Genomic DNA, 72,089 nt, shown 5'->3' with positions numbered 1-72,089 from the left:
AGTTGGGTTTCCATCCTCAATGTGTTATACTCAAATTCAATGGACAACAGGGCATTTTTCCCATAGATCAGCTCAGTGGGTGTGAATCCAGTGGTGATCTTCCAGGTGATATTATAGGCCCAGGTGGCGTCAATGAGTCTATTTGCCCAATATTTCTTGCTACTGCTAACCACTTTGGTCAATATGCCCTCCAACACTCTGTTGGTCACCTCCACTTGCCCATTAGCTTGTGGGTGGAAGGGAGTGGAGGTTCTATGCTTGATCTTGTGTTGGCTTAGTAAGTCTTCAATCCTGTTGGAGGTAAAATGGCTACCTTGGCCAGTGACTAGTTCTCTAGGGTACCCAAATTTGTAAAATACATTCTCCCTTAATAACTCGGCCACCTTCTCCTCTATTGTTGCCTTAATTTCCTTGGTTTCAAACCACTTAGTTAGATAGTCAGTGCACATAATGATATACTGCTTCTGCTTGGAATGAGGGTCAATAGGTCCAATGAAGTCCATGCCCCACTTGTCAAATGGCGTGAAAGTCACTTGAGGTTGTAGAGGAATTTCATCTCTTGGAGTAGGCTTTCCCATCCTTTTGAACCAATCACACTGACTAGTATATATTTTCACATCCTGATGAAGAGTGGACCGATAATACCTAGCTTGTAACACCTTATATGATCTCCTATTTGCTGCAAAGTGACCTCCACAAGGCCCATCATGACAGGTCAGAAGGATGTCAAATACTTCCTCCTCCCTGACACACCTTCTCAAAATTTGATCGGGCCTAGTTTGAAGAGGCTGCCCCCAATCCAAGTGAAGGGGGCACTCTTCCTTAATTTCTTTCTTTTCTCTTTGGAGGACAAATTCAGTGGGAAATGTGCAGATACCAAACAGTTTTCTATGTTAGAAAACCATGGAGAGAGAAATGAAATGGTGAATAAGTGCTTATCCGATAACTGATCATCAACCATTCCCTCCTCACCTACAGGCAAAGTTAATCTAGAAAAAAAATCTGCAACAAAATTTTCCTTGCCAGGCTTATCAACAATAGTTAGACTAGATTGTTGTAGTAGAAGTAACCATCTAATAATCTAGGCATTCACATCATGTTTATTCATTAAATATTTGATTGCAACATGGTCAGTATGTACAAATGTTTGGTAGTCTGTAATATAATGCCTAAATTTGTTCAATGAATGCACAACAGCCAGGAGCTCCTTTTCAGTCACTATGTAGTTTAGTTCGGCCTTTGACAAATTCTTACTGATAAAGTAAATGACATAAGGAAATTTTTCATCTATCTAGCATAAGGCTTCTCTGATGGCTTTTTGTGAGGCATCAACATGTCTATGAAAAGGAAGGGCCCAATTTGGGCCTCGAAGAATCAGTGCAGTGGTTAACTTGTCCTTCACGGTGTCTGGGGCATCTTGACATCTTTTTGACCATGCAAACTCAGAGTCTTTGGCCAAAAACCAAAATAAAGGAGAAGCCAACTTGCTGAAGTCTTTTATAAACCTTTGGTAGTATCTAGCTAATGCTAGGAAGTGATGAGCCTCGGTATTGCAACAAGAATGTTGCAACTCCCAAGGCTACCGACTTTAATTATCAACTCGGGGTTCGTACAAACTTAAGAGGTATCTTCACTATATGTGTGGCATAGAATTTGTCCTTCCTTTGATGTCATGATGTAATGGAGTGCGTGTACTGAAGCCAAATCCTAAACTAATCGCTGAAAATGGAATGTTCGAAATGGAACCTTAACCTATTGCAAGAAAGAAAGTACAAGGAAAGGGATTGAAATCAAATGCTACAACATACCATTTTCTAACTAACTACCAAGAGGCTTTCCTTCAAAGGAATGCTAAGTTAACATGTATGCAATCCTACTGTCCTAAGCATGCATATTCAAACCATCAAACCTTCTACTGCTATGCATGTAAATGAATAAAATAAATCTGTTTTTCTTTTTGTCTTTTTTCATGTGAGAGTGTGAAAGCTAATCTCTTTTGGTGATGTGGCAGGTGGCTTGGAGATGATGGCGAATGGTTAGAAGGCTTGGGATACAAGTAGGGACCCTTTGCTAGCTTCCTAGAGGATTTTTTCTCAATTCAGCCTCAAATCAGGATTTCCTACAGGATGCTACAGGATTGCCTATAAGATCCTCTGAAAACCTACAGGATACAGTCAAGAGCAAAAGGATGGATGTTGAAGGTGTTGGAAATCTTAGAGAAGGTGGTTGTTAGATGGAATGAGGCAAGGGAGTGCCTAGGACTACTTCATAACTCAAAACAAAAGTTGGGAGATGGTTGGATTTTCTCAAAAAGATTGGAGAAGTTTCCTTGTAAAATGATTGTTGGGTTGTGTTATATTCTTTCCACGACTAGCCCATGTAGTTAACCGGGGGGTTAGAGGGGGGTGCGGAGCCCTCCTTCATTGTGCCAAATGTGTAGCAGGGGGGCTCATAGGGGGTTTGAGGTGTACCCGTAACTCCACTTTACGGGGTCCGGGGTAGCGCCCCGGAAAATTTTGGTTTTGGACCCTATGTTAGGTTGGGCAGACCCACTTATGGTTTTGTGCATCATTTTTGCACATGTTTTTTAGATGTGATGGTTTTTAGTCCATGGTATTGGATGCTTCGGCATGTATAAATATGTATTATAACATTGAAAGGAACATAATGAAAAATCAAGCTGGTAGTCCCGGTTTTGGGATCCAGGGAAAAATCTCTGTGTATATGTGTTTTATGTGTTATGCTCTCGCATTGTTTATTTTCTGTGTTTTAGAATTCATATGCAGGTAATTTCTATACGAGGTTAAAACCTACATTTGGTATCGGAGTAGATTTGGCTTCAAGGGGACGCCTTTGTTGCTGAGGGGTTTCACTCGAGCCTGTGGTAGACCCTATTCAGTGGGAGATCTGCAAGATCGATTCTGGTGGTGAAAGAAGATGGCGAGCAGTGGAAAGATAGAGATCGAGAGATTTAATGGTCATGAGTTTTGAGTTCTGGAATCTCAAGATGGAGGATCTGTTGGTGGATAAATATCAGTGGATCACGGTAGATCTAGGTACTAAACCAACGGGAGTGTCTGATGAAGAATGGAAGAAGTTGGATCGAAAGGCAAAGAGCACAATACAATTGTGTGTCTCAGATTCAGTACTGCTGAATGTATCAGGGGAAGCTACAAAAAAGGATTTGTGGGACAAGTTAGGGATTTTGTACCAATCTAAGTCTCTGGTGAATAAACTGTTCCTGCGAAAAAAACTGTATAACCTAAGGATGAAAGATGGAGACTTGGTGAGAGAGCATTTGAATGCATTTAATACTATGGTAAGTCAGTTAGCATCTATTGCTATTAAAATTTCAGATGAAGATAAGTGCATCAGTTTGTTTTGTTCTCTACCAGATTCGTGGGATAGTTTGGTTATTGCAATAAGTAGTAATGCAACTGCCTTGCAGTTTGATGAAATTGTCTCAGCCTTGCTGACGGAGGAGATGAGACAGAAAAATATGGAGAGCCAAAATGGTGATGCGTTGTTTGTATGAGTATGGTCCCAGAACAGAAACAAAAATAAGTCATCGAGTGGGAGATCTAAATCTCCAGGAAAATTTGTAAAGGTGGTGTGCTGGAAATGCGGAAAGGAAGGCCACTTCAAAAGGGACTGTAAATCTAAAGCTCCTGACAAAGGAAAGAGATCTGATGAGGCTCCTTCTGCATAGGTGAAAACCACCTCAGATGAAGGTGGGGATGTGTACTTGGCTTCTTCAAGTACACATGTAGATCATGAGGCATGGTCGATTGACTCAGGTGCATCCTTTCACTTCACTCCCCATAGGGAGTGATTCTGTGAGTATGAGAAATATGATGGTGGTGATGTCTTCTTGGGGTATGATAGGAAGGCTAGAATCATTAGTCGTGGAAAAGTAAAGTTGACGCTGCAAGGTAGAAGGGTTAGAACACTTCCGGGTGTTCTGCATATTCGTGCATTAGCCAGAAATCTAATTTATGTTAGCAAGTTGGATGATGTAGGTCTAAAAACAGTGTTCGAGAAGGATACCTGCAAGATGGTTCGGGGAGCACTGGTATTGATGCGGGGAGTTCGGATTGGAACTCTGTACAAGCTACAAGGTAGCACTATTGTTGATGGGTGCAACAGTTCCATGGTTCTTGAAAGTGGAGCAGAAAATCTAGTGGTCTCTAGAGAAAATACCATGTTGTGGCATCAAAAGCTTGGACATATTGGAGAGAAGGGCCTTCGAATACTTCATGGTAAAGGTATGGTAGAAGGTATGAGTAATAGCTCTCTGGATTTTGATTTTTGTGAAAATTGTGTATACGGGAAGTAGAATCGGGTGAGTTTCCCCTCTATTGGTAAGAGGGTGAAACATATATTAGAGATTGTGCACAGTGATGTGTTTGGACCTGTGAAGGTTCCATCACTGGGTAAGTCTGTATACTATGTATAATTTATAAATGACTTCTCAAAGAAATACATGGATATATTTCCTTAAGAATAAATCTGAAGTCTTTGATAGGTTTAAAGAATTTAAGGCTCTTGTGGAAAACCAGATAGAGAAGAAGATAAAGGTGCTGAGGCCAGATAATGGTGGAGAGTTTTGCAGTAAAGAATTTGAAGAATTCTGCAAGAAGTGTGGTATATCACAGTAGAAGACTACTCCATATACACCTCAGAAAAATGGAGTTGCATAAAGAATGAACAAGACGTTGATGGAAAGGGCAAGAAGCATGCTCAGTGGTTCCAGGTTAGGATAGGAATTTTGGGCAGAGGCAGTGGATACTGCATGTTACATGGTCAATAGGTCACCTTCATCATCGTTGGAGGATAAGACTCCCCAAGAGGTATGGACTGGTAAGAAACCCTCTCTTTCACATCTAAGGGTATTTTGATGTGATGCATATGTACATGTTCCAAAGGAGAAACGAACCAAGTTGGATAGTAAATTTGAAAAGTGCATCTTTATTGGGTATAAGGATGGTTTAAAGGGTTATAAGCTTTGGAACCTAGTAACAAGGAAGGTTGTGTACAGCCGAGATGTGGTGTTCAGAGAGGTGAAAGAAGTTATTAAACATGAAGTCCAACCAAAGGAACCTGAGAAGATAGAGTTTGAGCTAAAGGAGGAAGAATCAGACTCTACAACAGAAGAGGAATCAGAAGATGAGGAGCCACAAACTCCGGCTATGAGAAGATCAGTTCGGGAAAGAAGGCAGCCAGAAAGGTATAGTCTATCTGCTCAAATTTTTCTTTGTTTGTTACTAATGATGATCCCAGAACTATGAAGGAAGCAGTGGATTCAGAGGATGGAAAACTCTAGAAAGAGGCCATGGTTGATGAAATGACATCTTTGCACAAAAATGATGCTTGGGATCTGGTAGATTTGTCGGCTGGAAGGAAACCCATTGGCAGCAAATGGGTGTTCAAAAAGTAGACAAATGCAAAAGGAAAAGTGGAGAAATACAAAGCTCGGTTGGTAGCAAAAGGTTATTCCCAGGTGCTGGGAATTGCTTTTGGTGATATTTTCTCTCCTGTTGCTAAGGTAAATTCTATTAGATTACTTTTATCTATTGCTACTGCTTTTGATTTTGAGTTAGAACAGATGGATGTAAAGACAACATTTCTTCATGGGGATCTGGAAGAGGAGATCTACATGAAGCAACCTGAAGGTTTTGTGGTGAAGGATAGGAAAGAACTAGTATGTAAATTAAAGAAGTCTCTGTATGGGTTAAAACAGTCACCAAGGATGTGGTATCAGAAATTTGATACATTTGTACGGGGACTTGGCTTCACTAGAAGCAAATGAGATCACTATGTGTATTTTAAATTAATTGGTGACCGTTTTATCTATTTGGTCTTGTATGTGGATGATATGTTGCTAGTTGGAAATGACAAAGAAATTATCGAGCATTTGAAGACCCAATTGTCCTCCGAATTTGATATGAAAGATCTTGGTGCTGCAAACTATATTTTGGGAATGAAAATTAAAAGAGATCATATAAAGAGAAAGCTCTGGTTAAACCAGAGGAAGTATGTCGAGACAGTACTGCAGAGATTTAATATGCAGGATAGTAAACTGGTGAAGGTTCCTATTCCTGTAGGTGTGAGGTTATCTGCTGAATAGTGTCCCAAGACACAAGAAGAGGAAGAGGACATGTCCTGTGTTCCATATGCAAGTGCAGTTGGTAACTTGATGTATGCAATGGTCTGTACTAGACCATAAATTGCACATGCAGTGGGAGTATTGAGCAAGTTTATGTCAAAACTAGGGAAGGAGCACTGGATAGTAGTGAAGCAAGTTTCAAGGTATTTGCGTGGCACTAGTTATTATGGTTTGTGCTACCAAGGAAGACCAGGATTGGATAGAGTGTTGGATATTCATGGCTTTGTTGATGCGGACTAGGCTAGAGATCTGGATCAGAGAAGATCTACAAGTGGGTATGTGTTTAACCTATTTGAAGGTGCAGTTAGTTGGATGAGTAAGAAACAATATGTAGTGGTACTATCAACTATAGAGGCAGAATACATGGCAGCCACTCATGCAAGCAAGGAAGCAATTTGGTTGCAGAGATTGTGTTCAAGTATGGGGTTAGTACAGGAAGCTATAAGGATAGACTGTGACATCCAAAGTGCAATTTTCTTGGCAAAGATCCCCGCATATCATTCAAAGACAAAGCACATTGATGTTCAGTATCATTTTGTGAGGGATATGATAGAAGACAAAAAGGTGTTGCCAGTAAAGGTGGACACTTTGAAGAATATTGTAGATGCATTGACAAAATCTGTGAGCTCTAAGAAGTTCTCTTGGTGTAGAGAGACAATGGGCATTTTAGGGCTGAAAAAATGACTAAGCTCTCTTGTGGCCCCCTATGGAAAGAAAACAACAAGTGGGAGAATGTTGGGTTGTATTATATTCTTTCCACGACTAGCCCACGTAGTTAACTCGAGGGTTAGAGGGGGGACGGAGCCCCCCTTCATTGCGCCGATTGTGTAGTGAGGGGGGGGTCCCAAGGGGTTTGAGGTGTACCCGTAACCCCACTTTATGGGGTCCAAGGCAGCACCCCAGAAAATTTTGGTGTTGGACGCTTTGTTAGGTTGGGCGGACCCACCTATGGTTTTGTGCATGATTTTCGCACATTTTTTTTGGACACGATGGTTTTCGGTCCATGGTATTGGATGCTTCGGCATGTATAAATATGTATTATAACATTGAAAGGAACATAATGAAAAATCAAGCTAGTAGTCCCGGTTTTGGGATCCACGGGAAAATCTCTGTGTATATGTGTTATGCTCTCACATTGTTTATTTTCCGTGTTTTATAATTCATATGCAGGTAATTTTTGTATGAGGTTAAAACCTACAATGATGAGATTGGTGAGGGTTTAGTGAAAGCAAGTGAGGACCAAGGGTGGATGAAGTTGGGATGCGGTTGTTGACTATGAAATATATTTGTACTAATGAAACACATACACTGCATCAAACATTGAAATTTACCCAAAAATCATGAAAACAAGAAGAATTTCAATTATCTAAAGGAAACAGAATTTCATGAGCTAGTTTTCTACTTCATGCATCAGGAAAACTTTGTAGAATGATATAAAACATTGATGAGATCTAATGTAAGACTGAAGATAGAATAAATGGAAATAAAATCCTACTCTTGAAAACTAGAAAAATTTGAGCTAAGCATGGAGCAAGAGGGTTAAAATGGTATTGATGGCATGGAGTTCAAGTAGAGGCCTAATCCCAGCTTCAATGATGATTTTTCTCAATTTGGGCTTAAAACAGGCTTTCCTACAGGATGCTATAGTGATTTCCTACAAGATGTACATATTTACTATAATTCATCGAATGACCAAGAAACTCAAATCCAAACTGGATGGGACAATTTTTTTTATTAACTAGGATGTCTTAGTTCCTCATTCCAAGTGGAATCACTCAAAAATACCTCCGTTAACCCATGCTAAAAAATAGAAAAACATTACTAGTCGAAAATCTAGAAATTTGAGAACTAGTGAGCTAGTAAATCTAAAAAATGCCTAACCTAATCAAGTGCAAATGAAATGGGGTAAGTTTTGTTATGAACTAGAATTTGTTTTTGATCTAATGCAAGTGGAACCAACTCGAGGATGAAGGCGATCGGAGGCAGCAGGAGTCGACCTGAGGTCACCTAGGCCTGCGGCCTGGGTAGCTACATTTTTAGGTTCCAGACAGGCTTTTGGCAGAAAGCGGCAGCAACGGTTCGGGGAGCGACAAACGGTGGTCATTCCGAGGCGTTGGTCACTTAAGGTTTCTTTTTTGGAAGGGCCGTTAAGGTAAATCTGGAGGTTATCTGCAAAACGGCGAGGTTAAACTTCAATCCGGAGAGGCAGCTGAGGGCTTCTCTTTAGAAGGGTTGTTAAGGGTTAACCGGAAGGTTATCTGTGAAACGGCGAGGTTAATCATCATTCCGGAGAGGCAGCGGCTACTTACTGTTTTGGGGAAACCGGCGTTCCACGTTCCGAAGAGGTGTTGACAGTAACAGCTACGGGCTGCTAGCGGTGTCAGGTATTGGGCCTTTTACTGTTTTTTTTTCACCATGTTTAATCCTACCGATTCTGTTGACCTAGAACCGGCTCCGGAGGATTTACTATCAGTTTGGGGGAAAGATGTAACGGCCCAAAACTTGGTCAAGTTCTTCGGGTCAGATGGCAGTCATGCAGCAGTGGAGCCGGCTGTGGAAGGTGCGTGGAACATCAAGAGGAAAAATGAGTAGCTAGAGGTGAAGGCGGGCGTGGATGGGTCGTGCCTCAAAGGAGGGAAGGATATCCTCTCACCGATCCTCCCGGAGAAAAGCCTGCACCATGTTTCAGTCGGTTTCCATGGCAGCAAGCTTAGATCTCTCTCAGGTCCAGCCAGGTTATCAGGAGGGCTCGAGGACTTTATAAACTTCCCGTCCAAGCAAGGTCTCTGGAGATCGGCTGGTGGGGTTTCGAAGTCAGGGAATGCTGGAATAGACGGGAGTAATCGGCATACAGAGATTAGACGCTCTCCCTTAAAACAAGATCCCAATCCCAATCTAACTCTAGAAGGGCTTCTCACTGAGGGAAGTGAGGTGGTAAGGTCCGGGAAGGTGGGGAAACCTCGAATCAGCGGAAGGGAAACAGGGATTCCGGGGCATGGGGCAGCTGAGAAGGTGGTTTTGGACGCCGGTCGTCAGCCTGCTCGGGGAGGAACAGCGAGTCAAGTCCCTGTAGATAACAGGGTGGGTCATCAGGAAACTCAAGGAAATGCAACCCCTAATCTCTTAGGAGGGGATGTAGATCGTGGACAGGATAAGACTGAGGCAAATCGAAAGAAGGATTTTTCCTTAAAGAAGAAGACTATTGGAGGCAACCTGGTCCTCGGCATGGATGTCCAAGTTCAGGATGCTCTGACAGTGGCGGAATGCACCCTTGTAGGTCGAATCAGAGGGAAGGCCCTATCTGGCAAGTCATTGAATCAGTGGGCGGAGACCCAATGGAAAGAATCCTTGGCAAATTCTTTCAGAGTGGCTCTGTTAGTGAAGGGCTGGTTCATGGTCAGTTTTGATAAGAAAGAAGATGCAGATTGGGTAGCTGAGAGGAACTGGGCTATTGGAAATCGCCCGGTCATGTTTCAGAGGTGGTCGCCGAATTTTGATGCAAAAAGGGAGAAGGCGGACGAATTCCCAGTATGGGTCAGAGCACCTGGTCTCCCTCCATTCCTGTGGGTGGAATCAGTTTTTAAATCCATAGGGAATTTGTTGGGAACTTATCTTGAAGCTTATATGTCGTTCCTTCACTCCTACGAAAGAACAATGACACGGATCTTAGTTCGATTGAATCCTAAGGATGGGTTAGCGGAGTCTATAAACCTTGAGTATGGAGAATATGTTTTAAGCAGCCTCTGGACTATGAGCACCTTCCCTTTCGGTGCTACAGGTGCCACGAATATGGGCATTTGGCAAAGGATTGCCCTCTGGGCAATCGCAGAAGAAGGTCGCAGAAACAAGGTGAGCAGAGGGAGGAAAAGATGAGGAAGGAAAAGGACTTCGTGGCTAAGGACCCCCTGAAGGATGTGGCTATGGAGGAGAGGAATAGCAGGAAAGAGGCTTCGGTCAGAGAGGATATTAATCATATGCCCGAAGAGACAAAGGCCCAAGAGACTCCGGTGAAGGATGCCAAGGAGCCGCCAGCTGATGATCCCGACACTGTAATGGAGGAACCTATTGGGATGCCTCATGATCATTGCAATGTTTCTTTTTTCCCTGATCATACTGAAAATACTATAAACGAAGAATTTATCTCATCTAGGAATGCCGATCAGTTATATGTTGAAAATCTTATTGATGCCATTCCCTCCATCGTCCTGAATCGCGAAGATGTATCTCAAAATATCCAAAACCCGGTTCTTCCCAATCAGTGTTGTCATTATAATCTGAGATCTCTGGATAAAAGACAGGGTAAATCTATAGAGTCCCCTGACCCGATTGGTGGATTAGGCCCTTGCTCTTCCCAAGCTTCCAAAAGAAAGGGTAGGGGTAGGAAATCGAATCTGTCAAAAGCACAGGTCAAAGCGAAGTTTGATGTAGCTGATGGGAAGCAAATGTCCATTACTGGGGCGCTTAGAGCAGCAAATCCCCCTGACCTGGTTGTAAAATGATCCTTTTGTCCTGGAATTGTAGGGGTTTAGCCAGTAAACCCAAAAAACTGGCTTTAAAAGAGTTAGTTGCTCGATACAGTCCGGATATCCTTTTTTTACAAGAGACCCTTGGTAGGAGTTTAGAGGTGGAAACTATGCTCAGATCCTCATTCCCAGGTTGGGTTTTTCATGCCATAGATGCTGAAGGACACTCGGGGGGTTTGGCTATTGGTGTCAGAGATGGTAGGATGATGATCAATAGCCTCTGGGGAATGGACCATGTTCTGGGCATGGAGGTTTTTTCTCCTGATATTGGTTTTTCTTTTTTGATTCTAAATATCTATGGGCCATGTCAGGGCCGAGAATATTTCTGGAATAACCTTTTCTCTAAAACCCTTTTAAAAGACAGGAGGGTGATCTTGGGAGGAGACCTAAATTTCTCTATTGGGTCAGCGGAAGCCTGGGGTCCCTCAGCCAGGGAAGATCCGCTATCGGATTTTTTTACAAATGCTCTCCTCTCACATAATTTGATAGATGTTAATCCAATCAAAGTCAAGCCTACATGGAGGAACAGAAGGATAGGGGAAGGAAGAGTGGCAAAGCGGTTGGACCGTTTTCTCATAAGCGAAGATTTGATAAACAGCATCCCTATGTTCAGGCAGTGGGTTGGTGAAGGGGGGAATTCTGATCATTTTCCCATCTTAATGGAGTTTCAAAAGCCTCCTTCTAAACCAGCTTCTCCTTTCAAATTTAATGCCGCCTGGTTGCAGGAGGAATCTTACAACATCCTCTTCAGGGATACTTGGAGACACCCGGGCAGCTCTCCGTCAGAAAGCAAAGGGGCCCATTTCTGGGATAATTTAAAAAGGCTCAAAAAAGCTACCATAGAATGGGCCAAAGCTAGGAAGGTGTCTCAGAATGAGGCGCTTTCCTCAATAGATGCTGAATTACGAGATCTAGAGGAGCCTGAGGCTGGCGGGTATGAAGACCAGGATTCAAAAGACAAGATCCTGATGTTAGAAAAACAAAGAAGTAAGATCCTTCTCGAGAGGGAAGAGGAGTGGAGGCAAAAAAGCAGGGCTATATGGCTGAAAGCTGGTGATGAGAACACAAATTTTTTTCATAACTATGCAAAGGGCTGGAAAAATGAAAACACCATTTGGAAGCTAAGGGATCAAGATGGAAGAGAAGCCTCTACTTTTAAGGACCTTTCCAGAATGGGAAAGGCCCATTTCCAAAACCTTTTTACAGCTCAAGGAGGGATTACTCTAGCAGAAATTATCAGAACTGCCCAATGTTTTCCAAGGTTTGTTGAAGAGGAAGAAGATGAAAGTTTAATGGATGTCGTGACAAAGGAAGAAGTTGAGCATATTGTTAAATCCATGGCAAAAGATAAAAGTCCAGGTCCAGACGGGTGGACCATAGAACTCTTCAATCATTTCTTTGATTCAATTGGTGATGAGCTAACTGATGTCGTGGAAGAATCAAGAAGGAAGGGTGATATGCTCCCCCCTTTTAATGCTACTTTTATTGCCCTCATCCCAAAAAAGGAGGACCCTGACACTTTTGAAGACTTCAGGCCAATCTCCCTCTGCAACTGTGTCTACAAAATCATAGCAAAAATTATAGCTGTGCGTTTGAAGCCGGTCCTGTCAAAAAATATCTCAAGTGAACAATTTGGGTTCTTGAATGGAAGGCAGATTCACGAAGCCATAGGGGTAGCCCAGGAGACGATTCATAGCATCAGACAGACTATCAAGAAAGGGGCTGTGATCAAAATATATCTATCGAAAGCATACGATAGGATCTGCTAGACTTACCTCTGGATGTTGTTGATCCATCTTGGTTTCAAGATGGATTTTATCAATTGGATAATGGGATGTGTTACCAGTGTAAGTTTTGCAGTACTAATCAATGGGGCAGCGTATCCCTTTTTCAAAGGTCAAAGGGGACTGAGGCAAGGATGTCCACTATCCCCTCTGCTTTTTCTCCTAGTGGCAGAGGGTCTTAGCAGGCTGATTATGGAAGCAAGAAGAACAGGTTTGATTAAAGGTTTGGAAGTAGCTGTAAATCTGTTCATTTCACATCTCCTTTTTGTAGACGATATTTTACTTTTTACTAATGGGAGCCTGAATGAAGTGAAGGAACTAAAGAATATCCTGGATCTGTTCATGAAAGCCACAGGAATGCAAATCAACCACAGGAAATCTCACCTTATTATGGAAGGTTTCAGCAGGAATGAATGCTCCCAGATCACAGCTATTTTGCCTTTTGAAATTTACAACATGGAGTCTCCTTTCAAGTATTTGGGATTCTGGCTGAAGCCAAATTCTTATAAGAAGCAAGACTGGAACTGGCTGGTGGCCAAAATTGAAGCTAAGATTGCCCATTGGAGTTTCAAGTGGTTATCTAGAGCTGGAAGGTTGACACTGGTAAACTCTGTGCTGCTGGCCATGCCAGTTTTTTGGGCAGCTTTGACCTGGATACCAAAAGGGACACTCCATAAGATAAAGAAGATCTGCAGCAGATTTCTTTGGTCAGGGGCAAAGGAGGACTCGATTCTTCCTTGGGTAGCCTGGGATAAGATTTCTAGGCCAAAAGAATGGGGCGGCTGGGGTATAAAGAATCTTAATGATTTCAGTTACTCCTTGGCAGCTAAATCTGGCTGGAGGCTCATATCCCCTGAGAACCTTTGGACAAGAGTAGTAAAGTGTAAGTATATAGATCCAATGCCTCTGGAAAATTGGATCCGTGACCCAAACAAAAAAGGGAGGAATGTTTCAGTGATATGGAAAGCTACCACTGAAGCTTTTAAAGTCATAGATCAAGGGCTGTCATGGCAGGTGGGCAGTGGTGAAAATGTAAGAATAGGCAGGGACCCTTGGGTGGGCTGCAATGATCGTTTTGCCTTATCTCCAAGTCTCATTAGACATCTGGATTCCAAAGGCATTTTTCATTTGCATCAGATAGAGAAAATAGGTCACTCCTCCATATGGGGGCAAGCTTGGAAATCTGGAGAAGATCTCGATCTCAACCCATTATGGTGGGATGAGTGGCAGATTTTTATTCAAGAACTGTCAAGATCCAACGTAAGGATAAAAGATAGACCTGACCAGCTGGTCTGGGCCCATGCTGATACAGGCTCTTATTCCCCGAAAGCAGGATACAGTTTTCTAATGACGAAGAAGGGATGGGAAGAACCTGCTTGGTGGGAAAAATCTCTATGGAAGCTTAAATGTCCAAAAAAATCCAGATTGTTTTTTTGGTGCATGCTGAAGAAGAAGGTCCCATCCTGGGACATCCTCCAAGCTAGATTTAAGCAAGGTCCTGGTAGATGTCCGCTGTGCAAAAGTGACTCTGAGACCATTCTCCACCTGTTCCTTTGTTGCCCTTTCACTAAAAAGGTGTGGGAAGAGGTACAGGTCTTGTTAAAGAAGCAGCTTAGATGGGAGGGGGGCTCCATTATGGCTGCATGAGAACAATGGTGGAATCAGAACTCAGAGGGGAACTGGAGGAACCTCCCGCCCATCATTTCCTGGGGCGTTAGGATAGCCAGGAACAGAAACATATTTCAGGATATTTCTCTCCCAGCTGAAGTTATAGCCATTCAAAGCACAGCCATTTTTTTAAGTATCCCTGAATAGGAGGAATCAAGAAAAAGGTCTCAGAGCAGGGAAGAACAAATCAGTCCAAGCATCCCGTGGGCCTACTTTGATGGGGCTTCTCAAAACAACACAGCAGGGGCAGGCATAATCATTCATTTAAATGAATCTCATTCTTTATCAGCTTCGGTGGGCATTGGTACCGGTTCAAACAATTTCGCTGAACTGTCAGCCCTTAAGTTGCTCCTCTGTTGGCTTATTCACAGACATATCGTCACAATTCAGATCTTTGGGGACTCTTTAAATGTTGTTAAATGGGTTAATGGAAACAGTCGATGTCAAAATTATATGCTGAGGCCTCTCCTTGAAGAAATTATGAGTTTAAAACAGTCTTTTAATGCCTTTTCAATTGAACACATATACAGGGATCGGAATGAAATCGCGGATAAATTATCTAAAGATGCTCTGCAGCAAGCTTTGGGCATTTGGAAAGTGACTGAAAAGCTTCATGATCAGATACAGGAGTCAGTTCTGCCTCCCTATGTTTAAATTTTGTTTACTGTTTTGTTATATCAGTCCTTCTTCGGGCACAGGCGCATGTATACCCACTCCTGCGCTTTGAACGCTGATGTTATTATGCTGATACATTTTTTTTTTTTTCTCTCTTCATTGCCCAAGTGTTTCGGGCATTTTTAATTGATTTTAGTGGGCTGTCTCATGGAGGCCCACGGGCTCATTCAGTCGGAACAGCGTCTTGGTGCTTGTTACAGGCCGAGACTTTGTTGTGATTTTTGTTTTTTGCAAAAGGGATAGACCTGTTCTCATCAACAGGGGACCTGGACGCTTTGTTGTCTTTGGATAGTTTCAGAGAAGAGCATCTTTTCTCTGGGTCAGCTGAGGGAGTTTCCTCACTGTAACTGAATGCTTTGCATCTGATTGTAACTTTTTATCTATTTTATATATAAAAAGTTCGTTTTTTTCTCCGGGAAAAAAAAAAAAAAAAAAAAGTGGAACCAACTCGATTGAAGCTCATTAGCATGCTCTAAAAAATAGCAGAAATTTATTGTTCTTTGCCACAAAGGAGGTCCAGAAATCAAGATTTGGGAATAAGGAGACTAATCCAAGTAGCTTAATGATTACTGTGAACTTCCAAAGCTTTTCCAAGGATGAAATAATTCTTGTGATCCTGCAAAATAACTTACATCAACCATTTAACTCAATCCATGCAGAAATAAAAAGAAATAAAAACAAGAGATGCATGTGAATAAGAAGTGAAAAGGAGGAAAGAAAATGATACAAAAGGGCTTTGAGGCTCCTATTATGGACTAGCCTAAGGAAAATCAGAGACATATGGAGGAGAACAAGATTTAGAATCTGAACATGACACCAATCTTCATTATATTCATCAATAGAATTACATCCCTGCAAGAAAATACAATGGAGCTGCAAAAATACGAGTTCTCTCCATAAGAACACTAACGAAAATCTCTTTCTAGAGGCAAATTAGACTTGGTACTAATAAAAAATGATTAGGAATCATTCCCCATGAATGGAGGAAACTTTTCCCACCAAAATCCCTTGATTTGTGGATCTAGTCCCCAATACTATGAATCTGCATTAAATGGCAGGGAACACATTCCTAGATTTTCTCAATCATTGGAGTTCCACAATCTGTGCCATAATTCCATAATATCTTGTTGATTTACTATTTATTATTGATCCTCCTGTAGTAGTGAACAAGTCCCTAAATTATCTCCTCCTCCAAATCTTCATAATCTGGCCAATATTCTCATAATATTCCACAAAAATAAATAATATTAGGCACAAATATGCAATTATTCATAAACCTTCCTAATGAATATAATAAAGTTAAAAATACATTATCTACTATAAAAAGAGAGGTTTAATATGCTGAAGGATGGTCATAGTCCTTAATTTATGTTTAATTTAGAGGTATGGGCCTTAATTTATGTCTAATTTAGAGGCCCATCATACCCCCCTACTGAAAGTGTTGCTCATCCTCTGAGCAACTTAGTGACCTCATTGTTCCTCATCCATGGCCCTGGTGGCCTCTCTTTTGTGCGTTAATAATCTCAGTTGTAAGTTCTGCAAGGACAAGCCCAAAAATATATTTGTGAAAAGAAAAATCATTGTTTCTTGAAACCATTAGCTTGCCTTCTCCCCCTCATTCAAGATGGGTTCTTGAACATTTTCTAGTTTAGCAAGGTCTTCCATATCCTTATCAACCTTCTACTACCTTGTTCCACCATTTGGACACCTCTAAAACCTTTAAAATGCCTTTAGATGAGAACTAGGACATCTTGTAGTAATTCCTGTCAAAACTAATGGAAACGCTATTAAAACTACAGGGAACCATTTTTTAGCATAAATGATATTTTGAGCCTAGGACAAGCCCTCAACTTGACTCCCATGCCTTTTTCCCATTTTTAGGCCTTGGACAAAATCTAGAAAGAGATTGGAGACCTCTTGGAAAACATCTTTTCATCACTGCAATTTGAGTTTTGTTTTTATGGTGAATGCCTCATTTCCTTTTGTTGCCTTCTTCTTCTCTCTTGTGGCCTAGGTGGTTGCCTAATGGCCTTGGAATTCTTTGTTTTGATTAGGTCTCTCTTAGGCACTATCATTTTGGGTTTTAGCATAATTTTTTCTTTCTTCCTTCTTGTAGCAACATTCTGCCTTCCTGTAGTAGTCATTCCTCCTCTTTCAAGGTCTTCAAACTATATGGGAATGATGAGAAATGATGAAGAGGGATTGGATGATGATGATAGGGCTCAAAGGGAGTAGTGTAGGTTTGTGAAAATGGAGAGGATGCTCTGTTTATTTTTTTTTTCAAGAATGAAATGGGATGGATGAATGATGAATAGATAGTGAATATGAAGTGGATGGAGGGCTTGGAGTGTTGTGGTGACTTGGCCTTTGCAACAATTTCTTATTTTAACTGTTGTCCTCATTCCTTGAAATCATCACCCTTCATAATTTGAATTTTCAACATTGCATGAGTGAAGGAGTGAGCTGCAATTAACTAGTTAAAGGCGGTTGAGACTGCTGACCCATCCTTAGCTTATAAAACCTCATATTTCATGCATTGACAACAAGTTTCGAACTATAATATGCTGAAGAGAAGAGGTCAAGAATATTGCATACATGTGCCTACCTGATGGCCTTCCTATAGATGTTGTTTGTTGGAGAGTGAAATCATTGCTTGTATTTTTTGCATGTGTTTTTCTCTCTTTTTTTGTGATGTTGTTCCTTGATGTGTAGGTATTGTATGGTGATGCTAATGAATCCTCACTATGTTGGTGGGTTTCCTCTTGTTAAATCCCCTTGTCATGTTTCTCTGATGGATGTGGAGGGTTGTATATGTCTCCTTATCACTATCTGATGAAGCCAACCTCTGGTTTTTCCCTTTAAAACTGCTCACTACCAATCCTGTAGGTGTTGTTTTGTATCCTGTAGGATCTCTTGTAGGATCCTGTAGGTTTTTAGGGAATCATGAAGGTTTTTGGGACAATTTTTTTTAGCCGACTTGTTTTGTCCATATCCCCCAAAAGGTAGAATGGATTGACCTAAAATTTTCTGAGCATGTTTCCATTATCATTATGCACCTCCCCATAAAAAAAAATTGGTCAATGGATGCATGGATCTCAAGAAAAACTAAAAATGGCTGAAGGTGATGGAGGTCAATTTCTTGGAAACCGTGCACTGAAATTTGTTGAAATTGCTTGAGCATGTTACCATAATCCATATGCATCTCCCCATGAAAAAACTTTTTAAATGGATGCATGGATATCAAGAAAATGAACAAATGGATGTAGGTGATGGAGATGGATTTCTCGAAAACTGTGCACTGGAACTTGCTAAAAATTGCTTGACCATGTTACCATCATCCATATGAATCTCCCCCTTAAATAGCTTGGCAAATGGATGCATGGTTTTCAAGTTATGGAAAAAACAAATTTCTGCTCTAAGTATTTTTGTATCCTGTAGTAAAACATAGCATCCCGTACTTTTTTAGGATAGCAAGCAAACTGAATAAGAAAATCTTGAGAATGATGGGTCCGTACAAAATTGGAGGTGACAGTGCTATATACACAAGTAAAAGTAATGGTTTTTAATAATGAGTCCATACAGGCTGAGAGTATTGAAAGAGTGTGGAATGGCCTGTTAAAGAGTTTTAATAACCCAACGTTTTGGACTACAAAGTGAGTCCATCAAAAGTGATGGTTATACCTTTTGTCACTATTCAGTCGGTGAGAGAGACCACTAGGGTTTTCAAGAAAAATTTCCATGGATTCAGAAGAATCTTGATTACTAATGAAAGAAAGAGAAATCTACTCTAGGACAAATCTTGTCTACTGCAATAATGAAAAATACTGAAATCCAATGCTAAACACACCATTTCCTAACTAACTGCTAAGAAACTATGCTTTACAAGAATTCCAAGCTAACATGCATTAAATTCTACTATCCTAAGGATGGAAGTTGAAAACATCAAACATCACTATTGTGCATGTAAAGGAATTAAATAAATCTACTTTTTTTCTTTTTATTCTTTTTATGGAAAATCAAGTGTGGAAGCTAATCTCATTTGGTGATGTGGCAGGTGGCTTAAGGATGTTGGAGGATGGTTGTGAGGTTTGGGATACCATCAAGTCACCTTGTGTGGCTTCTTAGAGGTTTTCCCTCAATTCGGCCTCAAAACAGGTCACTACAGGAAAACCTATAGGATGTCCTAAACATCCACAAGATTCCCTGTATTTCTACATGATACAGCCGAGAGAAAAATGATGGCTATTGAAGGTGATTGAAGGCTTAGGGAAGGTGGTTGGTGGGTGGAATGGAGTGAGAAAATTCATAGTGTCACTCAGATCTCAAAACCAAGGTTGGGAGATGGTTGGATTTTCTCAATATGCTTGGAGGAGTTCCTATGTAAAATGATGAAATTGGTGAAGGTCTTGGTGAAAGCAAGGAATTATTATGGATGGATGAAGTTGGAAGGTGGTCGCTTGCTATGAGATCTCTCTCTACTTCTGAAACACCTTTCGTGCATCAAACATTGATATTTGCCAAAAATTATGTAAACAAGAGGAATTATAACAAGCTATAAAAACAAAGCTTAATGAGCTAGTTATCTACTTCATGCATGAGGAAAATTGTAGAATAAAATGGAATAATTAATGAGATCTAATGTAAGACTAAAGATGGAAGAGATGGTAATTAAATACTACACTTGCAAACTGATCAAATGCTAGTTCAAGTACAGTAAACTCTAAATTCTATGAGAAAATAGAAATCTGTCTTTTTGGGGCTGCATAGGGGTCCTTTCCTCAAATCATGATCCCCGAAGGAAGAGGTGAGGCCAAGACACCTAATGACAGTTTTGTGATGATCCTTTTATCCCTTCTAACCTGCTACTGAAGGAAAACACAAATGGAAGAAAACTAATAAACAACTAATCACATCTACACTACTTGCGATGAAATACTTCTAAGGACAATTTAATCATGAGTCCACGAAACTAAGTTAAGCATACATATACAAAAAGAGGAGCCTTTTCTTCTAGGGTTTGACCCTAACCCAAGAGCTTCAATCCTCTTAATTAACTCAATGTTGGATCAAGAAAAAGCTCACTCTCATTATCAAAAAAAAAAATTACATAGCAATGTCTTTAGCAAGTCTGGAGCTCGAAAATAACTAGAGTTTTTACAACAAAAATTTGAATCCTAATGAGGCTCTAGGCCTCTTTATTTAAGTATGAGGCCCTTATGTTCAGATGTGTATTTATGACATGTACGTTACATGTTCATGATGTATTTGATGAAATGCCTCTCATGGTTAGGATGAGTCCGGTTAGGTCCTTATTCAATTTCTACTTTAGAGGCCTTGTCTCCTTATTATTTATCATCTCTAAGAGTTTCTTTAAGTTCTAGGCATAGGCCTAGGTCCTAGCCTTGAAAATTTGGCTCAGATCTCGGGTTTGCTTGTACATAACTAAGTGAAAAGAGGTATATTCGCTGAGATGCAGGCTCATGAGAGTTCCTAGGGGGTCTCAGCCACTAGCTTTCCTTGTCATGGGAGCGATTGAGAGTCTAGGTCAGTGAAAAGTTAAGTTAACTCAAGGGTTGGGCACCTGGAGTGTTTAGTTAGCTCCTGGGGGTCCTGTAGAACCTTAGGGAGGTATTTAAAGTTTTGGTTTTTTGGTTCCAATTCCTTAACTGTACTTAGGGAGTTGAATCATATCATAGTAACTCTTTTTCAAATATTTACCCTGGTGGACCAGTAAGTGTAGGTAAGTGTGGGAGGATGGTGTTATAAATGGAAACATTGATGGAGGTTCGAACGCCTATAGGGGCCATGATACTAGGAGTGGGGAATAATGAAGGGGTCAATAAGGAAGTTCTACATGTCTATTAAATCTCAAGCCAACTGTATAAACCAACCTTGTGAATTATTCTTTATTTCTACCCTTTTCATAAATCCAAGGTAATCATTGAATGGTTGTAAGGAGGTTGGTGGAAATTGTCACCTCCTAAATTATGAGAGTCTGAGAGGGTAGGTTAGAGAATCCTCTTAATAGTAAATGTAAGGAGTGGGTTGAATGAAATCATGGTGGAATGTGGAAGACCAAAATTTGCATGGGAAAAATAAAATTGTGGATGAATTAAGGCAAGGAAGATGAAGGAGGGAGAGAGGATAGTTGAGATTTGAGTAGAGCTAATGATAGTGAGAATCTAGTTGAAAAGCCATGGCTTTACACCCTAATTCACATTTGAAACTCTATAAACTCAATTGGAACATGAAAATATACTATAGGGCCTCATTGGATGCACGTAACACATTGTAAGGATGAGTTCTTTGAGGTACTACAAAGTGGCAAAAGGGACCTCACTCATGTGTTGTGAAAAGTTAGCAGAAGGGGCATGTGAGGATTACATGGGTCTTGAGATCGAAATGAAATTTTCCTTGTGAGAATGTCCCTTAAGAGGATATCATCTACCCATATTTTCTAACAGTTTTTTATATTTTCCCTAATGATGGTGATGGTGGTGGTGGTGGTGGTGTGTGTGTGTGTTGGGATGTGAATGTAGGTAAGTTAACTAGGGTAAATATTATTTATTTGTAATGTTGTTTTCTTCCTTGATACAAGATAAATTCCACTTCTACTGATGTAATAAGAGATATGTGAAAAGAACTAAATGAAGGAGCAATCTGAGTCTCCTTGTGTGCGTCATTGGTTGCATAGTTTTTTTTATAGATTGTATAATAGCAGAGATCAAGTTAAAATCCTTGATAGTTTCTTAAAATATTTGTAGAATATTAAGTCTAGTCACTTGTGTGGAATGGATTATTAATAGAATCATGAATGTTAAGCATGCATTACATACATGGATCACACAATGAGGGTATCTATTTGAGGTCAAATAATTTAAATTTTACACTTGGTTGAATGAATGAATGAATGAATGGATGAGAGAGGGAAATTCTAATCATTGCATTTAGGAATTAAGTTAGTTTTCCAATCTTTTATTCCATGGAATTCATTTTTCAAGGAAATATTTGATCTGAACTTAAATAGGAACCAACAAAATATAGATCTAATCATAAATATAAAGTTGCAGCAGAAATAACACTTCATTTCATTAATATCAAAGAATTGAAATATGCTTACATACAAAATGGAAATAAATTAGCTTGGGCGATGGTATCTTATCTCTGAGAGAAGAGATGTGGCAGCTACATGCCTCTGAATTGTGTTACAATGAGGCTTGAAGGCCTATTTATTATTGAGAAACAATGGAAAACCCTAAACATCTAAAAACCTAACAATAGGAGATGAAGCACCAAAATTGTGGGACCTGTTGGGGTAAATTGATACATCAATTTCCCGGGGTCGTAACTTTGGCATACAATCTTCGTTTAACACACATGATACCTCGTTAGAAATATATATCCGACTACAATTTTCAACTACAAAAGTTGATAACACACTCCCATTTTCCAAAAAATGTCGTTTAGGGCCTCAAAACGGCTCCAGAAGTTGAGGACTTGAAAACTGCCAAAAATAATAAATTGTGCTACAATTAAGGAAACTAAAAAACTAAAAGAAACAATTGTGGGGATCCAAGTGGAATAAGCGGGTGGATAGAAATATCCACCTGGATCAATCCTCCCCCCTTAGGAAGCAATGGTCCCCATTGAGTTGAGTGCCTCCATGAGATGGGGAAAATTTTGCTAAACTTAGTCCCTGGTGAGCCACTTGCCTTGGTGCAGGAATTGGCCAACTTTGATAACTCGATACAGTTGGATCTTCTATTGGCAAGTGTTCTTGAGTTTTTTGTCCATGATCCGATCAGTTGTGGCCTATTCCATGCAGTCTAGTTTTAACTCTATTGGTGTTAGTTGTTCTGCAATGTCAAATGTGTCCAGTAATGGTGGAAAGTATGTCCGAAGGTGGTCTACATTGAACACTGGGTGCAGGCCAAGGAAAAGTGGAATACTAAGCTTGAAGGCATTGTCCCCTACAACCTTGGTGATGATGTATGACCCATATTGGAGCGGGTGAATCTTGCAGTGGGGCCCAATCAGGCACTCCTTCTACAAATGTAGACAAACTTTATTGCCTACCTGGAATTTGTGTGGCGCCCGATGTTAATCATGTCGCTACTCGTACTTAGCATTGGCTATGTCCAATATGTCATGGACCTGTTAGTGGATGTGCTAAATGCAATCAATAAAATTGTTAGCCCCGTTAGCTTTGGACTGGACATGAAACGAATCAACCTGAGTAATTGTAAATGGTATGGCCACATCAATGGGACATAGTGGTTGGAATCCATACCCCACCTGAAAGGGGTTGTGGCCAGTTGAGATATGGATAGCTCTATTGTAGTTGTGCTAGACATAGGGGAGGATTTCATCCTATGTGTGTGGATGCTTCGATTTGTACATGTGCAAAATGTGTATTATCATCCTATTGACGACCTCTATTTGGCCATCAATTTGGGGGTGGAAAGTCGTGGACTTAGTGAGCTTGGTGTCCAATATTGACTAGAGACTTGACCAAAATGTACTTAGGAACCTCTTTTCTTATTTAAGATAATGGAATGTGGGATAACAAAGTGTACCCACACTCATTCAAATAAGAGCTTAGTAGAGGCTTTTGTTGTGATACTCTTCTTGTAGGCTACCATAATGGCCATCTTAGATAATATGTCGATGACCACGAAAACACAATCATTTCCATGCTTAGTAGAAGGAAGGCTCGACATGTAATCCATGGATATGGATTCCCTAGATTGACTAAGAGTAGGAAAAGGATTATATAGGCCTTGTTTTTTGATGGTTGGTTTGGCAATGGCATAGACATTGCAGGATATGTTGTACTTCCAAACATCATGTCGAAGGTTTAGACAATAAAAATACTTCAGAAACACTGCCATTATTTTCTCTACCTCGAAATGTCTAGCGACTCGACTGTAGTGCACCTCCCAAATCATCTTGGCATGCTCACTTGAGGGAATACAAATGTGTCCTAGGTGGCATCATAGTGTATCTTGGAGGTGAAAAATTGGAACTTACTTGCCTTCTAGGAGCGTCTGGTATGTGTTGTTGAATTCTAGATCGCTCATGTAAAGATGCAGCCACCTCAAAGTCTCGTGCCCACAAGAGTTGAGCACAGTGATCAACAGAATGATTGGCAGTCGATTGAGGTAGTCTGCAACATTATTGGTGTTGCATTTCTTGTACTTAATTTCAAATGGAATTGTTGCATGCATGTGGACCATTCCTAATGGAGATCATTTTGTAACTTCCCTTATGTTTGTATGATTTGTGGGGGTCGGTGGTTTGTGTGGTTGATCATTTCCTTCCCCAGAATGTAATGCTTCCATTGTTAGCAGGCTTTCATAATGGAATACATCTCTTTATCATAGGTGGGATACTTTCATACTATGTCTGAAAGTGTCTCACTGTAATATGACACTCGATGCCCCTTGTTATGTGGAATTTTGCATCTACGGATAAATAAAATTTACCTAGGTGGGTAGCTACACCTAGAGCAACAAATTTAAAGTGTTTATCCTTTTTCTATAGAAGATAAATAAGACAAGGTACCTACTTGTTATCTTTCTCTTTCCATTTGTCTCCTTTGTTTTCCTGTTGTCGCTCCTTCTCGAACTTAATCTACTCAACAAGTACTTGCAATCATAAACAGAGGACAAAAAACAATCAAAGCAAGAGGTATATCTACTATAATAAAATGGAATTGAAAGAATTTACACATATAATCATCATACATTAAGACAATAATATGGGAAAAGGTGTAAACAACTTTATTAAGTAGAAGGAAGAGTTACAATCATGAAGTCTGATCCATTGTCACTCCTCTAGCTTAGGTTCCAACCAACATCACATCTAAAGCACAACACTCCGGAAACATAACAATACTTGCTTACAATATCAAACCTCACACCAATAGTATCTCCTTATAAATTCTCAAAGTCCAGCCCCTGATCACTTAGATGAGGGCTCAATTTATAGGAAAATGGTGGTGGTTTGGTCATAAATGAGGGTATTTAATGGCCTTCCAAACTTAGAGTTAGTTTCCATGGAGGAAGGGATGAAAGGATAGGAGGTTACTTAACTCATTCCCTATCTAATTTCGAGCTCATAAGAGATGATAAGTGTGGAAATCTTCTAGAAGGCTCCAGAAGATAAGAATATTCCCAGAACCTTATGAAAATTTGGTTCAATCTCCCCCAGCGCAGGTCAAAGTGGGCCTAAGTGCTCTGAAATGAACCTTGACATGGGCCTACCTGCATTGAAGCACACTTACCCCTAACCAAGGTTGCGCTAGTCCCTCAAGGAGGATTTATGGAGGGCTTCAGGCCAGGAAACTCTCAGGGAAGGAGGAGTTCAAAGTGATGATTTGTCTAGGGCATGTAGGAACTGAATTATGTTTTGATGAGTCCTAATAGTACTGATCTAGATGTTGGGAGTGATGTGCCCAAATAGACCTATAAGAGTTTGCCCCTAAAGCATGAAGTCGAAAATATTAATGTCGAGTGATATGCTTTACGATGTGATGAGGAAGTTTCGAAGCGGATGGTGACCTGCATCAATTACAATATATAATATCATGATATTTTGAATTTTTTCATGAATCGCTGAGGGAAGGCATACCCATGCTCAGCATATAAAATTTCATTACAATTACATAGATAGTCGTCTACGGACATAGACCCATGACGGGACGACCATCAATGTAAAGCCATTGTAAAAATGATTTAGTACTTTCCTGAAATTGTATCTCGGATGGATGAAACTAGATCCAGGGTCTTCTATCTCGTTCAATCATTTGCTCAAGTACGAGTCTAACCATGCGAATATGTGATTTGAAGTCGAACATCGGAAGACACCGCCTGATTACTACTCAATGATGTAAGCCGTTAAAAGAAGCGAGAGATATCATCGATAATGATAATGATCCTCAAGGTACTGCAGTACATTCTACATGGTGTGAATGGATGTTTTGATGTCAAACACCATACAAAGTCTTTCGGTCAAAGGTCAATGATGTCAACCTATCGCCGGAAGCGAGAAACCTACCATTGATGTATGCAAGCTCCAAGGTACTGAAAGGGTGTTTCTAAGTCAACTTCTTCGATAATGTGTTGATGTCAACAATAAGTGACTCGTCACAGGAGGGCCTTGATGTATCCCACATCAATGACACGAAACGAGTGTAATGATTTTTTAGAGACGGAATGTGGCTGACGACACAAGGTTCAGGAATGGCGGTCATGAAAATGAAGTTTTATGAGTATTGCAAATGATGAATTTTAACTGAGTGACCTCTCTTGAACATGTCGGCGACACTGAATGAATTGGTAGCATTGACCCAAAACCAAAGTAATAGATGGTATGATAGTCCAAGGTATGATGACCATCAAGCAGATAACCCAACCCAAATAGTCATAGTGATGAAGTGAAAGTGTCATGTTCAAGAGAAACTTGCTGCCATAAAGTGGTTTACCCCTTTTCCCATTTTCCCCAGTTATTATCGACGAGTACCTCTTTATTTTTTAATCAAGCTTGAGGAGGATAACATATGCTTGTTCCATAATTCCACCCTTCGGGTGAATCCATCGCTATGTCATGTTTTAATGAGTCTAGAGAAGGTGAAACTCGGTCTTGTCATAATGGACAAGTTTGTCACTATTTGATGTTTTAACGAGTTTAACAACAATGAGAACTCGGTCCTTTTCATGTTTAGAGAGATTGAAAAGGGGAAAAAAGAAAACTCCACAAGCTCTTTTTCGTAAATTTGTCTCCCAAGTCCGAAAAAGCATAAAAAAATACAAGAGAGAACCTATTGATCATGTTCGATCAACGTATTCCTTTTTCCTAAATAATATATCTCAGTCCAGAAAAGGTTTAAACTTATACTGAGTAGATGTCGTTTCCAATCCTTTAACAAGTTGGAAGGGACAAGCACTCGGCAATATTTTCAAATTTAAAGAGTCTGAAAAGAGCTTAAAGAGGACTCCAAGGGGGTTCCTTTTTCGATGTTTAACGGAGCTCGAAAAAGAGATAAAATTATACTCTGTGGTCAAAGTACAATTCACAATCGTTCACGTCAAATTCTGTAAGTCAGCTGTAAATCTGTTCAAAGAAACACCAAATGGATCAAACATACCTATTTCATTGGTAAAAATAGGTAAATACTAAAGTTTACTCATTAAATGATCATGAAATAAACATAAAACAAGAATTTACCATGTTATTTTCACCATTTGATATTTACCATTCAGTTTGTGCTCTGACCTTGTTTTTTACCTCGATCTTCAACAGCTGATTGCGAGAGATTTTGTAGATAATTTTTTGTGTCATCTAGACTAGGTAGAATATCTACCCCTCCTCTTTCTTTTCATGTCATTCTTTTACAGTTTCATGCATATTTTTAGGGCTTTTAAGGCCCATGGGGTTAGAATATTTCGCCCTGGGATCAGCGCAACCTTCCATGTCAAAAACTATGTTGTAGAGCACCCAAATAGAAGGGTAGCTACTCTACAGTGCACTGTCTCCTTGCCTAGGCTGTGCTGGGCAAGTTTCACAAACTTGTTTCACCTGTTTGGCCCAAAATTTCTCCAGTTTTTTGCTTGAAATGGATCCTAACTAAGCTTATGGTTTCATTTCAGGCTTTCATCAGATCAAAATGTCTATTACTTGGTGAGAAAAAGAGCATGAAGAACAAGACATGGTTGCCCTAAATGATCCAAGTACTATTGAGGCCCTCAAAAACTGTGGGTTGCTCAAATACTTCAGGTTGTCTTGGATGAGGCAAAAATCATAACTATTGTAGTTCCTAGTTCGTGTATGGGATCCAATGGACCAGTCTTTTCACATAAGGGACAAGGTGGTCCCTATTATGATCGATGATGTTTACTTTCTTACAGGGTTGTAGAGACGTGGTGCCCCCATTTCTCTTTCAGGTTCTTCCCATGGGGGTGAATCAGTGAGGGACTATGTTCAACAATTCTGTCGGTCAGGTACACAGCCTAGCAAAGACTAAAAGATAATCATCAAAGATATTTGTGATTTTCCTTTGAGAGCAATCCTTTTCACTATCGCAAAGTTCCTAGGTAGTGTGACACTTCCTCTGGTGAATAGATCATACATGCAGTATGCACTTCAGTGTCTTGAACCAACTCTATTAAACTGGTGTGAGGTTGTACTTTCTTCACTGAAAGAATAGATGACAAAGGTAAAAAGTGGTAAGATGAAATGGATAACTCTTAATCGCTTTTACCTTAGAGAGAATTCCATTGATGCAACCTCAGCATGTAACACTGGGTGTAGTTGGTCCTAGAGATCCACGGATGTGGAGGTGGGTCGAATTGATGGCTAGACATGTTGGTCAATCATCGATTACATTTTCTACTACATTCTTTAGATGGCTCGATCAAAAACACATTGTCATCAAGGAGCATCCATACACAGGGATGGATTTTCGTGGAGATCCAGAGTTGAGTTTACCAATGGGCACTCAATGGGGTGCTATAGGTAAATTGTTTTTGACCAAATGTTTTTGTTTTTTAAGTTTCTACATGTTTTTGTGTTTTTGATGTTTCCAAGACTAAACTAAAATCATTCTCATGCATATAGACGTTGGTATTGTTCGACCTATCAGACACCAACAGGAGGCAGATGGACTAGCGCGGAGAAATGTTAGGAGAGCAGTTCTCCAGGATTTGGATTTGATCGAGACACTGGCAGTGGTGCAGGATCCACTAGTAGAAAATGACTAATTAATTACTAAAAAAATGACTAAAATTTTCATATAAATGACTATTTTTCGGTCGGTGACCAATAGTAGCTAATTTACAATATCTTATAACGCGACCAACTTTTAGTCGTTTTTAGCTTAGTCATTAATTGGTTGTCTCAATTTTATTATCTAGTAGTATATTTAGTCATTAATTTAGACATTAATTTAGTCATTAATTTGGTCATTAATTTAGTCATTAATTTAGTCATTGATTTAGTCATTGATTTGGTCATTGATTTAATCATTGATTTGGTCATTAATTGTCACAATTAATGACGAAATATACAACAAATATATTACTAAAAGATCACCCGAGAAAACCAATTAATGACCAAAGATATATGACTAAATTTTAGTCATGTTATAAGATACTGTAAATTAGCTATTAATAGTCGTATATATGAAAAATTTAGTCGTTATTTGTAATCACAAATTTATCATTTGAATTAGTCATTTATATTTTTTGGTAGTATCATATTCATTATATAAACTACTACGTTAGTAGCTTATATTCATTTCATTTATTTTCATTAACAATTGTTATAAGCAACTAATTTAGTAGTATATTCATTTTATGTGTTCATCATTAATAAACATAAACTACTAATTTAGTAGTTTTATATTGATTTTATGGTTTCATTATTAATCGGCATAAATTAATTAGTATGATTTTTCAACTAAATTAAAAAAAAAAATGGCATACAATGTACATGTTCATATAATATGAAAACGCAAAGTTACATATGTTAATTACAATACTAAGTAATATCAAGTGCAACTATAAATAATTCCAACCACATAAATTATATTATATAAAATGTCAAGTATTAAAATATGAGTTTCCAACTTAATATTGGTTGGAGTACAATTTACACATGAAATATTGTTTCATCGCTTCAAAACATTATCATTGTGTTGCCAAGGCATTGCAGGTGAATTCACCAACTCTGAAGATTTGACCATTAGTCTTTATGTGTGTCTTATGCAGGATATTGGCTCTATGGGTACCACTAGACCAATGCTCTTCTCTTTCTCTTTAATTTTCATTTTTTCGCTCTAGTGTTATTGTTCTCCTCTTTCCTCAACTGCTGCTTCTTACCATCAATATTGAGTTCTTTTCCTGAAAAAAGAGATACAATGCAAAGTATAAGACATGAAAGTCGATGAACACTGGAATATAAACTAAAGTAGACTATAAAAGATTTATATGATATATACCTCAACATCAGCAATATTGTTAATGTCATTTTTCCCCATAAAAGCAAGAAACTCGAACAAGTTTTCTTTAGTTGGGAAATAGTGACCACTATGTGGCCAGATGACCTATATAAACAAAGAAAATAAAACGTCACCATAAAATAAATTTTGTACCTACTATGTTCTCAGTGTACAACATTTTTTCATGAAATGTTATCTTCAGCTAAAGTAATAAATGCAAATAGACGCACACATTTCTATCCCAATATTTTGAATTCCCATGCTTATGGTACATTGCAATTTTGATTTTATCCAACATAATCAAACACATCGGAGCTAGAAATTTCTATTAAGAATGTTTCATGCTTCACTTTTGTAGTTGTATCATTTCCTCTAGTTATCTTTAAGAAGCAGTGACACTTCAACAATAAAACTAGTCAGTAGAAATCTAATGGGTGGAGCAAAGTATTGCTGACACAAGATTACAACAATAAACTAGAAAATAATAAGACAAAACTTTGTAAATTGTGATACTAACTGGGAATATAGCTTCAACATAGTAATATTCAATTGTCAGTGTACCATTCCAAGAGAAAAGGAATCCAATTCCCAGAAGCCAACAAATTATGTATGCCCCTTGTTTTCCCTGTAATTAATTGAGCAAGATTAGCACATGCAAATTCCATTTAGAATCTCTGAAATGATTCTATAAATATTCAAATCAAACTTAATGTTACTCATTCATTTTTCTCTAATGCAGACAAAACTGAATGTGTTATCATGTTTTTGAGCTGGATAGTTATGTGATTCATTGTGTCCAAAATCATTTCTTATTGTCATCACTGTTTTTTTTAATGATCTTGCAATGGGCCTATATAATATTTGATTAAAAAAACATATTTTTCAAAATATATTCCATTTTTCTAATTCAAAGCTAAATTTCCTTCTAGTTTATGCCGTTCAAACAAACCGAAATCTTTTTCCTTTAACAATTCATTGTTGTAATATATTACTAAACGAGCAACTACGTAATGAAGTTATTAGTGGTTGAATACTAATAAATCACAAATACATGCAAGAAATAGCACCACTATGTCCTAGGCATGCCAAGTCTTTATCCTCTTGGTTAGCAATATTACTTCATGAAAACATATTTGACAGAGAACTTTTCTAAAACTAACCAATGCCAGTGTATCAAACAACAATGAAATTTCTATTGGCATGCCCTCAAAATGTCTGGAAGTATAAAACATGTGTCCTGCACTTCCATTTACACACTCCTCTTTCTTTATGTCTTCATAGGAAGCCCTCAAGTTCGATGCTCTTGAAAGTATTGCTACAAAGTTCTAGATCTAAAGGCACTCATATTTCAAATAGATGAATGTATTGTATCTTGGTTCTAAATGATAGGCAAAGTGATGGAAGCATAAAGGAAAAATGGATGCAATTTGTGGTCATCAATTGGAAAATGAATTAATTACTCTCAATCCTATTAATTTTGATACTACTTAAGGTTTCATCTCCAAGTTCTATCTCTCTGGCCTCAATTAAAAGATTGTAAAATTGATAAAAGTGATGAACAACTCATTTTGGCAGTGCTCTCTAAGTTAGGCAAGTTTTATTCAGTGTTTTTTTTGTTGGCATTATGAGATAAGTGTTGTCCTTGATGGCAAACCACACTGATGACAAATCATAGTGCAGAAGGTCAGCAGCAAGGAATTGATGATCAGACTATAAGAAGAAGAGAAAATTCATATATGCAGGTTCATTAAGCCCAAGTCGCGTATACACGCTGGTTCGCTATATACCAAGTCGCGTATACGCAGGTTCGCTATATACCAAGTAGGGTATACACGCAGGTTCATGAATGGAAAAGAGCATACATGTCGGAAAGCTTACTTTTGGTCCGTGGTAGTTAGTCCTCGGTACTTGAGCCTATGCTTTTGGACCAAAGTATCTCGACAGACGTGTTGATCCCTGGTATTGAGTTGATGGTATTGTTTTACTATGGTTTTGGACCGTGGTATTATGAAAGGCCTAAACATATATAAGGAGAAGATCATTAGGCCAAAGAGGGTAAGTGTGTAATGAATATCGGACGAAGTATGAGATCCAAATGCTGGTTATGGGTTGGTGATCTGAACCATGGTTTCACTCATATGGAGGATGATGAACTATGGAATGGGATCTCAAGGCTTGGAATGATTATCTTCATATGGTTTTGACTGTGGATAGACTAGATCTATTGACGCATGTTTATTGTTATGATCTGGGTATGTTGTGATGTCTGATATAGCTGCGGAATTATAAGTTAGGATTTGCAGATCTGTACGCAGGTTGTCTTTGGCAAAAGAGCGTATACACGCAGGTTAGGTTTGTCCAAGTAGCGTATACCAAGTGAGCTATGATTTTTAAGGTTGCAGGTAGTTCTGATTGATTAAAGGTGTCTGTATCCTACATATCTTGGTTGGCTAATTGTGTTTGGCTTCAGTATTGTTGGATGAGGACTAATATTGGATCAGGATCATAATGACTCATATTTATGTGATCTGATGGACTAGATCTGGGTGCTAACTCACTATAATCCTTGTATATGTAATGATCTAGTTATGTCTAAAGTCAGGAAGTGCAGTGAAGTTTTTGTATGAGTAATTAATGACATATATGCTGGTTCACTTTGATGAAGTAGCGTATACACACAGGTTCAGCACTTCCAAGTAGCATATGCCCTCTGATGCATGATTTTTGATGATACAATGAGTTCTGAATGTTGTTGCAGAGTTCAGGGTTCTCCTCTGTGTTCTGGTGACTGTTGTTGACAGGGTTTCAGTGATTCAGTATTGATTGATGATGATGTAGGTTGTTTTATGGATCCAGTATGAAAACGTATGAAACGTGGTCCCGGGAAGATCGTAGAGTTCAGTAGGCTGGCGCCTACGTACTGGTAAACATATCAGCCAGTACAAGAGCCAGGGGGTTGTAGCTCCCTTCCAGGAGTAGCTGGAGAACGAGTAAAGGTTGGAGCATTCTGTAGGCATGCACCTACGTACTAGTAAATGAATCGGTTAGTACAAGAGCTAAGAGGGTTGTAGCCCTCTGCAGGTTGTAGCCTGCGTGTTGGTAAAGGACTGCACCAGTACATTGTAAAAGAAGTTTCTTATTAAAAGAAGATAGAAACAAATTGCAGCAGGTGGTTTTCACCCACATTGGGTTTCCACCTTATATCATGGTGTTCATGTGTGTGCCTTATGTGTGATGATCTGTTCTGTTATACTGCACCTGTTTACTGTTAATATGGTTAATAATGTTCTGATGCATTTACTGAATATAAGCTAACTGAATCATAAGATTACTGCATGTACGCTAGTTTCCCTTAACGAAGTCGCGTATATACGCTGATATCCTTAACTGAATCTGCGTGTATGAATCTGAGTATGAAATTGAAAAAGTTTTATCTGATCTGATAATACTGATTCACCCCCCCCCCCCCTCTCAGTATTATTTCCAACAATTGGTATCAGAGCAGGTCCTTTGATAGAAGCTTGATCGCTTGAAGGAGATCCGTGGAACAATGGGAAAGAAGCTTAAGAAGAAAGCTCATAAGAAGAAGAAGACATCTTAGAAGGACTATGACAGTGGGAGAATCGATTGGGGATTAGATATAAGAAGCTCTTCAGATTCAGAATCAGATTTAGAATCATTATCAGGTATGAATGTGTTATCCTCTGATGTTCCAGCTATATTTCCTTGTGAAAGAGATGGAAGTGATAGTGAAACTACTGAACATGCTTTTATGGGTGAGCAAGAAAAGTATCAAATAGAGGCAGTATTTAGAAGGCTTACAGACAAAATTAAAGATCAACAAGATCTATTGAACAAAAGGGAATGTGCTTTCAAAGAAGAAGTTAACAAACTAAAAGCTCAATCAGAGGAAGGAAACAAGGTAAGAAAGTTACTCAAGGACAAGAAAAATCAATGTCAAAAGTTGCAGGGTGAAGTGACATCATTAAGAGATGAAGTCATTGAAAGAAGCACAACCATTAAGAAACTCAGAGATAGATCCAGTTACTATGAAAGTCTTGAAGCCACGATCCGCTCGCTAAAGGAAGATCTTGAAGAATCAAAGAAGCAGAATAAAGATCTACTCCAAGCTATTGAAAAACAGGTAAACGAAGATATCAGCTTAAAATCTCAACTAGAATGTGCCTCCCGAGTTCGTCAAATGCAGCAGGATCTGAATGAAGAACAAGAAAAGGAGATTCTCAAACTAAGGCATTAGTTGGAAGAAGGAAGGAAAGCTGAAGAAGACATGAAGAAGCAATGTCTAGAAAAGGAGGAACAACTTCAAGTTGAGGTAAATATCTTGAAAGGTAAATTAGAAGAAAAGGATAAACTATTGAGATTTCAAGATAGTACTAAAGCCTTGGATGATATTCTTAGTAGTCAAAGGTCTCCTGCTATCAAGACTGGTCTTGGTTTTCATGAATCTGTTGAAGGTGAATCTAGTTCACAAGGTGAGGCAAGGAACTCTAAAGAGAAATCTAAAATGATCAACAAGGAGAAAAGAGAGATGAAAGGTCAATCTCATCATCAACCAAGGAAAGAAAATCTTCAAAGAAAATCTTTTACTCCTCCTATGAATAATGTTGAATGTTATGTATGCCATAATCTTGGACATGTTGCAGCCAGATGTGGAAGAAAAAGAGTTCAAGACCATCATGCAGAAAGATCATCACATTCAAGGTACTTTAACGGATATTGCTTTGCTTGCAATATGTTTGGTCACAAAGCTGCTGATTGCTACAGGAGGAATATGAAACATGTAAGATGTTGTGCATGTAACAATCTTGGACATATAGCAAAGGAATGCAGGAACAAAGGACCGACATCACACCAAAAGGAGAAAACATCATCACACTTGAAGATATGGAAGAAGAAGGAAGTACAGTCAGAAAGATGTTACACAACACAATGTACTCAGATACGGCACAGCACAGACATAACAGACTCAGAGGGAGTTGAAGGTGTAAAACTTCAGTATCCTGAATCTCATACGCAAGTTCCATAAAGGGAAGTCGCATATATACATGAGTTAGACACTGCAAAGTCGCATATATGTCAGTCTGAGGAAAAGCAGTGGGGACAGGCTCAGAAAAAAGGACCTGATATGATTCAGTCTATTATCTGCTCTATTGATTAATAGTTACAGTCTGCTGAGGATGTGTGGAAATGTTTTGATACTGGTAAGATGTCTAGAAGCGTTTTGATCCTGACTTGATGATGTCTTGATGCTTATTGTTGATATATGCATGATCAGATCTAACAGATGGCACAGGTTGAGGGGGAGCATATGCCTTTAATAATTCGTTGTTGGCATTATGGTTAATAGTCCTTGGTGATGATGCTTATATGGCTAAATGGTATATCTTGCTATGATGTGGTTATGATTTGTCCATGATAAAATCTCATATGATTCTTGGGGATACATAGTTGATGTTCAGATCAGATTTATGGTTGATTCTTTGATGATGCATATATGGTGCTTACATGGTGATCTTCATAAGGATAAGGAGAAGTACAAAGCTTGAATACACATCTTCCTCACTTGATGATGAGTCACTCATATGCTGCTATCATCATATGCATATAGTTATGATGCAGGCACTCTTGTGGATAAGGATTGTTGTTGTTGATGATATCAATATGTTTTGTCAAGTGAGCTTGAGCTCAAGATATATAGTGCTGATACATGGATAACTACTCAAAGTTGCTTTGTTGGAGACATGGTGATGAGTTCTTATCTATATGATAGGTTGATAATTACATATGTTGATTGATGCAAATTTTCCCAAGTAATGATACTTGGATCATGTAGATCTTGACATTGATGTAATGGCTATGGTGGTTTCACATATAATGTGAATGATTTCATGATGATGTTTAAAAGGAGGAGTTGACATCTATGTTCAGACATACCTTGTTGCAGGACATTTACAGGTTGCTGATATGGAAATGGTTGTACGCGAGTTTCATAAGGCCTATCCGCGTATATATGCTTGTTTATGTGGATACAGACGCGTATATGGAGTTTTGAAGGAAATCAGCAGGGACAGATGTTGGTTGCAGAAAGTCTGATATGGGTCTGACAGAGACCATCTGGCACAGGTTCAGGGGGAGCAGATAATCTTCCAATAATGCATTGTTGGCATTATCTTAGAAGCTTTTGGTTCAAGTACTCAAGCTGTTTTGGTTCAGGTGGATCAGCTGCAGAAAGAAGAACAGAAGGAGAACATGGTTGCTGATATATACAGTGATTGTCAGATGCTGCTAATAGTAGTTATTGGTGACTTTCATAAGTCTTGCTCTAGATATTTCGTCTCTATGACATATATCTCTTTTGTGGTATCTCTTTCATGGTGTCAAGGTCATGTAACGGCCTATATTGGTTTCCCCACTATGCCTGGGATGAAGATGTAATGTTCTTGTTTTATCATTTGTAAACTTCTGATGTATCCCCACTTGGTTGGGTGGATGCGTCAATTCTAGTATATCCCCACATGATTGGGAAATGGATGTATGTATTGAGTCTTTTGGTGATAGGAAGGTCTCTTATAATGTATAAGTCATGGTTCTTCTTAAAGAACATCTTTTTGCAGATCTTGCCTTCAGTCAGGAAGAGCATGAACAACACACTTCAGCAGTACAGAGACTTGGCATGTACTCAGGGGGAGCATGGACAGATTGGTACACTTTGGCATATACAAAGGGGGAGCACATTTGGAGATTTCAGCAGGTACTCAGGGGGAGTATGGACAGCAGAATGTTTATCAAGGAAAGAGAATATCTTGGTCCACCCTTTGCCCTTGATGTCAAAGGGGGAGAGTGATTTGAAGTTGTTGCCATCAAGTCCAAAGGGGGAGATTGTTGGCATTATGGTGCATGTGCTGTACTTGATGGCAACCCACTCATAGAAGAACATCTCACTTATTTATAATTGGATGAATCTTCAGAAGAGATATCAGATATGACTGATGGAGAACAGCTCAAAGGAATCAGATGATAGTTCTAAGTGTGACAAGTTAGCTTTGCCATCAAGTCCAAAGGGGGAGATTGTTGGCATTATGAGATAAGTGTTGTCCTTGATGGCAAACCACACTGATGACAAATCATAGTGCAGAAGGTCAGCAGCAAGGAATTGATGATCAGACTATAAGAAGAAGAGAAAATTCATACACGCAGGTTCATGAAGCCCAAGTCACGTATACACGCTGGTTTGCTATATACCAAGTCGCGTATACGCAGGTTCGCTATATACCAAGTAGGGTATACACGCAGGTTCATGAACGGAAAAGAGCGTATGTGTCGGAAAGCTTACTTTTGGTCTGTGGTAGTTAGTCCTCGGTACTTGAGCCTATGCTTTTGGACCAAAGTATCTCGACAGACGTGTTGATCCCTAGTATTGAGTTGATGGTATTGTTTTACTATGGTTTTGGACTGTGGTATTATGAAAGGCCTAAACCTATATAAGAAGAAGATCATTAGGCCAAAGAGGGTAAGTGTGTAATGAATATCGGACGAAGTATGAGATCCAAATGCTGGTTATGGGTTGGTGATCTGAACCATGGTTTCACTCATGTGGAGGATGATGAACTATGGAATGGGATCTCAAGGCTTGGAATGATTATCTTCATATGGTTTTGGCTGTGGATAGACTAGATCTATTGACGCATGTTTATTGTTATGATCTGGGTATGTTTTGATGTCTGATATAGCTGTGGAATTATAAGTTACGATTTTCATATCTGTATGCAGGTTGTCTTTGGCAAAAGAGCGTATACACGCAGGTTGGGTTTGTCCAAGTAGCGTATACCAATTGAGCTATGATTTTTAAGGTTGCAGGTAGTTCTGATTGATTAAAGGTGTCTGTATCCTGCATATCTTGGTTGGCTGATTGTGTTTGGCTTCAGTATTGTTGGATGAGGACTAATATTGGATCAGGATCATAATGACTCATATTTATGTGATCTGATGGACTAGATCTGGGTGCTAACTCATTATAATCCTTGTATATGTAATGATCTGGTTATGTCTGAAGTCAGGAAGTGCAGTGAAGTTTTTGTATGAGTAATTAATGACATATACGCTGGTTCACTTTGATGAAGTAGCGTATACACGCAGGTTCAGCACTTCCAAGTAGCGTATGCCCTCTGATGCATGATTTTGATGATACAGTGAGTTCTGAATGTTGTTGCAGAGTTCAGGGTTCTGCTCTGTGTTCTGGTGACTGTTGTTGACAGGGTTTCAGTGATTCAGTATTGATTGATGATGATGTAGGTTGTTTTATGGATCCAGTATGAAAATGTATGAAATGTGGTCCCGGGAAGATCGTAGAGTTCAGTAGGCTGGCGCCTACATACTGGTAAACATATCAGCCAGTACAAGAGCCAGGGGGTTGTAGCTCCCTTCCAGGAGCAGCTGGAGAACGAGTAAAGGTTGGAGCATTCTGTAGGCATGCACCTACGTACTAGTAAATGAATCAGCTAGTACAAGAGCTAAGAGGGTTGTAGCCCTCTGCAGGTTGTAGCCTGCGTGCTGGTAAAGGACTGCACCAGTACATTGTAAAAGAAGTTTCTTATTAAAAGAAGATAGAAACAAATTGCAGCAGGTGGTTTTCACCCACATTGGGTTTCCACCTTATATCATGGTGTTCATGTGTGTGCCTTATGTGTGATGATCTGTTCTGTTATACTGTACCTGTTTACTGTTAATATGGTTAATAATGTTCAGATGCATTTACTGAAGATAAGCTAACTGAATCATAAGATTACTGCATGTACGCTAGTTTACCTTAACGAAGTCGCGTATATACGCTGATATCCTTAACTGAAGCTACGTGTATGAATCTGAGTATGAAATTGAAAAAGTTTTATCTGATCTGATAATACTAATTCACCCCCCCCCCCTCTCAGTATTATTTCTAACATGTTTCCACATTTATATTGAACTCAAGATGCCTTGGGCCAAGATTTTGTGAGTATGCTTGCTTTTGATGCTTTAATTGAACAACTACTTGCGAGCAGGATAAACTCATCGAAATGGGTGTTCTTGTCTGTGGAATTTTTATAGCTATCTCACCTTCAAATTCAAGAATACAACATAAAAAGGCATCTAAGGCAAACAAATGAAAAGTACAAAGGAGTGTTAACTTTTCAAACCCCTCAAACCCCTCACTGAAACAAGATTTTAAAGGAAAGAATAGACCTCTTAAATGCACTTTTTATGGAAAGGTAATTCAAAATCTTGTTTTTATAAGTTGGTTTCCTTCGCTTCAGAAATGAAAAAACACAATTTAATTGTCAATATATCTTCTTTTGGAAATCATACAAGAAATGCTAAATCGATCTCTACTATTGCAAGTTACTTCTTACCTAAATTGATAATTGATTATGGAGCAACCCATCACAAGGCTGCACCTAAGAAATTGTTTTCTTCCATTAATTCATGCAATATAGGGCATATATTTATGGGCAATGGGCCTATATAATATTTGATCAAAAAACTTATTTTTTAAAATATATTCCATTTTTCTGATTCAAAGATAATTTCCTTCCTGTTTTTGGTGTTCAAACAAACCGAAATATTTTTACTTTAACAAGTCACTGTTGTAATATATTACTAAACGAGAAACTACATAATGAAGTATTTAGTGGTGGAATACTAATAAATCACAAATACATGAAAGAAATAACACCACTATGTCCTAGGCATTCCAAGTCTTTATCCTCTTGGTTGCAAATATTACTTCATGAAAACAACATATTTGAAATAGAAATTTTCTGAAACAAACCAACACCGGTGTATCCAACAAATACCACATTTATATTCGCATGCCCTCAAAATGTTTGGAAGTATCAACCACGTGTCCTGCACTTCCCTATACATACTCCTCTTTCTTCGTGTCTTCATAGGAAGCCCTCAAGTTTGATACTCTTGCAAGTACTGCTACAATGTTCTAGCTCTAAAGGCACTTAGATTTCAAATAGTTGAATGTATTGTATCATGGTTCTAAATGATAGACGCAGTGATGGAAGCATCATGGAAAAATGGATGCAAGTTTTGGTCATCAATTGGAAAATGAATTAATTACTCTCAATCCTAGTAATTTTGATACTACTTAAGATTTCATTTCCAAGTTCTATCTCTCTAGCCTCAATTAAAAGATTGTAAAATTGAGAAAAGTGATGAACAACTCATTTTGGTAGTGCTCTCTAAGCTAGGTAAGTTTTATTCAGTGTTTGTTTCCCCATTTATATTGAACTCAAGATGCCTTGGGCCAATCTTTTGTGAGTCTACCTGCTTTTGATGGTTTTATTAAAAAACTACTTGCGAGCAGGATAAACGCATCGAAGTGGGTGCTCTTGGCTGTGGAATTTTTATAGCTATCTCACCTTCATATTCAAGGATACAACATAAAAAGGAATCTAAGGGAAACAAATGAAAAGTACAAAGGAGTGTTAACTTTTCAAATCCCTCACTCAAACAACATTTTAAAGGAAATAATAGACCTCCTAAATGTGCTTTTTATGGAAAGGTAATTCAAAATCTTGTTTGTAGAAATTGGTTGCCTTTGCTTTAGAAATGAAGAAACACAATTTAATTGTCAATCTATCTTCTTTTGGCAATCATACAATAAATGCTAAACCGATCTCTGCTATTGCAAGTTTCTTCTTACCTAAATGGATAATTGATTATGGAGCAAACCATCACATGGTTGCACCTAAGAATTTGTTTGCTTCCATTAATTCATGCAATATAGAGCATATCTTTATGGGCAACTCTTCACCTTTACCTCTTCAAGGGAAATGTTCCATTGAGATGATAGATGACATGATCAACAATGTTCTATATGTTTCTAATATTTCAACTAATTTGCTCTCAATTTATCAAATTACAAATTTTGTTTCAAGGAAAACAATCTTGTTTACTCTTTATTTTTGTTTCATGAAATTGAGGACCCTTCACAAATTGTTGCCATAGGGAAAGTGGATCATCATGCACACTTGAACTTATTTTCTCATTTTGTAGTGGAGCCTCCTATCAATGTATTACTTGGTCACTCAAATGAGTTAACTAAATTATGACATGAGATTTGGTCACTTAAACTCTTGCTATGATTATCAACTAAGTAAACTTTGGTTAGTAATCTTATGTTTATTTATTTCTTTTTATGGTGTTTGCACTGGGTGTGTTCTTGGCAAGAATCCTCAAGGTAATTTTGTTAAGGACAAATCTTGGAGAGCTTCTAAAGGTCTTCAACTTGTTCGCAATGATGTTGCAGGTCTTATTCCTACCTCGTCATTTCAAAGGGCCCGTTATCTGCTTACATCCATTGATGACAACTCCAAACAAACTTGGGTCTACTTTTTAAAGAACAAAAGTGAGGCTTTTGACACTTTTCTTGAAGCAATCTGGAAATGTTTATCAAATGTTTGTAGAGAGTTAGAGACATAATGGTATTGAATATGTCAACCTCAAATTTGAAGACTATTCTGCACTGATTGTATTCAGTTGCAACATATGGTGCTCTACTGTCCACAACAAAATGATCCTCCCTCTCTTTTTCAACTGTTATAAGCATTTTGTACATGGGTACCTATCATGGCCATGTAGCCAGGACCCATTTTTGGAATTTAGCCTCCTTTTTAATACTCACCTAAGTTTCACTTAAGGGGTTTGTTAGTGTACAGACAGTTGTAAGTTAACTTGGGTAAATCATTAAATACTTGTATACTTGCCAACTATCCTTCTTAAATGCTGGACTCCTCCCAGGTTGCTATAAATAGAGGGCTTCCCCTTGTATTTCTCAATAGCAGATCTAATAGATGCAGTAATTATCTTGTTCCTTCTATTGGCTTTGAGTCTATGTTAATCTTTTTATGTTCTGTTGTCTGTATCGAGTTTGACCATGTTATGATCTTGCTATATCTGGTTTGATTCCACATTAGTGGAGGCTACTACACTTTCAGGTTTTCAGATTTCTCTATTTGTCTGAGATTACTTTTTTCATATATTCTGGAAATATTTGGAGCAGGTTAGTAGGTTCTAACTTGAGCCCTTTGAAACAATTCAACATTGCTCTTGTATTTGCGCTAAAGTCGTTCCATTTTTCAAACTCTCTGTTAGGCTTGTGATCCAGGTGGATGTTGGTGGCCACCCACCTATCCCACTGGGACCCCCGCAACTGTCTCTTTCAGTTTTTTATTTTCCGTAATTGTAGCACAATTTACTATTTTTAGCAGTTTTTCGAGTCCCAAACTTTCAGAGCCGTTTTGAGGCCCTAAATGATGTTTTTTTGGAAATTTGGGAGCAAAATGGGTCCATGGACTAATGTTGCTCTTCGCAAAGTTGTAATGCTTGGATAGATCTTTCTAACGAGTGATTGTACGCATCAAACAGAGATCGTATGACAAAGTTACGACCCCAGGAAATTGATGTACCAATTTACCCAAACAGGGCTCACAATTTGGTGTTTCATCTTCTAGGGTTAGGTTTTGTGATGTTAAGGGTTTTCCATTGCTTCTAAAAAATAAACAGGCCTTTGAGCCTCATTGTAACACAGTTCAGAGGCATGTAGCCGCGACATCTCTTCTCAGAGATAAGCTACCATCGCCCTAGCTGGTTTATTTCCATTTCTGGTCGTAAGCATATTTTAGTATTTTCCATTAATGAAATGAAGTATTATTTCCACTGCATCTCTGCGTTTATGGTTATCTTTGTAATTTGTTTCATTCTTGTTTAAATCAAGATCAGTGGTATCAGAGCAGTCTGCTTTTTCTCTATTTTTCTTTACATGTCCCCAACGAGGTTAGGATATAAGGAGTTAGGGCTTGAACTGGTCGAACCTTTGCAAGACCAGCCTCACAAATCCCGACACCCTCCCATGGCAGATGAGAAGAAAGATGAGGGGGCAGGAGATCCTATCAAAATCTTGCTCAAAGAAGCCCTCAAGTGACAAAGGAACACGATGATGGACAGTTTTTCGTAGGTCCTTCAACGGCTACCCAGAGGCGACACATCGACTTCCAACAGATACTCTGGAAACGCCACACCATTTAAGATACAAGTTAATTTCGAAATCCCCATATTTGAGGGTCAAATAGACACGGACGTCATAGATAAATGGTTAAATGTGCTAGAAGGGTATTTTTTTGCTCATGAATTTTTGAGTCGGGAAAAGATTGTTTTCACTCTTCTCAAAGCAGCCCCCCATGTCAAGGACTGGTGGGAAACCTACTGCGAGTAGAAGGATGAAAGCACAGGCTCACTATTTTCAGCCGCACCCACTTGGGATTCATTCTGGGATGCCATCAAGGAGCAGTACTACCCTGTCAAAAGCTGCGAGGACAAATACATAAAGTGGACCACGCTACAATAGGGAAGGGACCAAGATGTGCCACAGTTCAAAAACATTTTTCATACCCTTCGCACACAGTTGGGCATCAAGGATTCTGAGCTACATTTGGTACTCAAATACCGTGGCTACCTACACAAGTACATCCAGGAAGAGATGGAGTTCCTCAACATCTCCTCGCTCGGCACGGTGTACTGATATGCTACAAAAATTGAGCAGAAGTTGAAACAAAAGAAGTGAGACTTTGGATATGCAAATCTGAAGACCAAAGGACAAAGCCAAGGCGGGGTGACCCAAGACAACCCATTGAAGCCACAAGGAAAGAACAACACCATGAAGCTGAAGAAGGACACAGGAAAGTGGTGTGAGTTCCACAAGAGTCCCACTCATAACACAAGTGAGTGTTGGACCAAGCAGTCACTGGTGGCCGAGTTGAAGGCTTCCGAATCAGATGCATGTTTCAACCCTGAGCCAGAACCCAACAAGGGCAATGGCAAAGCGAAACAGATCATTGATACGGAGCCCAGTGCCACTGTTGCAACTGCCAAGATCCAAAAGAATGAGCTCGAAGATCCAGAGGAGGGGGAGCATCTTTTCCGCTCATAGATGTGGGTGAATGGTTCGCCACTGCAATTCATTGTCGACAGTGATAGCCAAAAGAACCTCATTTCAGTAGAGGTCATGAAGCGGTAGGGCCTACTGACTACACCATACCCACAGCTGTATAGTATCGGGTGGCTTCACGAAGAACGAGATCTCAAAGTTCACCAGTAGTGTCACCTTTCCTACAGCATCAAGCCCTTCATAGACGAGGTTTTGTGTGATGTTACACCTCAGGATGTTTGTGATGTACTATCAGGACAACCATACTTGTGGAGGCGACATGCTGTGTATGATTCAAGGCCTCGCGTTGTTATTATTTCTTTGGATGATTCCTTATACAAGATACCGAAGGTAGCCCCACCTACCTCCACCTCTTTGATCACTGCTAAGGAAGGCAGTAAGCTCATCTCCCAGACTAGGAAATTCATCTGTCTCGTTCACTCTCAAAGAAAGGGGAAGATCGTCACCACACTCATGACCCCTGCAAAGGGTTCCTCCATGCAGTAGCAACAGCAAATGGATATGGTCATGACAAAACACAGGAAAAACTTGTCCTCACCCATAGGGGTACCACACAAGCTTTAGGTGGGCAACAAAGTCTGGTTGCATCTACAGAAAGAACACCTTACAAGAGCCCATCAGAGGCTTCGACCACACCGACATGGTCCTTACAACATTACCAAGGTTGTGGGAAATAATGCTTTGGAGCACAACATTCCTCTATTCCTTCACCTGCACCAAGTGTTCAATATGTACCACCCTCAACCATGCTTCCCACCATTATTGGACACATCCGAGATTGTAGAACAGCTCACGAGGGACCAAGTTCAGCAGATGGAGGAACTCAACACAATGGGGACCATTGCTTCCTAAGGAGGGAGGAATGATCTAGGTGGATTTTGGTGGCCACCAACCTATCCCACTGGGACCCCCGCAACTGTCTCTTTCAATTTTCCAGTTTCCATAATTGTAGCACAATTTACTATTTTTAGCAGTTTTTCAGGTCCCAAACTTCTGGAGCCGTTTTGAGGCCCTAAACGACGTTTTTTGGGAAATCTGGGAGCAACATAGGTCCATGGACCGATGTTTTTCTTCCCAAAGTTGTAATGCTCAGGTAGATCTTTCTAACAAGCTATTGTATGCGTCAAACGGAGATCGTATGCCAAAGTTACGACCCCGCGAAATTGATGTACCAATTTACCCAAACGGAGCCCACAATTTGGCATTTCATCTTCTAGGGTTAGGTTTTGGGATGTTAAGGGCTTTCCATTGTTTCTCAACAATAAATAGGCCTTCGAACCTCATTGTAACACAGTTCAAAGGCATGTAGCCGCTGCATCTCTTCTCAGAGATAAGCTACCATCGCCCTAGCTGGTTAATTTCCATTTCTGGTTGTAAGAATATTTCAGTATTTTCCATTAATGAAATGAAGTATTATTTCCGCTGCATCTCTGTGTTTATGGTTATCTCTATAATTTGTTACATTCTTGTTTAAATCCAGATCAGCTTGCCACTGTAGATTCACCAACCGATACATGAAATTCAAGGAAAATTACATTGAATATTAATAATGAAGTGGGTATTATACAGGGAAAAAATGGAAGGAATCTAATATTCAAATTTTGGTACTTCCACTCTACCTGCATTGGAAGCAGCAATGCTTATCATCAACTTTATTGATTTCTTACTTGAATTGGTTATCTTTTAGGTGTTGCATCCATCTTCCTCTTTTCTCACTTTCGATCCCCATTCATATTCTATTCTCTTCGAAGTTATGAGCTTTAGACTCATGCCTTTGAATCTTGAGACCCTGAATATGCAGGTCAATCTTTGAGTTTTTGTTTGCAGTTAGAACTTACAAGTTTTCTTAAAACTCATGCTCTTGATGTTCACGTTTGAAATTCAATATTCAAGCACAGAAGCCTTGTCTTTTAGAGCTAAGACTTGCTTAGGCAAAATTACCAATTGGGTTCTCTCCTATTTTGCAACCATTACTCTCAGGGAAGTATTTGAGTGGTGGAACTGAATGAGAAAGAGATCTTTCTCTAACCACATGCCCACCTTTTTCAATTTGAATGCTTTCAAATCCTTCCCATATCATCTTATAAAGAGGGGAGTGATATCAGGCTGTCTTTACTTTTAATGAATTTGAAGCCAGATCAACCCCCTTATTTGTAAAAATGCCAGTCACCTTAAACAAATGCCTAGTGCGTGAGAATACAATCCTTTCAAAAAAAAAATTCCCACCAAGTAGTGCCTTTAGTTTTCTAATGCTGATGGACTATGTGCTACTACTAACAACATTGTCTATGAGCCTAGGGTGAGCTTGTAATCCCCATAACATTTTGCCATGACTAAGTCCAAAGTTTTTTTTGTTTTTTTTGTTTAATTAATTTCTAGAGATAACATATAGTGGATTTAATGGCAAATTCTGGTCATCAATAGTCAATTATTGTCCAAGCGCCCCACTTAAATATTATTTTATTAATTTGTTTAAATTGGTCCATCATTAGTTTTGAAATGCCATCAAAGAATCTAGGGTATTTGCCCATGGTATTCAACAAATCGACTTGGTTAAAAACACAAGGTGATTAGACAATTGGGAGTGCACTTTAGGGTGATCAATCTGAGCATTTTGAAGACTACCTTTTCTGCGGATTGGTTTGGCTCTAAAGATGGATCGTTCTAACTTTTGACTACTTTGACATAGGCACATATATTTTATGTTTTGGTTGTTGGAAATAATACTGAGAGGGGGGGGGGGGTGAATCAGTATTATCAGATCAATAAAACTTTTTCATTTCCATACTTAGATACATATACGCTACTTCATTCAAGGGAAACCGCGTGTATACGCAACTGTGTCTAAAGCAACCAGCGTATATCCAAAATACTTATGATTCAGTTAATCCATTAAATGTTGATCTTTAGTTAGTGTATCAGAACTTCATTAACCATATGAACAGTAAGCAGGTGCAGTAAAACAGAACAGATCATCACACAAGAAGCACACATGAACACCATGATATAAGGTGGAAACCCAATGTGGGTGAAAACCACCTGCTGCAATTCGTTTCTATCTTCCTTTATTAAGAAACTTCTTTTACAATGTACTGGTGTAGTCCTTTACCAGCACGCAGGCTACAACCTGCATAAGGCTACAACCTTCTCTCGTTCTCCAGACTCTCCTGGAAGGGAGCTCCAACCCCCTTTGCTCTTGTACCAACTAAGATACTAGTACGTAGGCACCGGCCTACAATCTTCTCTCCTCCAGGTACCACGTTTCATACATTTTCAAACTGGATACTCCTGAAGCACAACACATAATCTGAGAGGCCACTTTTCATCAAATTTTCATACTGGACCTATAACTATCATTGAAGCTCAAAACAATCACTACTAGCATCATCAAACTCTTAATCACTGAAACATTGAAACCCCGTCAACAATACAGTCACCAGAACACAGAGCAGAACTTCTGCAATAACAATCAGATCCAACTGTACCATCAAAATCATGCATCAGAGTGCATACGCTACATGGAAGTGCCAAACCTGCGTGTATACGCAACTTCATCAAGATGAACCAGCGTCTATGTCATTAATCACTTATTCATAACTTTGCTGCACTTCCTGACTTCAGACATAACCAGATCATGACATATACAAGGATAATATATGCGTTAACACCCAGATCTAGTCCATCAGATCTCATAAATATGAGTCATTATGATCCTGATCCAATATTAGTTCTCATCCATCAATACTGAAGCTAAACACAATCAGCCAAACAAGATATGCATAATAATGAAACCTTTAAACTGTCATCAGAATCCTTTAAAAACCAGAACCACCTGTAACTTCAAATATCATAGCTCAAAAGGTATATGCTACTACAATGAACTCAACCTGCATACATACGTGCATACACCAAAGCCAACCCACGTACAGATCTATAAATACTCAATCATGACTTGCAGCAATTTCAAACTTAAGTTATACCCAGTTCAGATCATTACACGCGTCAATATACAGATCTAGAATAAACATAATCAATCATATAGAGATAGTTCATTTCAAACCATTTGATCCTGATCTATCCTTAGATCTTGTTCTCCATCCACCAGTGAGATCCCTCCTTAGCTCAGGTCAAGCAATGCATCATCAACCCATAACCTGCATACTGGATCTCATACTTCCTCAGATATTCAAGACTTTTCGGATACCCTTGCCTAATGATCTTCTTCTCCTTTTATAGTCTTAGGCCTTGTTCAATACCACGCTCCAAAACTGTAATAAATCAATACCAAGAGCCCAATACTTGGGATCAACACACTTGTCAAGATACCATGGTCCAAAACCATAGGTTCAAATACCGAGGACTAACTACCATGGACCAAAAGTAAGCTTTCTGACATGTACGCGCTTTTATGTGCATAAAACTGCGTGTATACCCTACTTGGTATATAGCGAACCTGCGTATACGCAACTTGGTATATAGTGAACCTGCTTGTATACCCTACTTGGTATATAGCGAACCTGCGTATACGCGACTTGGTATATAGTGAACCTACGTGTATACCCTACTTGGTATATAGTGAACCTGTGTATATATATTTTCTCTTCATACTTGTAGTCTGATCATCAATTCCTTACTGCTATCCTTCTGCACTATGATTTGTCATTAGTGTGATTTGCCATCAAGGACAACACTTGTCTCATAATGCCAACAATCTCCCCCTTTGGACTTGATGGCAAAGCTAACTTGTCACACTTAGAACTTGATCTTCTTGTTCCTTTGAGCTGTCTTGCATCCCATGCATTTAGTCACATTTATAGATTGATCTAGTTATATGTAAGTGAGATGTTCTTCTATGAGAGGGTTGCCATCAAGTACAACACATGCATCATAATTCCAACAATCTCCCCCTTTGGACTTGATGGCAACTACACCAAATCACTCTCCCCCTTTGACATCAAGGGCAAAGGGTGGACCAAGATATTCTCTTTCCTTGATAAACATTCTGCTGTCCATACTCCCCCTGAGTACCAGCTGAAATCTCCAAATGTGCTCCCCCTTTGTATATGCCAAAGTGTACCAATCTGTCCATGCTCCCTCTGAGTACATGCCAAGTCTCTGTACTGCTGAAGTTAGCTGTTCATGCTCCCCCTGACTATAAGCAAGGTCTGCAAAAAGATGTTCTTCAAGAAGAACCATGACTTATACATCATAAGAGACCTTCCTATCACCAAAAGACTCAATACATACATCCATTTCCCAACCACGTGGGGATATACTAGAATTGACTCATCCACCCAACCAAGTGGGGATACATCAAAAGTTTACACATGATAAAGCAAGAGCATTACATTTTCATCCCAGGCATAGTGGGGAAACCAATATAGGTCGTTACATGACCTTGACATCATGAAAGAGATATCACAAAAGAGATATATGACCAAAATATCTAGAGTAAAACTTTATGAAAGTCACCAATAACTGATATCGCCAGCATCTGTCGATCACCATTCAGATCAGCAACCAAGAGATCCTTCTGCCTTTGTTTCACCTGAAACCAACAACAGCTGTGAACTAGAACCAAAAGCTTCTAAGGTAATGCCAACAATGCATTATTAGAAGTTAATCTGCTCCCTCTGAACCTGTGCCAGATGGTCTCTGTCAGACCCATATCAGACTCTTCTCACCCAGAGTCTGGCCCACTGATTTTATTCAAACCAACATATATGCGACTGTATCCACAGAAACTAGCGTATATACGCGGATACTCCTTGTGAAACTCACGTACAACCAATTCCAGATCAGCAACCTGTAAATGTCCTGTAGAGTATAAGTCATCAACCTATAACAAGGTATGTCTGCATCAATTCATCCCTTTGAACAGAATTCAGAGTCATTATATCATGTGTGAAACCACCATAGCCATTTCATCAACATCAAGATCTACATGATCCAAGTATCATTGTTTGGGAACATTTGCATCAATCAACATATGTACGAAACAACCTATCATCATATAGGTAGGAACTCATCATCATCATGTCTCCAATAATGCAACTTGAATAATCATCCATGTATCCAGCCAACAATCCTCATCCATATATGTGCCAAGAACAATCATAATTGTATGATCTTTATGTATATGATGACAACAGCATATGAGTGGCTCATCACCAAGTAAAGAAGATCACCATGTAATCACCATATATGCATCATCCACAAATCTGATCTGAACATCAACTATGTAACTCCAAGAATCATATGAGATGGACAACTCATAACCATATCATAGCAAGCTATATCATTTAGCCATATAGGCATCATCACCAAGGACTATTAACCATAATGCCAACAATGAATTATTAAAGGCATATGCTCCCCCTCAACCTGTGCCATCTGTTAGATCTGATCATGCATATATCAACAATAAGCATCAAGACATCATCATCAAGTTAGGATCAAACCCTTCTAAACATCTTACAGGTATCAAGACATTTCCATACATCCTCAGCAGTCTGTAAAACAGAGAAAATAATGGACTGAAACATAACAAATCCTTTTCCTGAACCTGTCCCTACTGCATTTCTTCAGATAAACATATACGCGACTGTGCAGTATCCAACTCGCGTATATACGCGACTTCCCTTTATGGAACTTGCGTATGAGATTCAAGACACTGAAGTTTTATACTTTCAGCTCCCTCTGAGTCTGTTATTTCTGTGTTGTGCTGTGTCTGAGTACATTGTGCTGTGCCACATCTTTCTGACTGTACTTCCTTCTTCTTCCATATCTTCAAGTGTGATGATGTTTTCTCCTTTTGGTGTGATGTCCGTCCTTTGTTCCTGCATTCCTTTGCTATATGTCCAAGCTTGTTACATGCATAACATCTTACATGTTTCATATTTCTCCTATAGCAATCAGCAGCTTTGTGACCAAACATATTGAAAGCAAAGCAATATCCATTAAAGTACCTTGAATGTGATGATCTTTCTACATGATGGTCTTGAACCCTTCTTCTTCCACATCTAGCTGCAACATGTCCAAGATTATGACATACATAACATTCAACATTATTCATAGGAGGAGTAAAAGATTTTCTTTGAAGAATTTCTTTCCTTGGTTGATAATGAGATTGACCTTTCATCTCTCTTTTCTCCTTGTTGATCATTTTAGATTTCTCTTTAGAGTTCCTTGCCTCACCTTGTGAACTAGACTCACCTTCAACATATTCATGAAAACCAAGACCAGTCTTGATAGCAGGAGACCTTTGACTACTAAGAATATCATCCAAGGCTTTAGTACTATCTTGAAATCTCAATAGTTTATCATTTTCTTCTAATTTACCTTTCAAGATATTTACCTCAACTTGAAGTTGTTCCTCCTTTTCTAGACATTGCTTCTTCATGTCTTCTTCAACTTTCCTTCCTTCTTCCAACTGATGCCTTATTTTGAGAATCTCCTTTTCTTGTTCTTCATTCAGATCCTGCTTCATTTGACGAATTTTGAAGGCACATTCCAGTTGAGATTTTAAGCTGATAACTTTGTTTACATGTTTTTCAATAGCTTGGAGTAGATCTTTATTCTGCTTCTTTGATTCTTCAAGATCTTCCTTTAGCGAGCGGTTCGTGGCTTCAAGACTTTCATAGTAACTGGATCTATCTCTGAGTTTCTTGATGGTTGTGCTTCTTTCATTGGCTTCATCTCTTAGTGATGTTACTTCATCCTGCAACTTTTGACATTTGTCCTTGAATAACTTCCTTACCTTGTTTCCTTCCTCCAATTGGGCCTTATGTTTGGTAGCTTCTTCTTTGAAGTCACATTCCCTTTTGTTCAGTAGATCTTGTTGATCTCTGATTTTATCTGAGAGCCTTTTAAATTCTGCCTCTATTTGATATCTTTCTTGTTCACCCATAAGAGCAAATTCAGTTGTTTCGCTATCACTTTCATCTTTTCCAAATGGATAGATAGTAGGAACATCAGAGGATAGAAAATTCATACCTGATAGTTCATCTTCATTCTGAAATGATTCTGAATCTGATTCTAAATCTGAAGAGCTTCTTATACCTAATCCCCAATCGATTCTCCCACTGTCATAGTTCTTCTGAGATGTCTTCTTCTTCTTAGGTGCTTTCTTCTTAAGCTTCTTTCCCATCGTTCCAAGGATCTCCTTCAAGCGATCAAGCTTCTACCAAAGGACCTGCTCTGATACCAATTGTTGAAAATAATACTGAGAGGGGGGGGTGAATCAGTATTATCAGATCAATAAAACTTTTTCATTTCCATACTTAGATACACATACACTACTTCATTCAAGGGAAATCGCGTGTATACACAACTGTGTCTAAAGCAACCAGCGTATATCCAAAATACTTATGATTCAGTTAATCCATTAAATGTTGATCTTTAGTTAGTGTATCAGAACTTCATTAACCATATGAACAGTAAGCAGGTGCAGTAAAACAGAACAGATCATCACACAAGAAGCACACATGAACACCATGATATAAGGTGGAAACCCAATGTGGGTGAAAACCACCTGCTGCAATTTGTTTCTATCTTCCTTTATTAAGAAACTTCTTTTACAATGTACTGGTGCAGTCCTTTACCAGCACGCAGGCTACAACCTGCATAAGGCTACAACCTTCTCTCGTTCTCCAGACTCTCCTGGAAGGGAGCTCCAACCCCCTTTGCTCTTGTACCAGCTAAGATACTAGTACGTAGGCGCCGGCCTACAATCTTCTCTCCTCCAGGTACCACGTTTCATACATTTTCAAACTGGATACTCCTGAAGCACAACACATAATCTGAAAGGCCACGTTTCATCAAATTTTCATACTGGACCCATAACTATCATTGAAGCTCAAAACAATCACTACTAGCATCATCAAACTCTGAATCACTGAAACACTGAAACCCTGTCAACAACACAGTCACCAGAACACAGAGCAGAACTCTGCAATAACAATCAGATCCAACTGTACCATCAAAATCATGCATCAGAGTGCATACGCTACTTGGAAGTGTCGAACCTGCGTGTATACGCAACTTCATCAAGATGAACCAACGTATATGTCATTAATCACTTATTCATAACTTTGCTGCACTTCCTGACTTCAGACATAACCAGATCATGACATATACAAGGATAATATATGCGTTAACACCCAGATCTAGTCCATCAGATCTCATAAATATGAGTCATTATGATCCTGATCCAATATTAGTTCTCATCCATCAATACTGAAGCTAAACACAATCAGCCAAACAAGATATGCAGAATACTGACACCTTTAAACTGTCATCAGAACCCTTTAACAACCAGAACCACCTGTAACTTCAAATATCATAGCTCAAAAGGTATACGCTACTACAATGAACTCAACCTGCGTACATACGCGCATACACCAAAGCCAACCCGCGTACAGATCTATAAATATTCAATCATGACTTGCAGCGATTTCAAACTTAAGTTATACCCAGTTCAGATCATTACACGCGTCAATATACAGATCTAGAATAAACATAATCAATCATATAGAGATAGTTCATTTCAAACCATTTGATCCCGATCTATCCTTAGATCTTGTTCTCCATCCACCAGTGAGATCACTCCTTAGCTCAGATCAAGCAATGCATCATCAACCCATAACCTGCATACTGGATCTCATACTTCCTCAGATATTCAAGACTTTTTGGATACCCTTGCCTAATGATCTTCTTCTCCTTTTATAGTCTTAGGCCTTGTTCAATACCACGCTCCAAAACCATAATAAATCAATGCCAAGAGCCGAATACTTGGGATCAACACACTTGTCGAGATACCATGGTCCAAAACCATAGGTTCAAATACCGAGGACTAACTACCATGGACCAAAAGTAAGCTTTCCGACATGTACGCGCTTTTCTGTGCATAAAACTACGTGTATACCCTACTTGGTATATAGCGAACCTGCATATACGCGATTTGGTATATAGTGAACCTGCTTGTATACCCTACTTGGTATATAGCGAACCTGCGTGTACGCGACTTGGTATATAGTGAACCTGCGTGTATACCCTACTTGGTATATAGTGAACCTGCGTATATATATTTTCTCTTCATACTTGTAGTCTGATCATCAATTCCTTACTGCTATCCTTCTGCACTATGATTTGTCATTAGTGTGATTTTCCATCAAGGACAACACTTGTCTCATAATGCCAACATTGGTTTATTTTGATTTTTTCTCGCTCAAGTATAAAGGATCAAAGGCATGATTGTCAAAGCATATTATGCTCGTGCATATGCAGTCTCTGAGACACTTGTGTGCATGGAATCTGGTCAGAATGCAGTGTGAGAACATTATTTGAGTTTGGAGTGGAATTAGTAGAGATGGACTTGAGCCAGAAGGAAACTGTGTGCATGGAAAAATTAAATCTACCTATGATGGCAAAGTGATCATACAAAGTATTTTCCAGTGAATGGAGTATGGCACCTGTAGCACGAGATTGTTAGACAATATGTGGTAAGTGTAACTATGTGCATGATCATGTGTATTGGAATGAGTTGCTGGTGTGAATGAAGTTGCATTATTCCAAAACTAATGACTGAGACAATTACCAGTGTGCATGACAGAGATTAAAGACATCTGAAGCAAATATAATAAGTAGAGCATAGAGTTAGAGGATTTATACTGTTGTGTATTCCTTGTACTAACAATATTCTTGCAGGGATCATGCTGCCATAGATGATCTTGTAGCTCTCATTTTATTGATATATTGCTATGGTGTATCCTTTTTCCAATATGGTAGAATTGTTGTGTTTTAGATAAGTGTGAGCCATGTTGAGATATATGCTGCTAAGGGTGGAGTATAAGTCTATTAATATGTATGGCTAAGGGATGAGATGTTTGGATGAGTTTTCTTAAGGGCAGAATAAAACTTGTTTGATGGAAAGACATTATTCATGGTACTAACTAATGTGGTTATAGGGACAAAGTGGTGTATGAGAGTTTGACATACTTCGTATATATGTTGTTGACCTAAGAGAGGATGTAATGTATGGGTTTAATACCTTGATGAGTGGTTGGTTTCCTTATGGTTTGTAATGATATTTTTCTGTAGTTAATGAATTGTGCAACTATCTATTGTATGGTACTAATACAAACATTTTGTCAGAGAACATGGGTATGGATGAGTAAATTTATAACATCTTACTGCCTACGTATTTCAGTGTATATTTTTGTTTAACATGGCAATTAGGTGCATGGTAAGAGTATGATTGTTGCTAGGGTTTTATGAATGTATGCTGCTAGGGCGTGTCACAATAGATGGGCATAAAGGTTTTATGATGCAAAGATATTTGGTATTATTGTGATCGAAGGTTATGCTATTGTTGTTGGGGTAATGAGCTAGGGTTTGCAGCAGAAATGATGATAAGCTAGGGCTTTGTCACTGTATGAATGCTAGTAATTGTTGCTTGTATGGTTAAAGTTTTTGTTGCTAGGGTATTGAGCAATTTGTATTGAGTTGTTGTAATTGAGGTTGAGACCATTGTATTGGTGATTGTATATGCCAAAGTTTGTGATGTGCTAATCTTCATAGTTGTTGTGTTATTGTCATGGTGGTATGCTGCTAGACAAGTCTTGTATTGATGCCATTATGGTTTGACGTTGTATTCATGTTCTAGCTGAGTGAAATTGGTGATGCGGCAGTTTTTTGAATCTATTGAGTCACAAATTTTATCAACCCTTAAGTAGGCAGCGATGGAAATCATCCACCACATAGGGAAAGAGGCTACAATAAGGGTATTGGTTGCCAAGAGAAAGGCTACTCTTTTTGAACAGGAATTGGTTAATACCAAGCAAGAGGCATTAGCTATGCTTTTGCGGTTGAAAAACGTCATGGATGTTCATTGTGTTATTAGTGTTTATTAGAAGTTCAGTAATTTTGAGGTGATAACAAGGCCTCTCTGGCTCTTTTCTGCCAGGGTTAGTTCTAGCCACTCCATATTCATCATGCTGCATTGCAACATTTTTAACAATCTTTTCTGTATGATTTAAGATTTGTGTTATCAGATTCCTTAGTACAGTCATTAGATTCTTAAATGGTGTTCCTTGTTCTTTCATTCCTATCTTTTGACAGAAATTGGCTTCTCTGGAAGAGATAGAACGAATAAATGCCTCACAGTGATTTAATCAAAAAACATAGGATGATTTAACAAGTCCACAAACTTCAGGAGAATCATATTTCATGTGTGGCTCCAAATGATGATAACCATTGAATGGAAGATGTGAAAAAAGATTTTTAAGCCAATCTCTAGGAAACATTTTCCTCCCTAGAAACATATGAAGCCCTAAGAAGCTAAGTTGTTGAACCACTTTCTTAGCATATCTTGCATTTCCACTGTCAATCATCAGAAAAAAGGAACTTGAAGAAGAAATAGCCTTGGTAACATTTTCCCGCACTCCAAGTAGATGCTTATCCACTTGGGAAATGATGGAATTACAATATCTTCCTCCCCTCACATGCTTCATAAGCCTAGAAATTTCAGTAAGTTCATTTCCTAAATCTTTCGTAAATATCTTTCTCTGAGAAACAGAGTGAGAAAGAACCAAATCATTCAAACCTGCACTAAAACCATCTAAGGATAAAAAAAAATGTTCAACTGAATTCAAGCACTTCACTGTCGCTCGTAGACCTTTACACTTAACAATTGCATTAAAATTTTTAGTCAAAGAACTCAACAATTGGGTTTTATCACCATTGAATAATATTATTTCACTATTGCTTATGAGAAGCCCATTCTTCTCACAGTTCAATTCCAGAGGTAAACCCATATGAAGAAGTTGGCTAGCTGTCCAAAAAGGCCCTCCATCATGAAATTTAGTGACTGTTGGTTTAGCAAATTGTTTATATGTCTACATTCATAGTTGATTCAGTGTGGTTTTATCCAGCATAGATTTTATGGATAGAAGCTTGGAAGCCAACAATGTATCTACTATCAACACTCAGTTCTGTTTGCCTCTCCACAATGGGAACTAAACATTTTTTGATCCACACTTAGAAGTTGAGAAAGCTCAGCTTGAGATTTTAAAGATTGGGGATAAAAAACATGAATGCCATCCCCATCAAAATCTGCATCAAGTGGCCAACATATGAGAGGGTTAATAATCATTGTAGATCCCGGATGTACATATGCTTTTAATGACTCCAATGAATGTTTGTGGACACTTGGAGGATGATTAATCAAAACAAAATCCCCATCATGAAGTCCACAGTTAATCACTTCACCAATTTCAACTTTCTTCATTGTTTTTCCAAATGCATTTGAACAAAACTTACCTCCTTAGTCAACATAGGTTCTACATTGTCCCTTTTGTATAATTTTCTGCAATTTTTCCCTATTGTAAACATTTACACGCTCCACAAATGTTCCTCTCTTGGCTATTTCTATAGATATACCAATTTCAATTATCCTTCTATATGCATTTCCAATGACAACACATCAAGATCATATATTACAACTCTTAAACACTAAACAATTAACACTAAATCTCAAAGGGACTCACCTATAATAGTTGTTGAGAAACAAGGACAATAATCAAAATGTTGTAGCTTGCTAACATTATAAAACTTCCACCTTGTCCATGTACTTTTTTCAAACCATGAAAGGAATATAATGCAGATAGAGGAATGAATAATCTAATTTACATAGAAGGGAACCCATATTACCTGAATGTTTCAAGAAGCCTCAATGGTATCTTGGAGGTACATCCTTGAAGAATATAACATCCTCTTGAATCCAATACTTTCTCACTACAACATAAAGGAACTCACTTGAAATAGTTGCAGCTGCACTATAAGGAATATCATTGAAAAGAAGTTCCTTGCTACCACTACTAAAAACATTCTCATCCATGTACTTTCCTATAACCATGAACATCATGCAAATGTAAAATTGACTAAAACTAACATAAAAGGGTACAGCATATTACTTGAATGTTTCAATAAGCCTCAATGGTATGTTGGAAGTATTCTTATCCAAAGAGAGATGTTCCACCATCGTAACAGATTCTGGTTATAGCATCAAAGAAATCATGATTATCAAAATCTATAATGAGCTTAAATTGATTTCCACCTAACCTCATAATTGAAATCAAACTCGATTTAGGCTGACAATGGATTCTTGCACTGAACTTCTAAAAACAAAAATCAATTTGCAGTCTTGTACATAAAAAGCAAAGGTACTTGTAACTTAAAGGAAGATGCAGTTTAGAAAATCAATTTCTTCTTCATGAAACATTCTGAATGGGTAGAAGGTAAAATGATTGTTTCTTATACCAGTGAATGTTATGTGAAAGAAGTCCATGTCTGTTGTGAATAAATATTCTTTTGCTTATAGAAGATGAAAAATAGTTTATCACATATGCATTTTCTATTGTGTTTGCTTTAAAATTTAAAATATAAAAGAATAGAGAGAATCAAAACATAAACTAATGCATTTTTTTTTATCAATTATCATGGATTTGGTATTGGGATTTTCAAATTGGGTTTAGACTGACAATAGATTCTTGCACTAAACATCCAAAAATAATAATATATTTGTAGCCTTGTACTTCAGATGCAAAGGTGTTTGTGACTTGAAGAGGGATGTGGTTGAGCAACTCAATTTCTTAATGAAACATTCTCAAAAATTCGAAGGTGAAATGATTGTTTCTTATACTAGTGTGAATGTTGTGTGAAGGAAACTCATGTCTACCACAGATAAATCTTTTTTTTGCATGTAGAAGATCAAAACTAGTTTATAATGCATGCATTTTCTATTGCATTTGCATTAAAAGATAAAATATAAAAGAACAAAGAGAATCAAAACATAAATTACTACATTTTGTGTCAATTATCATGGATTTGATATTCATATTTAGTTTGAAATTTTGAACTGCACAATTTTTAAAGAGATCTCATTAAACATGAGAACATTGCATATCGAAGATTCTAGGGTGTATTTTTCTTTAATATTAATGTTGAAGACAATTATCAACTAGAAACTTTGAAACAACAAGCAGTTCATTCATAATTTTTTATTAGGGTCAACCTTCAAATACAAAAATGCATTCTGAATTATATTGGTTAGATGATTAACCTAGAGAGAAAGACACCTTTATGATTATGTGTAACACTACTATTGTCCTCTGGTTCCCAACTAGGTGTAGGGGACATTCATACAAAGAAAGTGGGTAAAAAGCATAAAGTTTCTCAGAATGATGATGGTATTGCAAAGGCCTTGGAAAATATCAATGGGATTCTTAGAAATGTTGTTGAGTCTGAGGAAGAAATGGAGTCTGCTCTACAAAAAACAGTGTCGGCTATTGATCCTTATTTGGTAGAAAAAGTTCTCTGTATACATGTGAACAATTGGAAAATTGCATATGGTTTCTTTGTTTGGGCTGGTAGGCAACATGGATATCAACATACCACAGAGGTGTGCAATACCATTGTAAACATACTCGGTAAAGTTAAACAATTTGATATATCTTGGGAAGTGATTGAACAGATGAGACAAGACTGCTTTTCATAGTCCTATCAATTTTTTGTGTGAGAAAAATCATGTTGAAGAGGTAGAACACATTTATATTGGGAAGGATTCGAAATTCTCTCTGGATACGAAGACCTTCAACATTCTTCTTATGGGATGGTGTAAGAGAAAATCTTGGAAAGAATGTAAAATGTTCTAGAAAGAAGCAAATGAAATTGATAGCTTTTTCCAAAACCTCTTTTCTTATTCAATGTTTATGGATGTATTGGCCAACTCCGGGAATCCGAAGAAGGCACTCAGGTTATTTCAAGAAATGGAGGAAAGAGGGATTCAACCAGATGTCACAGTCTATAATATTCTGATTCACGTTCTTGGCAAAGTATACCGTGTTAATGATTCATTGTAGGTCATGCATAGTATGTTGGAGATAGGATGTCATCCCAATGTTATGGAATACAATTCATTAAGCAGGAATCTCTGCATAGCTGGAAAAATGCATAAAGCTTACTAGCTATTGGAATAGATGGTTCATCAACGGTGCATTCCCAATGCCACCACTTATCAATTTTTCTGTAGTAAACTAAGAAGGTTGAAGGAGACACTGGAAATTTTTGACAAAATGGTTGATGAAGCAGAAGAAAATGTAACATGAATTATATCCAGAGGTACTACAGTATGGTGACTTCTCTGTGTTTGAACTGGGGGATAATCAGGTCCTTTTTAGAGTCTGTGTTGCTGCACTCAATCCATAGACTTCAGACTACGCAATGGAGAAATCAAGGACAACAGTTTTTAATTCCCAGTGAGAGAAATCTTCTCATGAATTTTCTAACAAACCATCGTTATATTTTATATAAAGATGAATTGTGTCATTGAAGGTCTCTTTTACAAGATGAAGAATTCATATGATCCTCCATTGAATTACTTTTCATTTCATTGCAGCATATCTATCAAATTTACAGAAACCTGTTGGATGGATTTCATCTCTAGTTTTTTATCAGACTCCCAGCTTGTTTGAGTTGATTTCCTCAATGCTTTTAAGTTCCATTTCATAGCTTGCAATGATTTGCAAAACGAGCATAATCTTAACTTCATAATTTCCAGAGTCCATAGTTTTGACTAGAATTTATGTTTTCTGGACTGTATACCCCCGTTATGTTTTTGAGGTCCATTACCTCATTTCCTATAAATTTACAAAACCCTCGATGAATAATCTATTTCTAAAAATACTAGTTTTGGTTAGTTAAGACCTACATAGCCAACCTTGATCTGAAAATCATTATAACATCTCACTAATAGATTGGATAACTCTCCTCGTGAAATGTTGCTCAACACCAATGTTTTCCATAAGAAAATACCTGTCAGTATGATCATATCCCACATGGTATTGCCCGGCTATTGGATCATTTCATTAAGAGAAAACTCAACAACAATCCATTATTGCACATGTTTTTATTGTTCAGTAGTCAAATGTAAAATGTCTACCAAGAAAAATAAGGTGAAAAAACATAATCTGTATTGGACACTACAAATAATATTGATGAGAATTCATGGTTATTTTGGGATCATATAACCCTTTTGTTCCAATAATTTTCAGGCCCATTGTATCACTCTGAATGAATATTAAAACTACCCATATTCTTTAATGTCTATAAAACATATGAATTAGATCCAAGGCCATGATTTTCAGAATCTGCATGTCTCTTTGAAATGTTTTTCAGATAGTGCCAGGTTGTGATTGTTGGCATTATGTTTCTGGTATGGCTATATGTTACAGATGTTGTACTTGATGGCAACACCCATGGCAAGGCTCTCAATATGTCGAAAATTAAGAAGTACGGAGGAGAACAGCTCAGAAGATGCGTACCCGCAGGTACACCGTGAAGGGACCGCGGCCAGACACGCAGGGCAGCCGTTCAGGAGGTGCGTACCCCCAGTGCACTTACTTCAAGGCAGAGAAACACACACGTGGGGTTTCTTATGTTTAACCCTTGGTATTTAGCCGACGGTATTTGTGTTATTATGGTTTTGGCTCGTGGTATTGATCCATGATTTTAGGAGGAGGCTGCCTATATAAGGCAAAGGAGATCACTTGGCTAAGTATCTTTTGCAAATTGAATATCTTAAGATCTGAAATATTGGGTTATTGTCGTAAAAGCTTGATCTATATGAAAGTGAAGTTGAAAGCGAATCTGTGAAGGGTGATCTCTCGAGCGCATGATCATATCTGGGCATCTGACTATTTGTGGCACACTGGTGGATTGCTAATTCATCCCTAATCAGAAGTACACAGGTGTTTAACGGTTCAGGTGCGAGGGTACGCAGAGCAGAAACAGGAGAGCTGCGTGGGTATGCAACGCAGAAGAAGGAGCACTGCGTGGGTACACAGAGCAGAAGAAAGAGAATTGTGTGGGTACGCAGAGCGACGAAGGTTCAGGTGCGTACACACAGTAAAAGTACGCGGCGCGATAGTATCTATGAGTGCGTGGTTACAGTAGCAGTACGTGGCGCGATAGTGTTTCTGGGTGCATACCTACAGTAACAGTATGCAGAGTATTTGAAGAAACAGTGCGTGGGTGCGTGGTGAATCAGAAGTCTCTCTGCGGGTATATGCAGGGGAGCAGAAGGTGAAGTGCGTAGCGACGCAGGCTAGTGAAAGCAAAACTGCGTATCTGTCTTAAGATCTTCTGTACACTGAATTTTTCTGTTCATAAGGTGTTCTGGGTTTAGTTCTGTTATTATTGATCTGGTTACTGCAGTTGACTGTGTAAATTACATGTACTTGATGATCATTTGATATCCAGTTTGAAAAATTCATGAAAATTGGAAGTAGGGGGTTGTAGCTCCCTTCCAGGAGAGACTGGAAAACGAGAGAGAGTTGTAGCTCTCTGCAGGTTGCAGCCTGCGTACTGGTAAAGGACTGCGCCAGTATAAAATCCATTGTAAAAGGAGTTTCTAATTTGAAAGAAGATAGAGACATATTGCAGCAGGTGGTTTTCACCCACATTGGGTTTCCACCTTACGTCTGGTGTTCTTTGGTGTGACTATCTGTTTTTCTTGTTCATGCTCATTATTTTATGGTACTGATATGCAAAAATAATTCAAAGTATAAATAAGGAAGATTTGTTAAAAGAACTTGATAATACTGATTCACCCCCCCTCTCAGTATTATTTCCAACAATTGGTATCAGAGCAGGTCCTTCGGAGAAGCTTGATCGCTTGAAGGAAGATCATTCATCATGAGCAACTACGAGAGGAAAGCATCAATCAGGCCACCAATTTTTGATGGGACAAACTTCAATTATTGGAAGGTAAGAGTTACCGCCTATCTTCAATCTCTTGGTACAAAAGTTTGGGATATCATAGATACACGCTACGCTTTTCCTTCAGCTACTCCTACAGGTGCGGCCGAAAAGAAGAAATATGAAACAAATGCTAAAGCAGTCAATACTTTGCTGGGATGCTTATCTCAAACAGAATTCGTAAAGGTTATGCAATATAAATCCGCAAAAGAAATATGGGACAAGATTGTCTTGAGCTATGAAGGAGATGAACAAGTAAAACGTGCTAAACTTCAAACTCTCAGGATTCAGTATGAGAATCTCAGGATGTATAATGATGAAAGTGTGGCTAACTATTTTCTTCGGGTAGATGAGATTGTTAATTGCATGAAAAATTTGGGTGAAGAAATAAAAGAGGCTATTGTTGTTGAAAAGGTTCTAAGATCATTGTCCCCCAAGTTTGAATCTAAAGTATCTGCAATAGAAGAAAAGGAAAATCTACGAATTCTTACTATGTCTCAGCTACATGGAATTCTAACTGCTTATGAAATGAGAAAGGGAGGTCCATCAGACAGAAGAGAAGCTGCTTTCAAGGCATCAGGCAAAGGAGATTATTATGAAGCAAGTTACGTACCAGAAGAAGAAGAAGAAGAGTCAAATTTTGTCAGAAATCTTCAAAGGGGTTCTGAAAGGTTCAGAGGTAAGTTACCTTTTAAATGCTTTGCTTGTGGAAGAGTAGGTCATTATGCTGCAAAATGTCCTTATAAGGATAAAGGAAAGGAGCCTGCTAGATGGAACAAGAAACAGGGTGCAAATAAGAAAAGCTACTACACTCATGAAGATAGTGATGGTCTATCAAATAGTGATGATGATGAACAAGGTAATGAATATAAACTGTTAATGGCATTTGAAGATGATGATTATATGGATGCTATAGATGTGGATAACCTTTTTGAAGAAATTACTAGACTCAAGAAATGTATAGAAGAAAAGAATATGATCATTGATACTCTACAATTTCAAATTGATGAAAAGGAAAAACATCTTGAAAAATTATAAGGTGAAATTGTTGCTCTTAGAAAAGAGATTGAGAAAACAAAAGCTATTAATCTTAAGTTTTTCAAAGGATCTGAAACTCTGGATGAGATTATCAATGTACAGCATTCTCCTCTAAACAAGACAGGTCTGGGCTATAATGAAGAAACTTCTCAAGCATCCACTTCAAAAAGTTATCTTGATGCAGCAAAAAGGAATGAACAAAAGCACAATGGAGACTATCAGGTAAAGCAGGGATGAATTGCAAACAAAGACTATCAGGGGCAATCCGTCTTAAGGATGAACAAAAGCTACAACCAGCCACAGGTAAAATCTTCTCAATTTGGTTCAAGAATGAATGACAATAGAAATTACAATCACTTGGCCGGTAGATTTGATAACCGCAGAAGTTTCTTCAATGGACAATGTTTCTCTTGTCATAACTTTGGTCACAAAGCAGCTCAATGTGTTGCATATAAAACAATCATGACTAGAGAAGCTCAAAAACAAAGAAGTATGACCGGGATTACTAAAAGGACCTATAACAACTTTTCGGCTCTTGAAAATGAAGTTGAATGTTCTATTTGCAATAACTTTGGTCATGAAGATTCTGAATGCAGGAGCAAGTTTCAGCAGAAAAAGGAACAAGCCTCAAGCACCAAAACATGGAGAATAAAGGAACCACAAACAGAAAGATGTGGGATAGCATTTTATGCAGAAGGACAGGAAAATCTATGGTACATTGACAGTGGATGTTCGAAGCATATGACAGGTGATAAAGAAAAACTTGAGTCATATTCTGCTCTAGAAAAGGGAAAGAAAGTTTCTTTTGGAAATGATACTCCTGCAACTATAAAAGGAAAAGGCATTGCTCAATTAAAAGAAAAGGTCAAGGCTGGAAATGTTTTATATGTTGATGGATTGAAGCATAATCTTCTAAGTGTCAACCAGATGTGTGATCAACGAACCGAGGTGATATTCAGATCAAATGGATGTCTTGTTCGTGATCTAGATACAGGTAAAACAATGATCAAAGGAAAAATAACTCCAAATAATCTGTACATATTTGAAGAAGGACAACAACAACAATGCTATCTGAGCAAGGATGATGAGCACTGGTTATGGCATCGGAGGTTGGGGCATCTAAGCTTTTCACAAATAAGGAAAGCATGCAAATATCATGCAGTTCGCGATCTTCCAGATATCAAAATTCCTGACAACACCATATGCAAATCATGTCAGTTTGGAAAACAAACCAGAACTTACTTTCCAGAGAAGGAAGGATCAGCTAGCATGCCTCTTGAGCTAGTACATACAGATACATGCTGTCCATTCAGGAAAAGAACACCTCGAGGAGAAGAATACTTGATATTATTCATTGACGATTTCTCCAGGTTTGTCTGGTTAGGACTTGTGAAGCACAAAGATGAAGTGTTCGAAAAATTCAAATCCTTCAAAGCCTTGGTTGAAAATGAATCAGGTCACAAAATTAAGTGCCTCAGATCCGACAGAGGTGGGGAGTTTACCTCAAATGAATTTTTTGATTTCTGTGAAGAACATGGGATAAGAAGAGAATTCTCTACAGCTAGAACTCCTCAGCAAAATGGAGTTGTGGAAAGAATGAATAGAACAGTCCAACAAATGTCTCGTGCTATGCTTGATGAATCAGGAACTCCCGCAACTTTTTGGGGTGAAGCTGCACATGCTGCGGTTGTTATTCTCAACAAAACAAATGTCCGGGTGAACAGCACTCAAACTCCTCATGAGCTCTAGAGTGGTAAGACTCCTTTGGTAAAGCACTTCAAAATCTTCAGGATCAAATGCTATATCAAGAATACTGATGAGCAGCTTGGCAAACTTGAACCTAGAGCAGATGAAGGCATTCTTCTTGGTTACTCTCCACATAGCAAAGCATACAAATGCTACAATAAAAGACTTGGCAGAATTGTTGATAGCATTGATGTAGTGGTTGATGAGAAGGGATACATTCCTAGGCAAGTACATCATGAAGACATCGAAGAAGATGAAGGCTACCCTCAAAGACAGAATAATGAAGAAGAAGAACCAGAGGAGCAGACAAGAATAGAAGAGAAAACTCCATCCAGATATGTTCAGAAGAATCATCCAGAATCTCAGATTGTGGGGCAGAAAGAAGCAGGTGTGCAAACAAGAAGAACAGTTGCAGAAGCTTCAAGCTATTTGGCATTAATCTCCTCTACTGAACCACAAAATGTGAAAGAGGCATGCAAAGATGAATGTTGGGTGAAAGCAATGGATGAAGAACTTGAGCAGATCGAAAAGAAAAACACTTGGGAGCTGGTTCCTAGACCAAAGTATAAGAATGTTATCGAAACAAAATGGGTCTTCAAAAATAAATTGAATGAAAATGGAGAAGTAATCAGAAGCAAGGCCAGACTTGTTTGTAAAGGGTATTCGCAGCAGGAAGGAATAGACTTTGAAGAAACCTTTGCTCTGGTTGCAAGACTTGAGGCCATCCGAATGTTCCTTGCTTTCTCAAGCTTTCAAAACTTCAAAGTATTTCAAATGGACGTGAAATCAGCCTTTCTAAATGGAGACTTGGAAGAAGAAGTATACATCGAGTAGCCAGATGGGTTCATTCTTGGAAATGATCCAAATCTTGTGTGCAGATTGAAAAAGGCCCTCTATGGTCTCAAACAAGCTCCAAGGGCTTGGTACTATCGTTTGGACAAATATCTTCATTAACAAGGTTTTTCAAAAGGATCAGCAGATAGCAATCTTTATATAAAAGTTGAAAATGACAAATTGCTAATACGTATTGTGTATGTAGATGACATTATCTTTGGCAGCAATGAAGAAGCTATGAGTAAAAGTTTTGCCTTGGTCATGCAGAAAGAATTTGAAATGTCCTTGCTGGGAGAATTGACATACTTTCTTGGTTTGCAAATCCAACAAAAAGAAGGAGGGATCTTTTTGTCTCAAACCAAGTATCTCAAACAGATTTTGAAGAAATATGGCATGGAAGATGCAAAACCATTATGTACACCCATGGTCACAGGATGTAGCCTCAATACAAATGATGAATCTGCAGCAGTACACTAACCAACCTACAGATCTATGATTGGAAGTTTACTTTATTTGACAGGTACCCGACCAGATATCATGCATGCAGTTGGAATAGTTGGAAGATTTCAGGCTAATCCGAAGGAGACTGATCTTCAGGCAGTGAAGAGAATTTTCAAATATCTTCAAGGGACTCAAAATTATGGCTTATGGTATCCTAGAGATACAGATCTCACACTTCACGCTTATACAGATGTATATTGGGCCGGAAGAGTGGATGACAGAAAGAGCACAAGTGGTGGTGCATTATTTATGGGTTCCAGACTAGTATCTTGGTTTAGCAAGAAACAGAGTTCGATTTCCTTATCTACAGCTGAAGCGGAATATGTTGCTGCTGCATCTTGCTGCACTCAACTCCTTTGGATGATGTAGACCCTACAGGATTTTCAAATCACTTGTACTCCACCTATTCCCATCTTATGTGATAACACAAGTGCAATCAGCATCTCAAAGAACCCAGTCATGCATTCAAAAACCAAGCACATACCAATCAAGTATCATTTTCTCCGGGAACAAGTGCTTGAACAGAAGGTCAAGTTGGAGTATGTTCCTTCTAAGGAACAAGTTGCTGATATACTCACCAAACCATTACCCAGGGAGACTTTTGAATACCTCAGGCAAAAGCTGGGGGTAGTTGATGCATCATCTTATTGCTGAAACTCCTTTGATTGATGGTTGTACGCATGTGCTGGGTGGCTGATTGGTTGAAGATTGAATGGCACAGGTTTAGGGGGAGCATATAATGCATTGTTGGCATTATGGAGGATGTACAAAAGGAAGCTGGTCTGAATATAGCTGCAATATGTCTCTATCTCTTTCTGGTGGATTATGGTTCTTCTTTCTAGATCTGGTTCATATTCAGGGAGAGCATGTTCTAAGGGGGAGCATACCCCTTTGCCCTTGATGTCAAAGGGGGAGAATGAAGCTGAAGTTTTTGAGGTTGCCATCAAGTCCAAAGGGGGAGATTGTTGGCATTATGTTTCTGGTATGGCTATATGTTACAGATGTTGTACTTGATGGCAACACCCATGGCAAGGCTCTCAATATGTCGAAAATTAAGAAGTATGCAGGAGAATAGTTCAGAAGATGCGTACCCGCAGGTACACCATGAAGGGACCATGGCTAGACACGCAAGGCAGCCATTCAGGAGGTGCATACCCCCAATGCACTTACTTCAAGGCAGAGAAACACACACGTGGGGTTTCTTATGTTTAACCCTTGGTATTTAGCCGACAGTATTTGTGTTATTATGGTTTTGGCTCGTGGTATTGATCCATGATTTTAGGAGGAGGCTGCCTATATAAGGCAAAGGAGATCACTTGGCTAAGTATCTTTTGCAAATTGAATATCTTAAGATCTGAAATATTGGGTTATTGTCGTAAAAGCTTGATCTATATGAAAGTGAAGTTGAAAGCGAATCTGTGAAGGGTGATCTCTCGAGCGCATGATCAGATCTGGGCATCTGACTATTTGTGGCACACTGGTGGATTGCTAATTCAGCCCTAATCAGAAGTACGCAGGTGTTTAACGGTTCAGGTGCGAGGGTACGCAGAGCAGAAACAGGAGAGCTGCGTGGGTACGCAGCGCAGAAGAAGGAGCACTGCGTGGGTACGCAGAGCAGAAGAAAGAGAACTGCGTGGGTACGCAGAGCGACGAAGGTTCAGGTGCGTACGCACAGTAAAAGTACGCGGCGCGATAGTATCTATGAGTGCGTGGTTACAGTAGCAGTACGCGGCGCGATAGTGTTTCTGGGTGCGTACCTACAGTAACAGTACGCAGAGCAGTTGAAGAAACAGTGCGTGGGTGCGCGGTGAAGCAGAAGGCTCTCTGCGGGTATACGCAGGGGAGCAGAAGGTGAAGTGCGTAGCGACGCAGGCCAGTGAAAGAAAAACTGTGTATCTGTCTTAAGATCTTCTGTTGACTGAATTTTTCTGTTGATAAGGTGTTCTGGGTTTAGTTCTATTATTATTGATCTGGTTACTGCAGTTGACTGTGTAAATTACATGTACTTTATGATCATTTGATATCCAGTTTGAAAAACTCATGAAAATTGGAAGTAGGGGGTTGTAGCTCCCTTCCAGGAGAGACTGGAAGACGAGAGAGTTGTAGCTCTCTGCAGGTTGCAGCCTGCGTACTGGTAAAGGACTACAACAGTACAAAATCCATTGTAAAAGGAGTTTCTAATTTGAAAGAAGATAGAGACATATTGCAGCAGGTGGTTTTCACCCACATTGAGTTTCCACCTTACATCTGGTGTTCTTTGGTGTGACTATCTGTTTTTCTTGTTCATGCTCATTAGTTTATGGTACTGATATGCAAAAATAATTCAAAGTATAAATAAGGAAGATTTGTTAAAAGAACTTGATAATACTGATTCACCCCCCCTCTCAATATTATTTCCAATAGTGATGTGGCAGGAGTAATAGTTGATGAAGGAGATAATGTCTCAAAATTTAGCAAGGGTGATGAAGTATATGGAAATATCCAAAACTTCAACACAAGCAGGCCAAAACAATGTGGAACTTTAACACAATACACAGTAGTGGAAGAGAGTCTGATTGCTTTGAAGCCTGAAAACATATCCTTTGAAGAAGCAACCAGCTTTCCTCTAGCTCTTCAAACTGCCCAGGAAGGTTTTGACAGAGTAAATTTTCAAAGGGGTCAGACTGTGTTCGTTGTAGGTGGAGAAGGAGGTGTTGGTAGCCTAGCTATTCAGGTAAAAGTGAATACTAGATCTTTTTCCTTTAATAATCTTCTTCCTCTGCATATGATCAAGTAAGAAGTTGTACTAATACGTTGGATGTGTTCCAGCCATTGATACTTATGTCTTGTTGATGAGAAAATTTGGAAGATGGGGTTTGTTGAGGGTAGTTTTTATAATTTGGAATCAAATGCAACAAAGAGGCTGCAGTCTAGATAAGTGTGCTTATGAGGCTCTAGTATACACGCTCAATAAGCGGGGTAGATTCTCTTTAGCTCGCAAGTACAGAGAAGAGATGGTAGCAAGAGGGCTCTCATTAAAACCTAGGAGGGACGTTTTTCCAGATATAAGTTTGGCAGAAATTAGGCAATGAAGATAGTTGAAGTTGTAAAATATCTAAAGAGGTTACTCCTCAACCATAATATGGAAATGATTCACAGTAATCTCATATTCATAAGATTTTATACATATGATTTATTACCATCATGTTATTGGAATGATAACAGTACAGGCTCCTTAATAAAAATGTTAATACAAAGGCATATTCTTTGAAAGAAAATGTTCTAATTATTTCTTCTGTTTAGGTATTTGATGTAATCCTAACATTATTCAATATCGTTGATGTTATTTTTCCTTATTCTAGTAAAGTACTTTTTACTGGATTCTGTCCACCTTCGATTTGAGCTTAATCAAATATCATGTCAAGGACTTTGCATGTGGATTACCTAACACTTGTCAAATCCGCCAGAAACTTTGAACTTATCTTTGGTAAAGTTTGTATAGGTATTTTTTGGATGTTCACTTCATTCATTTCAATAACCAGCGGAAGAGATCGCTCTCACTGGTTTGTTTATCCTCAAACAATCTGCTTTTTAATCTAGCTATCACTTATTTGCCCGAAGACCTAGAGAACCTACTAGCAATATAATTTTGCAGATTATTACATTGTTGTTGCGGTCCCAGGGTGAAATTGCATGGTTTGGGTTCAGTATTTTCAAAGTTTGTGGTAAGTTGCACACAAGTGTGAAAAATATGGATACAAAACAATATTTAAACCATAATATTTAAACAGATTATGACATCATAATACTTTAAACCAGCAGAAAAAAATATGATTTGATAAGTTCATTAGTTCAATGACAAAGAAATTGAAAATATAGCATGTAAACATTTGAATGGTTGAACTTATATATGCTATATTTACATTATTTAGTTCCCGTTTTCATGCTTTGTGCTCGTACGTGGATTAATACAAATGTGTTAGTTTTCTTTCTACCCATTTCTACCTCGTTTTCATTAGAGAAACCGTAAGATTTGAAGGATACTTCGTGGAATTATTTTAGGATTCATCCAAGGGAACCTTGAAGACTTTTATTTGGAACCAAAGGAACCTAAACCCAAACTCATTGAAAATCGTTGAAGTAGACAAACAAGGACTTAAAGTTTTCCCATCCTTGCAACAATGACAATAAACTTTTAGGCTTTCAATCAAGCCAAAGCTTTTGGTGAAATGGAGACACAATTGGATATGTTTATCATTGCTTCAAGCTCTTGTTTGGTCATGGACAAAAATTTGTTCCTTTCCAGTCCTATTTTCAAATTATTTGTATTATTATCACCTTTGGCAAGGAGAAGTTTTGAAACTGACCACTTTTACCAGGCTACACTTTGTGAAAACTCTGCAAATTATGCCTGTTACAGTTCCCTATAATTGGTGACTAGCCATTCCAGGAATCATACTAGAATTCTACTTGTTTCCTATGGCCTATATTCTAGGTTAGTTAATTCCTTAGCATCTTCTTGTGCTTGTATTTTGTGTTTGCATTGAACTGGTTCTTCTGAGAGTTGCAAGAAATAGTGAGAGAATCAAATGGAACCTACACAAACCCAAAAATTTCTATAAAGAGAAGAACAAGTTGGCTCTAGGGTAGCACAACACTTGAAGAGAAATCAGTGAAGAAAGAGGGTTATTCTGATGTTTTGGGGACTTTGGAACTTCTTGGAAACATTTCAAAATGCTTGCATGGAGCATTCTTGGTGAGAGTAAGACTCATGATTCCTTTCATTCCTTGAAATGGATGACTTCCAAGAGGGGGATTTTGATGCTCCTTGCCCCTGGGTTCTGAGAGTTAATTTTTCATTGTCATTTTCCTATTGTGACTCCTATTTCTCTTCTTCACTGTCCAGAGGTCCAAATTTGTTTCCCTGGGAAGCATTTATCCTATTCTAGTTTAAATATGATGATTTCCCTTCTTCTCGTAGTGGGGTTACACAACTGAAACAAAAGGTGCAACATAGAGATCCACCTACTCAATAAAAAATTGGAGAGAAAAATATTTCAAAGGAATCCTCTTCAAAGATTCTTGAATTCTTGTAGCTTTCTCCTCAAAATGTGTTTCATCAGAACAACATCTTATCATGTGAATAATTACCCATCTATCATTTGGTTGTAAGGTAGAATTATATCTACTCATTAACGTTTCTTTTTGCCATTGGCTTCAAATTCATCCCTCCAACTGTATAAAATAAAATCATACTGAAATAGAATGTTAATGACAGGTAAGGAACATGATCTCAACTATATAAAATAAAATCATATTGAAATAGAATGTTAATGACAGGTAAGGA

At 38.6% G+C, this 72,089-nt stretch overlaps 1 protein-coding gene across 1 annotated transcript; it reads left to right on the top strand.

The window, feature by feature from the left end:
* Nucleotides 1-14,963: 14,963 nt before the first annotated feature.
* LOC149236515 (pentatricopeptide repeat-containing protein At5g15010, mitochondrial-like) lies at nucleotides 14,964-69,834 on the top strand. The gene is made up of 5 exons (XM_089368938.1): nucleotides 14,964-15,003; nucleotides 59,014-59,383; nucleotides 59,565-59,744; nucleotides 69,167-69,476; nucleotides 69,562-69,834. The coding sequence occupies exons 1-5, from the start codon at nucleotides 14,964-14,966 to the stop codon at nucleotides 69,832-69,834; spliced, it is 1,173 nt and encodes a 390-aa protein (XP_089225064.1).
* Nucleotides 69,835-72,089: the final 2,255 nt, after the last annotated feature.

Source organism: Pinus tabuliformis, chromosome 8 (genome assembly GCF_031772625.1).
Source record: "Pinus tabuliformis cultivar Carrire ecotype Pingquan chromosome 8, CPIR1, whole genome shotgun sequence".
NCBI lineage: Eukaryota > Viridiplantae > Streptophyta > Pinopsida > Pinales > Pinaceae > Pinus > Pinus tabuliformis.
The sequence above is the reverse complement of the archived record's forward strand: the minus strand, read 5'-3'. Positions and strand labels throughout refer to the sequence as shown.

Excerpts from the sequence above, each read along its gene's own strand:
- LOC149236515 (XM_089368938.1), top strand. The coding sequence starts at position 14,964 with ATGGAGGCCCACGGGCTCATTCAGTCGGAACAGCGTCTTG. Across the intron at positions 59,384-59,564 it reads AGACAAGACTGCTTTTCATA|CTTTTTCCAAAACCTCTTTT; the intron begins GTCCTATCAATT and ends TGAAATTGATAG. Across the intron at positions 59,745-69,166 it reads TACCGTGTTAATGATTCATT|TGATGTGGCAGGAGTAATAG; the intron begins GTAGGTCATGCA and ends TATTTCCAATAG.